The sequence below is a fragment of the Caretta caretta genome, chromosome 24 (genome assembly GCF_965140235.1).
Source record: "Caretta caretta isolate rCarCar2 chromosome 24, rCarCar1.hap1, whole genome shotgun sequence".
NCBI lineage: Eukaryota > Metazoa > Chordata > Testudines > Cheloniidae > Caretta > Caretta caretta.
This window is the reverse complement of record NC_134229.1, coordinates 2,492,990-2,564,050: the sequence shown is the minus strand read 5'-3', so window position 1 is coordinate 2,564,050 and position 71,061 is coordinate 2,492,990. Positions and strand designations below refer to the sequence as shown.

Sequence of the window (71,061 nt, the reverse complement as noted above, 5' to 3'; positions counted from 1 at the left end):
GGCCCTGTGCAGAGGGCTTGCATAATCCTATGGACCTCTTCAAGGGCCGGATTCACTCCATGGCTTTCAAAGTTGCACCTTGAGATGTGCCCGGTGCTCCCTCGTCCACAGAGATGAATTTTTAAACAAGTAGGAGAAACAAGGAGAACCACAAGACTGATATTTATGATGCGGCATAGTTTTTAATGCGAATGGAATTTGCAGTACACAGTTACAGGAAGAAATAATACAGAGCAGAACTTTTTTAAGTTCCTTGTTTTACCCCAGTTGGTGGGAAATAAAATACAGCATAATAGAGACAAAGGACTAGGCAGCGTCTCCAGTACATATCTGACGTAGCATGATTCCAAGTGAGATGCTGATGATACATATTGGTGGAAAGGATAGAACATGTAGGGCCTACTCTCCTTTATTTCATGGATATTCCTGTTGGGATTAACAAGGCCCACAGTATCCACCGCGATACCTACGGCCATATCCCCCATAACGGCATAATCCCCCAAAACCACCTAATCTCCCGTAACCGTAACCTCCCCCGTACCCACACAGATCCCCATAACCTCCCCCGTAACCACCCAATGCCCCATAACCACCTAATCCCGCTGAACCATACAATCCTCCATAAAGGCCTCCAGAGCTGTACAGTCCCCCCAGACCGAATGAGCCCCCATAGCCGGCTCCGACAACAGGTGCTCCTACGGCTCCCACTTCACTCTGCTGAGGGAAATTGCTGAGAATTGGTCCTGGAATGGTTACGACAACTGGGGATGGTCTAATGACCACTTCAGAGTCAGGGCACTGCCTAACACACGGCTCATTGTAGCTGCCAGAAACTGGACTGGGCCGGGCCACCCCACACTCTGGATAGTACAGGCTGGAGCAAGACATCTTTCTGGGATGGAAGTGAACCTGAAACACACAACAAGGAACAGATTAAAGAGAAGGCAGAAGTGTCAGTGGACAAAAGGCTTCAAAGCTTGGTTACTACGGTAGTGAGGTCTACAAGGGCCTGAGAGAGAGGCGGAGGAGTGGATTCGGTCCCTATGTTCATGGTTATTATTTGTTCCTATTTCCGCTTTCTACGCCTCTTCTCCTCTCCCACTAAACTTCCCTCCCAACCAGCCTCTTTGAAGCCCTCTCAATGATTGTGTCTGAAAGGCACCAACTGGAATCAGTGTAACTATTTCTATTACGGACAGCTGGGATTTTGTGTCTATTTTAGACATTTCTCAAAGAGAACATAACTGGGATAATGGTAATCAAATTCTTTTCCTTTTGGATATTGGCTGTGGCTCTTTGGTTTTCCAAACGTTGTAAATCACCAGTGTTTGCTGAGAAATGAACAGAAACTTTTCTTTCCTCCAAATAAATCATGAATGAATAACAGCCTCTTCAGAATAACGTAGAAGACCACGGAATTGGCCCTGTATGGACTACAGTGGGAAAGTTTCTTCCTAATCTCCCTAAATGAAAAATGGCGTTTCTGAAACGCTTAAAAGATTTAAATGCCCTAATTCAATTTCCAATTCAATGAAACTATGTTTCCCAGTTGCATGTGTTGCTTCTAAAATCTCCCCTTTAGCTTAACATCATGAATCCACCAGCCCTTGCAACTGAAGAAGTGCACGAGATTATAATGGAAAAACACCCTCATCCCTGATAAAAATCCCTGAGAGCATGTGCAAGATTCAGTCTTAAATGTAAATGGATGCTACTAGGATATCTCTATGGTAAGAAAGAGATGGAGTTGAACTGGACTTACCGTGTTCACCGAGGAAATGAAGTGCAGAGAAGTGTTTAGAAGAGCCTTGAGTCGTGAGCGCTTTTATACAGTTTGTAGGACTGCCTGAAGGATCTGAGATGCCTTTTGTGGAGGAGGTCCTAATTAGTTACCAAACAAACTTGACTGCCTTGCTAAATCCTCCTTTTGATGGAGCTGCTTTCCTCAGGGTTTGGGATTATTGGGCTAATTTCAGCCTCAAAGGGCGTGACATTGTTGCACTCTTCAGCTTTCTTTCATCTAAAAATTGTACGCGCCAACTGCTTTCCTCATGGTATTCCACTGACTTTCTTAGTGCTGCAATGAGAATGCATGTCAAGGTGATTCAGAGCTGCATCAGTAGCACAACTGGCTGCCCTGAACAGATATCCCCTTTGGTCCTTTCAATTCATGCTGGTCGTGGTTAGGGCATTGGGCACTGCATTTTGTACCCTCACCACCTCCATCCCCAGTGGGTCAGATCCAGTTCCCATTGTAATCAGTGGGAATCATTCCATTGCCTTCAGCGTGTTTCTTGTCAGGAGCTTAAGTCTGAAATTCCTCATTTGGCAGGGGGATACTACAATGTCTCTGGACAACTTGAGTCCCACTTGAAACTTTCACACTAGGTCTTAGTAGGGACTCTTGTGGAGCGTGGGCCTTTGGGATGGCTCTTTGCCAAGGGGACAATTTCACTTTATGGGGATTCAAGATTAACCAAAAATCAGACCTCCACTTGTGGCACCAATTCTAAACAATTATCAAAAATAAAACAAACACACACAAAAAACAAGCACTGGAATGAGCCTCTCTAAGAGTTACTCTCAGGTTCGGGACACATTTGGAAGCCATGAACGGGAAGTATCCAGTGGGGTTCAGGAGATTGAAGTTAGTGTTTGGCATGAGTAGTCCCAACTATTGGGGGCTTTTTCTGACTCTGCCAGTCGCTCCCTGTCTGACCTTGACCTTGACCTTGACCTTAATGTGCCGCCGTTCACCTCTGCGTAAAACAGGTATAATTGTCATTTGCAAGCACTTCACAAACACTCATGAAGTTTTATACGGCCAAAGAGATGTACTGTATTGCTAAAATAGTAATAGCTTTTTACTGCAATGAGATGTTCCAATATTAAAGATTAGATTCACTTTAAAAATGCATGTCAAGCTCTCAGATGTAATTCCAGTACTCGGTTCGTGATTCTGAGCTCCCTCCCCCTCAAAAGGAGGCTCTTTGATTTTTTTGAATGTAGCTTTGTTTTCCCTTGTACACGTATCTTAAAGTTAAAGGGGTTGAATCTGAGCTAGTGTAGACCAGCACAACTCCATCAGCTTCAATTGAAGGAAGGCCCTTTACCCAGCCTAGGTTAGAGAAAACCTGGTGTGGAGTGTATCATTCTGTGCATACTCGGCACCTCCACCCACAACAGTTTGTGTCACCTCAGACTTAGCCATTTCACCAAGAAGAATAAGGCAAGGTGAGTGATCTGAAAAGTCCTAAATTGCAGGTGCTTTCATATGCTTTAGAAAGGACGTGAGATGCCCTTTGCTTCTGATGAGGACCTTACTAGCTACGAAACCAATCTTGTTGCATGCATAACAACTTCAATGAATGTAAGTGTTTTCCTCATTGTTTTTGATTATTAGTGTAAAGCTACAATTAATGAAATTTTAATACCCAAATTATGAGGCTGTATATCATGGCCTGAGTAGGGAAGGACATGAGAGACCTCGCGTGAATGTTTTGACGTGACTCAAGCACTCAGGACTGGGCGTTTAACACAAAGAGAACACCCTCAATATTACAATACTAAAGCACTTTGCCCTTATAAAATAGTAATGAGTGTTTTTGCAATGCCTTGAAGTTCACAGTTCTGAGGAAGGCTCACATGTAGCATAACTGTTGTTATGCCTGTTTTATATGCAGAGACACAGAAGCACTTTGAGGTGAAGATTACACACTGAATCCAATTGAAGAATTACACACAAACTGCACATGAATTCCAGGATATGCTATCAAATAAAGCTTAACTGTAACCTCAGCACATTGACTGGTGCATGGAAAAGTTCCATTGTCCCGGTTGATGGAAGAGATGGGAAAATACCTTGAGGAAAACATAGGCTTTGAAAGTTTCCTTTCATTGGTCACCGCGCCTCTTCTCTACTCTACTCATTGCTGTGTGTTGCAATGCACTTCCGTTGCAAAAAGATGTCTTGCTCTAGAAACCCTTGATGGGTGCTACGTACCATGTAGGGTGACAGGCCCTCAGTCAGTTGCTACGCGCTGCAATGAGCCATGGATTAGGCTGTGCCAAGGCTGCAGAGTGGTGTTCTTCCCACCATTGGCTGCCGTGACTAACCTGGGACAGATTGTCAGCTCTTTTCCTCAGGAGTGAGGAGTTTTAGGATGAAAGAGAGGTCCATAGTGTATTGTGTATGTACTGCCATATGGAAGTGAGAACAAACTGATCATCAAAAACACAGAGGAAAAACTTACATCAGTTGAAGGGGATACAGAAAGTTTGTTTCATAACTAATTAGACGTACAGGAGCAAAGGGCCTCTCTAGTCCTCTAGGCTGTCTACAAAACTGTGTAAAAGCACTCATGACTCAGAGGTCTTCAAACCGCTTTTTTAACTTAAGTTTCAGAGTAGCAGTCATGTTAGTCTGTATCCACAAAAAGAAAAGGAGGACTTGTGGCACCTTTGAGACTAAATAAATAAATTTGTTAGTCTCCAAGGTGCCACAAGTCCTCCTTTTCTTTTTAACTTATTCTCGTCCATGAATTGGATAAGTCCTACTCGACTCACTCTCTCTGTAATCTTTGAGATGACGTGTTCGCGTGTTAGTGATAGTTTTAATTTAGGAGTGAATCTTGCACATACACTCTGTGATTCCTAGCAGTGTGAAGGGGTTGGTTTGGTTCTTTTTCAATATCTTTTAGTCCATTATAAAGTAGCAGGAATTTGTTTCTTCAGGCTTAGAAGCTAAGGCTTGAATTTTCAGAGCAAGACATGCCTTTGTAACACTCGTTCTCATTGCTTTTAGTTGAAACTTGGGCATACCAATCCCATAGGTAGCTCTGAAAATACCTACCCCCAATTTTTTTATATAGGGCTTAGGAATAAATGCCCTAAGTTTACCCCATAAATGACAAATTAATTGTTCTTGTTCCTTGTGAAGCAGCTGGTAAGTGACACTCATTGCAACGGGATACTGGATTGGATGGGCCACTCATCTGTTCCAGCATGTCAATTGCTACATTCTAATGTGCAGAGGTGATTATAGGTGAAGCTTCTCATCTCGTCTAACTTAGTGTAGCTCCAGTGAAGTCAATGGAAAGCGCAGATGTGCACTAGCTGAGGAAGTGGTGTTCAGTGTTTTGTTTTTATTTTTAAAAAGCCAAACACGTTCCTTTATCCATCAGGAAGTACTGGTGACACACTAAGGTTTACAAACCAAAGTACCACATTCCGACACTGGACTGAACTTGTTTGTATGTAGAGGTTATATGCTAACAAAGAAACTAGCATTATTTATGCTATCCCAACCATTTTCTGTGTTATGATTTTTTAAGGGACTGAAAATCCAAAGCATCAGAGACAGAAATTTTATATATTATTACGACTTAGATACAGGATTTTTTCGGACAAAGACAGTAACAAGGATTCGGTAGAGCTGGTTAGGTTGGTGACTACGGGTAAGCAGAGCAAGAAGACTAAAAGCAGAATATGGGACCAGAGTTGAAGACACGAACAGAGGGGCTAGGTCTGTCTTTGTTACACTCTTTCTCTCTCTCGCTCTCTCTTTAGGTCTCTACTTGACCTCAATTGTGGTTTGCCTTAGTTGAGACTGACCAAGGGGAAACAAATAATTAAAAATGCTGGCAAACGGGACTTCTTTGTCAAACTCTACAGCTGCAATAAAGACAATTATTTGAGAAATACATGACTTTGGAGCTGGTGATAGGATATGGCCCTTCATGAAGCCATGGATATATAGCCTTTCTTTCTTTCTTTCTTTCTTTCTTTCTTTCTTTCTTTCTTTCTTTCTTTTCCTTTTCTTTTGAAAGTTTACGACTCCCCTTTAGTTCAAATTCAAATATAGAATACGTTATACTATTGGTCTTATGGTTTTAATTTCTCCTCCATTCGTTATCTTTTCATGTCATGAAAGGCTTCCATATCGTTTGGCCAAAAGTGTCTCCCACTTTTGGACACCTCCTTTGTTGTTGCTGAACCACTCAATGAAGCTTGTGGCCTGTTCTCAAGAAATATTGAGCATGGAAAGCTCCCGCTAACTTCAATAAAAGTTTTCAGTACTCAGCAATCCAGGAAAATGGGCCTGGAGCCTCTCCTGTCAGGCATCTAAAATTAATAGCTCCTTTGGAAAGACATTTTCTTAGATGTTTCCAGATCTAAGACCATTGTTATATTTGCTGATTTAGCCCAGGTCCCATTGTGTTACAGCATGAGTTGACCATGAAACACTATCACTGGAATTCAGATGATCAGGGTTTGCTAGGCCTTCCAACTTTCAACAATAAAGAAAGGATAAGGAAGTAGATATTTTAGAGAGGAAGATTGGCCATATTAGGGCATTTCTTCTCAATGAAGTTTGTGATTTGCCAATGAAAGGCTCATTGCTTAATGGGAAAGGTTTCTTCCTCAGTAGTTCAGGACTTGAATGCTGCAGCTTTAAATTAGTATTGATCCTCGAGTATCTCAAAGGAGGGGGATGAGTTGGGATATGTCTCTTGGTGATGTGGACAGAATGGTGCTTGCAGAAAATAGAAGAAATGAGGAAACAGAGACTGAGATGGATTTACAGCATTTGTTCTAGTTTCAAGGATATAAACTCTTGTGCTTCAGGGTATGATCCCGTAATGGAGGTTAGATCTGATGGATGGGAGATAACGACTAACTTCCTCTGTGGGCAAGTGACTCTATACCTCTGTTCTCCTGGCTTACTTGCAACTCCCTGTAAGGCCTCTGGTAAAGACTGTTGATGGAGAGAGGCCTGATCATCGATAGCAATGTCTATGTTCTACCATTCCAAGGAGGAGTCCTTAGGTACGGACTGATATTGAAGAGTAGAGCTGTATTGCCCTTAAATAAAACCTGTGGCCAGACAGATAAATCTCCCGTGACCAGCTAAATATTATGGCATGTTCTTGGAGAGCCAGGCTGGCCTAGATAATTTTTTCTTTTCCTTTTGTGTCATCCAATCAAAAAAATTGATTATAGGAAAATATTCATCTTCTGGGAGCTGAAGGGCACAAAAATGTTGACGACGTATGTCGTGGAAAATGCCCTCACAAGAAATTGCTAAGAATTGGTCCTGGGATGATTTCGACAATCAGTGATGGTCTGTCCAAGATAGAGAGGAGGAATGGATTTAGTCCCTTTGTTCATGGCTATGTATTTCTTCCTATTTCCTCTTTCTATGCCTCTTACCCATTGTTAGGATATAGATATTCAGGCCTGTCGGAAATCACAAGAAACAAATCCAGGTTTTCTCACCCTCCACCCCCCCACACAAATTCACTCTCCTGCTGGTGATAGCCCATCCAAAGTGACAACTCTTTGGATGGGCTATCACCAGCAGGAGAGTGAATTTGTGTGGGGGGGGTGGAGGGTGAGAAAACCTGGATTTGTGCTGGAAATGGCCCACCTGATGATCACTTTAGATAAGCTATTACCAGCAGGACAGTGGGGTGGGAGGAGGTATTTTTTCATATTCTCTGTGTATAAATAAAGTCTGCTGCAGTTTCCACGGCATGCATCCGATGAAGTGAGCTGTAGCTCACGAAAGCTCATGCTCAAATAAATTGGTTAGTCTCTAAGGTGCCACAAGTACTCCTTTTCTTTATACAGACAGACACAGACCCTTTGTTTCTCTGCCTCCTCCCAGCTTTTGAAAGTATCTTGTCTCCTCATTGGTCATTTTGGTCAGGTGCCAGCGAGGTTACCTTTAGCTTCTTAACCCTTTACAGGTGAGAGGATTTTTCCTCTGGCCAGGAGGGATTTTAAAGGGGTTTACCCTTCCCTTTATATTTATGACAGGGGCACATGTGTTGATGGAGCCTTAGAACATTATGGAGGCTTATATAGTTGGGAGGTCCCTATGGTTCTGGGACACGACATGGTTATTGGGGTCCATCTGTTTAGGAGAGATTCCGTGGTTACAAAGGACCATATGGCTGTGGGGAATCATTTGGTCATGGGGGTCCATATGGTTGTGGGAGGGATATAGGGTTGAGGGGATGGGAACCTTAATGGAAACAGTGGGCTATGTTAAACCCAGTGGGCATATCCAAAGAAAAAGGAAGTACCAGGAAATGATCAGCAAGATACAAATTGATGTTTTAGCATATGGGCCTGGCTTTGAGAAGTGTTGGGTACATTGAACGCTTTGTGAAATATTGAAAGAGCTGTATTAAATTAGCACCTCTGCTAACATGCCTAATGTTTCCCATATGTCACATGATGACTCATTCTTCTAATGCCTTCCTTGCTATGTGCTTCCTCTATTATCAACACAGTGGGCCTAATTCTCAATTGCGCTATGGGTTTTTACACCACTCTGTAAAGTGCAAATGGAGCAGGGCCTTAAGGTGTATGTTACCTACATTTATATTGACTTTCCTGCCTCTTTCCAATGCCAGAGGAGTGTCACAAGACATTAGTGTCAATGAGAATCAGGCTAGGTTATCTCCTATCCATGAATATGGAGCGTTTCTTTCGGCCTTTTAATTTTCTAACAGCAGCTGCATAATGGAGAAGCTTTTTGATCTTCAGCTTTTATTGTGTTTTCTTTACATTGTGACAGACCAAGGTGAAACAAGTAGTTAAAAATGGTGGCAAACAGACTTGATTGTCAAACTCTACAGCTGTGATCTTTTAATATCACCAAAAACTTCCACATCACTTGTGGTCAAAAACGTCCTTAAATTGTGGATACCTAACTCTGTAAAGCTTGTGCCCTGTTATCAAGAAATGTTGAGCACAAATGGTTATCATTAGCTTCACTGGGAGTTTTGAGTACTCAGCGCTTCAGAAAAAGTAGCCTGGATCTTATCCTGTCAGGCATTTAAAATTAATGGCTCATTTGGAGAAAGGTTTGCTTAGCTGCGTCCAGAAGTGAGATCATGGGAATAGTTGCTGATTTAACCCAGCTCCAATTCTGTGAAATCATGAGTCTTGCATGAAATGCAATCTCTGGCATTCAAAGAATCGAGTTGCTAGGCCTTCCAATTTAAAAAACAAAAGAAAAGGAAAACAAAAGAAATCAATAATTTAGAGAGGAAGATTGGTGATATTAGGGCATTTGTTCTCAATGAAACTGTGATCTGGGGGTGAAAGGCTCATTGCTTAATGGCAAAAGATTTATTCCTGTGCAATTCAGGCCTTTAATGCTGCAGCTTTAAATTTGTTATTGATCCTGGTGTATCTCTAAAGAGACGGATGCCCTCAGACATTTCCTACTCTGTGTGTCTTTCACTGAGCCCCATTACAATAGCAACTGAGCTTTTTCCTTTTCATTCGGTTGCTTCTAATGCATGATGTTTACTCTTTTCCCTGTGTTTCAGGTTTACCTCCAATGCAGAAAGATGACAAAAGATTTCTCATCACTGGGGCTGTGACCCCTGTTGGAATGGGGACTGGGATGGTTATAGGAGCCATTATGACTGCTATCGGCCATGGGGTTACTATAGGCCATACACTTACGGGTGTGGCCAGCATTACGATTCCTGCTACTCTTACCCTTACCGATGGGGCAGTGGGTATGGCTCTAGAAGATGCTGGCCATGTTTTGCTGAGGAGCAATAGACCCAGAAATGAAAAGCAAGATATGATTCACCGATGAGCTTATAGGCAACGGCTTTCAGAAATGTGGATCCCCCACAATTCCCATAGGAACTGTGATTGCTCAGCAGTTCCATAAATTTTCCCCATATCTGTATTTTCCAAGTTACATGTTATGTCTATTACTTCTTCTATTCTCTGCTTCTTCTATAATTATCTGAAGGCCTGAATCTCAGTTCCATGAAGGCTCTTTTAGGCCACTCTGACAGTGTTCCAGTCCCCAAATCATTTTTGTTGCCCTCCGTTGGACGTTTTCCAATTTTTCCACATCCTTCTTGTAGTGTGGGGCCCAAAACTGGACACAGTACTCCAGATGAGGTCTCACCAATGTTGAATAGAGTGGAACGATCACGTCCCTCGATCTGCTGGCAATGCCCCTACTCATACATCCCAAAATGCCATTGGCCTTCTTGGCAACAAGGGCACACTGTTGACTCATATCTAGCTTCTCGTCCACTGTAACCCCTAGGTCCTTTTCTGCAGAACTGCTGCCGAGCCATTCGGTCCCTAGTCTGTTGCAGTGCATGGGATTCTTCAGTCCTAAGTGCAAGACTCTGCACTTGTCCTTGTTGAACCTCATCAGATTTTTTTTGGCCCAATCCTCTACTTTCTCTAGGGCCCTCTGTATCCTATCCCTACCCTCCAGAGTATCTACCACTCCTCCCAGTTTAGTGTCATCTGCAAACTTGCTGAGCGTGCAATCCACACCATCCTCCAGATCATTAATGAAGAATTGAACAAAACCGGCCTGAGGACCGACCCTTGGGGCACTCCACTTGATACCAGCTGCCAAGTAGACATGGAGCCATTGATAACTACCCGTTGAGCCTGACAATCTAGCCAGCTTTCTATCCACCTTATCGTCCATTCATCCAGCCCATACTTCTTTAACTTACTGGCAAGAATACTGTGGGAGACCGTGTCAAAAGCTTTGCTAAAGTCAAGGAACAACACGTCCACTGCTTTTCCCTCATCCACAGAGCCAGTTATCTCATCATAGAAGGCAATTAGATTAGTCAGGCGTGACTTTCCCTTGGTGAATCCATGCTGACTGTTCCTGATCACTTTCCTCTCCTCTAAGTGCTTCAGAATTGATTCCTTGATGACCTGCTCCGTGATTTTTCCAGGGACTGAGGTGAGGCTGACTGGCCTGTAGTTCCCAGGATCCTCCTTCTTCCCTTTTTTAAAGTTGGGCACTACATTAGCCTTTTTCCAGTCGTCCGGGACCTCCCCCAATCACCATGAGTTTTCAAAGATAATGGCCAATGGCTCTGCAATCACATCCGCCAACTCCTTTAGCACTCTCGGATGCAGCACATCTAGCCCCATGGACTTGTGCTCATCCAGCTTTTCTAAATAGTCCCGAACCACTTCTTTCTTCGCAGAGGGCTGGTCACCTCCTCCCCATACTTTGCTGCCCAGTGCAGCAGTCTGGGAGCTGACCTTGTTCGTGAAGACAGAGGCAAAAAAAGCATTGAGTACATTAGCTTTTTCCACATCCTCTGTCACTAGGTTGCCTCCCTCATTCAGTAAGGGGCCCACACTTTCCTTGACTTTCTTCTTGTTGCTAACATACCTGTATGTTGCTAACATACATGTTGTACTTTGTCTCATTTGACCCTGACTGGAATGAAACAAATACATTAAAATGGTAGCAAACAAGATGTGATTGTCAAACTGTACAGCTGCACTGAAAAAAGAACATCTGCTGTGAAATGCATCACCTTGGAGCAGGTGATTTGTCACAGACCTTCTTGAAACCCTGGAAATAGATTCTTTCTTGTCAGCATTCTTTCTGTCTGTTCCTGTATATTCCCCTTCTTTGTTCACATTAAAATGATTCTGCATTATTATATCAGCCTTCTGGTTTTCCTTTTGGCTCCATTCCTTATTTACCAGTCACTGCGGCCCAGATTCCCAGAAATACATACCTATTGCCTAACACCGATTGAAATAAGTGGGAATGCTACACGTTTGTGAATCTGGTCCAGTGGGTAAAAATTTACTCTTTTTCAGGGAGACAGGGCATGTGCATTACTTAAGTCCCACTCGAGCCCTGTACTGAGATGAGAATTAGGTCAGGCAAGAGTCTATAAATCATAAAAGCGGGATTACCTCTGTGCTACTTTCGTTGTACCAACTAACCCAAATAGGGTGTTTGGCATTCCTTTTTATTCAGAAGATCTCGACATATTCAGCCATAGATTAATGCCTAATAACAGCCACTCAGTATGTTCTAGATGGGCAATGTCAGCAGGTAAATCATTCCTCCTACTCATCCTCTACTCCTGAGGTTAGAGGGCAGCCTGGTGTCTTCCCCACCAAGGTGATCCAATCTCTCAACATTTTTAATTGAAAGTGTTTCAGACTTAAGTTTCAGAAATCTTAAGCATCTCTGGGCTTTGGCTGTATATAAAAGGGGTGGGCCACCCTACACACCCCATATCAGTCAGATGTATCACTGCCAGTGAACCCCACATTACGTCCCTCCAACTGGGTGTCAACCAATCCATTTTGTTATGGTCATGTCTAGTGGGCAGAGCAGGCATACAGGTTGGCGAACGAAGTCAACGGTCAGCACCAGAGTCAGCGGCCAGTTACCAGAGCCGGGGTCAAGCCAGACTCAGAACCAGGAATTGAAGCTGAGGGCTAGAGCCAAGGTCAGATGCCAAATGCCAGAGCCAAGGGTCAAGCCAGAGTCAGGGTCAGAGGTCAAGGGCTGGAGTCACAGACAGGAGTGATCACTGAGGATTGTAGCTGGGGCATAAGGGCAGGAGGAGAGACAAGGGTCAATCACAGTGGGAACAGGAGTGAAGGTGGGGGTGATATAGGAGCCAGGAGCAGAGCTGGACCCAGGTTGGGTGCAGGAGGAGGCACAATAGGAAACCAACTGGTTACTTGGACAAACTTCTTGTTTCTCCTCCTGGCTTAAACAGTGTAGTTGGACCAATTGGTGGAGCCAGTCAATCCTCCAATCTGAGTGTGGTGCCTTAGCTGGGGCTATAGCCCTAGCAGCTTCTCTGCCTACCCACATTCGGTTGAGGCCAGGATATGGCAGCTGTTGGTCTAGTGGATAGGGGAGAAGCAATACACATAATACATCTTGATTTTGGTAAGGCTTTCAACACAGTTCCACATGACATTCTCATAAGCCCACTGGGGAGATGTCATCTAGATGACTTTACTATAAGATGAACAACTGGTTGAAAGACCAGGAGAATGGATGAAGCTGACAACTGGTGTGATCCAGTCTAGCAATTCCTACATTCTTATGAGCAAAAATGCCCATTGAAGATGCTTCTCCTCAGATAGTGTAATTTAGTGTCCATGAAAGACATTTAGTGCTCCATGAAAGACAGTGGACCTGAACCAATTTACCCCAGCTGAGGATCTAGTCCTTATTGATTTATTTGGAGAAAACAAAAGTTTCTGTTCATTCATCAGCAAGTATTGGTGACTCACGAGGTTTGGAAAACCAAAGAGCCACACTCTGATACCGGACAGAACTGGTTTGCCATGCAGAGGTTAAATCTTCAAAGGAAAGGAAATGATCAGTGTCATAAATAAAGGGAAGGGTAAACCCCTTTGAAATCCCTCCTGGCCAGGGGAAAGCTCCTCTCACCTGTAAAGGGTTAAGAAGCTAAAGGTAACCTTGCTGGCACCTGACCAAAATGACCAATGAGGAGACAAGATACTTTCAAAAGCTGGGAGGAGGGAGAGAAACAAAGGGTCTGTGTGTCTGTCTATATGCTGGTCTTTACCGGGGATAGACCAGGAATGGAGTTTTAGAACTTTTAGTAAGTAATCTAGCTAGGTATGTGTTAGATTATGATTTCTTTAAATGGCTGAGAAAAGAATTGTGCTGAATAGAATAACTATTTCTGTCTGTGTATCTTTTTTGTAACTTAAGGTTTTGCCTAGAGGGGTTCTCTATGTTTTTGAATCTAATTACCCTGTAAGATATCTACCATCCTGATTTTACAGGGGGGATTTCTTTATTTCTATTTACTTCTATTTTTATTAAAAGTCTTCTTTTAAGAAACTGAATGCTTTTTCATTGTTCTCAGATCCAAGGGTTTGGGTCTGTGGTCACCTATGCAAATTGGTGAAGCTTTTTATCCAACATTTCCCAGGAAAGGGGGGGTGCAAGTGTTGGGAGGATTGTTCATTGTTCTTAAGATCCAAGGGTCTGGGTCTGTAGTCACCTAGGCAAATTGGTGAGGCTTTTTACCAAACCTTATCCAGGAAGTGGGGTGCAAGGTTTTTGGGAAGTATTTTGGGGGGAAAGACGCGTCCAAACAGCTCTTCCCCAGTAACCAGTATTAGTTTGGTGGTGGTAGCAGCCAATCCAAGGACAACGGGGGGGAATATTTTGTACCTTGGGGAAGTTTTGACCTAAGCTGGTAAAGATAAGCTTAGGAGGTTTTTCATGCAGGTCCCCACATCTGTACCCTAGAGTTCAGAGTGGGGGAAGAACCTTGACAATCAGCATTATCCCAGACATGTTCTCTATGAGAAATGTTTTAAATGGACACAGAATCCCAGCTGTCCATCATGGAAATAGTTACACTTATTCCAGTCAGTGTTTGTCATATAAAGTAATTGAGAAAGGTTCAAAGCGGCCAATTGGAAGGGAAGTTCAGTGCAAATGGGTTTTAGGGGGCTTATTCCTTCACCCACTTACTTCCCTGGTCCTTCTCGCATGAACAGAGAGCAACAGTACCCGAAGTCCAAAGGTGCAGACAATTTGATGTTTATTGGGGTGAACTTCCAGCAAGCATGATTCCAGTTTCCTTCCTTAGTGTCCCCCTTCCCAGCTCTGACACCACAGAGCCTTACACCTGTGTCCCTGTTCCCATTCCTGCCCTTAGCCAAACGTGATTCCAATGTCCTTACCCCCATTCCCTGTTCCCATTTCCCCCTTTAGCAAAACATGATTCCAATTTCCCCACCCCCATTCACTGTTCCCATTTCCCCTCCCCTCCCCACACCCACCCACACACCCACTTCCTGATTGACTGCAGACTATATAGTAAAACTTGAGTTCTGCTTAGCTTTACATTAACCAATCATTTTCCTGAAATTTAACTAACCAATCCTAACATATTGTAACATGACTATGTAACCAATTATATCCCACCACCTTAAGTAGTTTACACCCAGCAAAATTAATTATACAGCAGACAGGAACAATCACAGAACCAGACAGAGATTATACAGACAAACAATAGCAAAGTGGGAACTATAATGACAAAACAGTACAGAAGTGAGGATTTCACATCCCAGCTATCGATAAGTGAGTTCTTGCCAGACAGGATGCTATCAAACTAAGTTTCCTTTTACATTTTCTAGGCACTTCCCTTTCTCTGGAGGCGACAGGCACTATCAGGACAGGATTGTATCCTAACAGCCCCATAGCACCTTATTTCAATGTGACTAGGTTGGAATGTGAGGAGGTGACCGGTCGCTTCCCAGCTTATGGCTGCCTCTGCTGCTTAGCCAAAGGCCTTAGCCTAAGAACAGGGCCTCAGACTGTCACAGTGAGAGAAGGACCTTAGACCGGCAGACAGTGATTTTGATTCTTTCTTTTATATCTCTATATAGTTATCTCTATAACTAGCCAAGTGATAAGAATACACCTAAATTCTTCGAGTACAAGCCTTTACCAACAGGCCTGAATATCTATATCCTAACAATGGGTAAGAGGCATAGAAAGAGGAAATAGGAAGAAATACATAGCCATGAACATAGGGACTAAATCCATTCCTCCTCTCTATCTTGGACAGACCATCACTGATTGTCGAAATCATCCCAGGACCAATTCTTAGCAATTTCCTTCAGCAGAGTGAAGTGGGAGCCGTAGGAGCACCTGTGGTCGGAGCGGGCTATGACGGCTCATTCGGTTTGTGGGGATTGTACGGCTCTGGAGACCGTTACAGAGGATTGTATGGTTACGGGGGATTAGGTGGTTATGGGGGCCATTACTGTTATGGGGGATTGAGTGGTTATGGGGGAGGTTACAGTTATGGGGGACTATGAAATTACCCAGGGCGTTATGGTTATGGGGAAATATGTGGTTCTGGGGTATCTTGCCATAGGTACCTCAGTGGAAGCCGTGCACCATATAAAACCCAGTAGGAATATCTGTTGGAAAAGAAAAGACAAGGAAGTGAACAGCAGGCTACCGACTCACAGCTGACCTTTAGAGCATGGATTTCAGAAGCGCTGTGCAGGCATGGCTCCACTTGAATTCAACGCGAGCTGTGTCTGCTCAGCGCCTTTGTCTCCTAGACCCATTTCTAACGTTACGTTTTATGACTCTTTCTGCCAATGCTTTCCCAACCGCGTGCTTAGTCTCTCAGTCACATGTGGACTCATTCTGAATTACACGCAGGCTGTTTGTACTGACCCCGCAGGGTGAAGGAATCAGGGGCCTTAACAGAGGCATCAGTTACATTTATTATCATTTTAATTCCCTTTGCAGGGGAAAGGATCACTAACACAATCATCAGAATGGTTACAGAGAGAGTGAGTCAAATAGGACTTGTCTAATTCACCTAGGAGAATAAGATAAAGTAATTAGAAGATCACTGAGCCATGAGTGCTTTTATACAGTTCTGTAGACTCACTGGAGGACTTGAGAGGCCCTGTGTTCCTGAAGGTCTAAATAGTTACAAATCAATCTTTGCATAACTCCTTCAATTGATGTAGTTTTTTTCCTCCGTGTTTTTGACAATTAGTTTGTTCCTAACTCCACATGGTGTGACATGCTCATTACACCCTGCAACTCTCTTTCATCTTACAACTTTATGGGCCAGCTACATTCCTGCTTTCATTCTACTGACTTCATTGATGCTGCAATGGGATATTTGGAAGCCTAGAATAGTAAAGTGTCCAATGTAGTTGACGAGCCATGGTGAGCATGTGGCCTTACTAATCACTGTTACTGGATTTTACTTCAGATTCTGCCACCTGCTCCCTGTGTATCCTACACCTCAATTGCTTGTTCACCTCCACATAAATCTGATCTAATATTGACATTATGCTCAATGATCATAGCCTTCCTCAAATCAAAGAACTTCAAAGCACTTCAGGCTCATTAATGTTGTATGTGTCCACAGTGTTGTATTATTTTAATAGCAGAATTTTTGTACTGGTATTAGATGCCTCCAGATTGTGGGTTAGATTAATTTTACAAATGCATGTTAAGGTTTCGGATGTCATTCCAATAGTCAGCTCATGACTCTTAGCTTTCAAATTAGGGGCTCTTTGATTTTCATTCAAAAAAGCTTTTCATTTCCCTTTCTTTACCAAACATTCCTTTGTAAACCTCAAGGGGCAGATGCTGAGCCAGGGTACATCAGCGCAGTTCTATAAATTTCTATGACATTCTGTGTCTTAAAACTGAGCGGAGAAATTGACACTGCTCAGGTTAGAAGAAATCCTGTCAGGGGTATATTTTCCATTTTCAAACATTCTAATTATAGATGAAAATCTTACTGTGGAGAAGGGTCTGGCAGAATGCCCTTGGTTGGCCAGATTTAGAATGAATCCAATCTCCTCTCACAGCAATTTGACCACCGAAGAAGTACTCCTTAACTCTGCCTGTTTTACGCGTCTTCCTTTTCTTTACAAGCTGAATTCTCTTACAGGACCCAATTCTCTTGGCTGCTCATGAACAGAGATACAGTAGCTGATGTTTCCCACTCATTTCACTGTACATTGGATCTGAGCAGCTGCGGTTGAAAGTGCCCAGTATGCTCAGACAGATACACTCCACACAGGGTTTTCTCTAAGCTAGCCTGGATAAAGTGCCTTTCTTCAGTTTGAAGCTGATGGAGCTATGCTGGTACACACTGGTTCAACATCCACCCTTAAACTGTAAAATAGATATAAAAGGGAAATGCAAAGGTGCATTGAATGAAAATGAAAGAGTCCAATTTCAGAGTCTGAGAATCACAAATGAGTACTGGAATGACATCTGAGACCTTGACATACATTTTAAAGCGAATCTAATCTTTAGTATTGGAACATCTAATCCAAGTAAATGTTATTACTACTATAATAATACATCACTTTGGCCGTATAAAACTTGACGAGTGGTGGTGAAGTGCTTTGAAATGCTTAGATCAGAGGAAGCCTCAGACAATCCATTTTGAAAGCTATTATTATACCTGTTTGCCACAGAGGTGAACGAAGGTCAGACAGGGAGTGATTGGGAGAGTCAAAAAAAGACGACAACAGTTGGGACTCTTCATGCCAAAAATTTACTCCAGCTCTTGAACCCCACTGGACACTTACCGTTCATGGCTTCCAGCTATGTCACTCACCTGAGAGTAACTCTTAGAAAGGCTCATTCTCGAATTTTTCTTAGTTTGTTCTCATGATTTTTGGGGGAATTTTTCCGTGAAACATCTTCTGATCTAAATGTGAAACATAATAAAAAATCAAGGGTTTTGCAATCCACTTTATTTGAAGGTGGTGGGTATTTACATTTGAGTAGATTTTAATTATCTCGTACCAAACTGAAGTGAATTGAATTATCTGGTACCACATCTGAATTAAATGTGGAGAGTTTTATTCCTGTACAACACATGAACAAGCTTGAAATGTACACACTTGTAATTTCTTTGGACAATTACTATCCTCATGGATAGAGAAGGCGATGTCAAAGAGACGACCCACCCTGTACCTCGTTTCACAAAGCTGAAAGAATTCATCACCATTGGGTCACGATGACCCGTTCGAGACGTGTGTTTCCAAGGAAAGAAAAAATAGCACACACAGTGCAGTTGGTGACTTCATCCCAATGGGTGACATGCCTTAAAGCAAGTTTTTGAAGCTTGAATTATATAATGTGATTTATAATGCTAACATACTCATGGGAAAGAAATTGAGAGACTTTTAATTCCTTTGGAGAAGTGCTGTATTAATGTATAAAGGAGAGACAGTTAAAGTGGACCAAAATTAGCCAGTTTTTTTTTTAATCATTGATGCTTAGTTCCAAGAATGCACACATTTTTTAACAAGACATACTAACCTTGTCTTCTAAAAGAGTGCCACAGGGATGGAGCACGTGCTTAGCCCGTGGCAGGAGGAGTCAGAAGTATTGGATTGTATTTCTGTTTCTGCAACTCACACCCGTGCAACCTTCACCTCAATGTGCTTCTTTTTTCTCTACCTAGAAATCAGGGATAGTAAGGATGTTAGGACTGGAAATTGTTCAGCATTCTTAGAACTCAAGATTTCAAAGCACCTAAGAACAGTCATTGGTGTTTTATAAATGCAAAGAGATGTATTCTGAGACTATTATTAAATTGTTTTGGGATTAGAAGCCTCTGCATTGACTAGTAGAGTCACCTGAAAAAAAAAATAGAGGCCAAGGTTTCTTGTGTTATTCCTTTAATCAGGTCATGATTCAAAGCCAAAGAATTTGGGGATATTGCATTTTCATTCAAATGTAATTTTGCATTTGGTATTTTTGTCCATTATATAGGAAAATGAAGATGCTCTCATGGTGGAAATCAGCACAGTTGCTTCAACTTCAAAGCAAGTCCTTGCGAAAACGTTCTTTGAAAGTTTAAGGTAACCTGACTGCTCTAACCTGAGCAGTGTCAATGCCTTCATTTAATCACTGTAGGTTGAAATTCACTCCTGGGCAGAGGGTCATCACAAAGGCTTGTACTATACCTAAGTCCATGCTAAGACGTAGTTTGAAAGTTTAAAGCAGAACTAAAGTTGTCCATAGGCATTGTTCGATCCCCCCGCCAAAGGGTGAATTTGAGACTTAAGGTCATGACAGGAAACGCACTGAAGGCAAAGGAATATTTCCAACTGATTACAAAGGGAATTGGATCTGAGATGGGGATGGAGGTTGTGAGAATGCAGAAAAATAGCTCTCTGCTTCCAAGCAGGTTTATAATGAAATGTCCAGTGCCCCTAAGAATGACCAGTATGAACAGAAAGGACCAAAGGGGAGATCTGCTCAGGACAGCCAGTTGTGCTACTGATGCAGCTCTGAATCACCTTGACATGCATTCTCATTGCACCACCAAGAGAGTCACTGGAATGACACAAGCAATGCAGACTGCAACGTGCATTATTAGGATTAGTCCAATAATCCCAAACCCTGAGAAAACAGCAGGTTCAAAAGGAGCATTTACCGAGGCATTATACTTTGTTTGGTAGCTAGTTAGGACTTCCTGTACCAAATGCAACGCAGATCCTCCAGGCAGTCCTAAAAACTGTATAAAAGGATTCACTGCTCAGGTCTCTTCTAAACGCTTCTTTGGACTTCGTCTCCTCGGTGAACTGGGTAAGTCCAATTGGACTCAATCTCTTTCCAACACAAGAGCTGTCACAGTAGGGTCCATTTTCATTTTAAGACTAACTCTTGTACATACTCTCTGTATTTTTATTAGGGACGAGGGTGTTTCTCCATTATCGTCTTTTGTAGTTATTCACTTGCAAGTGCTGGTGGATCCATGATTCGGAGCCACAGGTGGGGATTTTAGGAGCACCATATGCAATTGGGAAACATATTTCCGATTAACTGGAAATAGAATTAGGGCATTTAAATCTTTAAAGTAATATTAGAAAGTTCCTCAGCCATTTTTCTCTGGGATAGATTAGGAAGAAACTTCGCCACCTTAGGCCATAAATGGCCAATTCAGGAGGTCTTCTTTATGCTGAAGGAGCTGTGACTCCTCACTGTTGGAGCCAGGAGAATTATTAAGCTGACAACTGGTGTGATCCAATCTGGCAATTCCTACATTCTTATGAGCAGAAATGCCCACTGAAGATTCTTACACTCAGATGGTGTAATTTAGGGTCGCTCCATGGAAGTCAGTGGACCTGAACCCATTTTACCAGAGCTGAGGATCTTGTCCTTAGTGATTTCTTTGGAGAAAGGAAAAGTTTCTGTTCCTTCCTTAGCAAGTATTGGTGACTCCCAGGGTTTGGAAAACCAAAGAGCCACACTCTGACACTGGACTCAACTGGTTTGCATGCAGAGGTTGAATCCTCAAGGGAAAGGGAAAGATCAGCATTATCCCAGCCAAGTTCTCTTTGAGAAATGTCTATAACGGTCACAGCATCCCAGGTATCCTTCAAAGAAATAATTACACTTATTCCAGGCGGTGTTTTTAGACAGGTCACTGAGAGGGCTTCAAATGGGACAATTGGGAGGTACATTTAGTGTGAGTGGATAAGAGGCAAAGAAAGAGGAAATAGGAACAAATATATAGCCAAAAAGATAGGAACTAAGTCCACTCCTCCTGTCTCTCTCGGGCCCCACGTAGACCTCACTACTACGGTAACTGAGGTTTGAGTCCTTTCTTTCACTGGCACATGTACCTTCTTTTTACTCTACTCCCTGTTGTGTGTTTCAGGTTTACCTCCATCACAGAAAGATGTCTTGTTCCAGCCTGTACTATCCAGAATGCGGGGTGGCCCGGCCCAGTCCAGTTTCTGGCAGCTTCAATGAGCCGTGCGTTAGGCAGTGCCCTGACTCCGAAATAGTGATCAGACCATCCCCAGTTGTCGTGACCATCCCAGGACCAATTCTCAGCAATTTCCCTCAGCAGAGTGAAGTGGCAGCTGTTGGAGCACCTGTGGTCGGAGCCGGCTATGGGGGTTCATTCGGTTTGGGGGGATTGTACGGGGGCTATGGAGGCCGTTACGGAGGATTGTATGGTTACGGGGGATTAGGTGCTTACGGGGGCCGTTATGGATTCGGGGGATTGAGTGGTTACGGGGGCCGTTATGGTGGATGGTGTGGTTACGGGGGAGGTTACGGTTATGGAGGATTATCCGGTTCCGGGGTATCTTGCCATAGGTACCTGAGTGGAAGCTGTACACCATGTTAAACCCTGCAGGAAAATCAATGGTAAAAGAAAAGACCAGGAAATGAAGAACAAGCTACAGATTCAGATGGAGATTTCAGAAGCGCTGTGCAGGCATGGCTCCACTTGAATTCAACGCGAGCTGTGTCTGCTCAGCACCTTTGTCTCCTAGACCCATTTCTAATGTTATGCTTATAAACTCTTTCTGCCAATGCTTTCCCAACCGCGTGCTTAGTCTCTCAGTCACATGTGGACTCATTCTGAATTACACTCAGGCTGTTTGCACTAACCCCGTAGTCTGACGGAAAGAGGGGCCTTAAGACAGGCATTAGTTGTATTTATTATCACTCGAATTTGTTTGTCCAACTCTGCACCTGCGAAAAAGGAAAAACAACTTCTTGCCTCAAATGAATCGCAAGGAAGCGGGTGATCGGTCGCAGCCCTTCTGGAAACACGTGAAATACCTTCTTTCTCTTGTGTATTATTTCTTTCTGTAACTGTGTATTGCAAATTTCATTCTCATTAAAAACTATGCTGCATCATAATATCGGTCTTCTGGCTTTCCTTGTTCCTCCCTCCTTGTTTAGAAATCCTGCTGCATGAAATTCACCCCTGTAGAGCAGGCAGCACCAGACACCTCTCAAGTTGCAACTTTCGAAGGCATGGAGTGGTAGGAGAGTAAAGCCCTTTAAGTGGTTCATAGCATTATGCAGGCTCTCTGCACAGGGGTGGAATTCTTCCTTGCATCATCTGTTTTGCAAAAAGTCTTTTCCTCCTAAGTCTTACACAGATTTTCACCTTAAGAATGTAAATATTTCCTTTCATTTCAAAAAGACCAATCACGTGCTTCATGGAAAGTGTCTGTGTGAGTCTTTGCTGGATAGCCACCCAGATTTTCGGAAGGAAAAGAATACTGGCCACCCCTAAAGACAAATGACATTACACCAAAGTCATTTGCAGCAGTCAGGAATCTCCTCTGTGATATGAAGAGATTAGTACACTGACCATTACTTCAGTACAAGAATCTAATGGTGTTTTAGGAAGCTGTTCCTCCTTGCACTCCATATTACCATTCTTATGTAAACCCCCCTGGCTGTACCATAGCTTGATATTGCAGGAACTGCGCAGAGCAAGTTTGCATTTTCTACTATGTTTTTCTTCAACATTTTCGTGGGTCTCAGTTCCCGGAAAATTTGGATTTTGCACTAATCAAATTTTTGATTTGACAACGCAAAAGAAAAAAATGTATCCAGACCATCCCGGCTCTTCAATGACATGATGTAATACTCACACAGTGAGGGGAGATTTAGCCATCTGCCACCGGGTGTTATTTAAGGGTAACACAGCTCTATTCTTCAACGTCATACCATACCTATTGACCCCTCCTTGGAAGGGAAGAACATAGGCATTGCTGCAGCAGATCAGGCCTCTCTCCCACAGTGGTGAGTGCCCGAGGCTTCACAGGGAGGTGCAAGAAACCCAGCAGAACACAGGCATGGGATCACCTGCCCCCAGAGGAACTTTTTCACTATCCCCCGTCAATCCGATCTGCCCCCACGGACGATTGGACGATGCCCTGAAGCACAAGAGTTTATATCCCTGCCAATCTTGAAGAAATGCAGTAAATCCATCTCAGTCACTATTTCCTCCAGAGTACTGTGAGCACCATTCTCTCTGCATCACCAAGAGAAATGTCTGAGGGCATCCCTCTCTGTAGAGATACACCAGGATCAATAACGAATTTAAAGCTGCAGCGTTAAAGGCCTGAATTGCACAGGAATACATCTTTTTGCCATTAAGCAATGAGCCTTTCACCCCCAGATCACAGCTTCATTGAGAACAAATACCCGAATTTCGCCAATCTCCCTCTCTAACATATTCTCAGTCCTTTCCCTCAGGAAAGCACAGTGGGATCTCCAGCAGCAGCTGACACTGGAGGTGGTGATGGGGGCGTATGTGGTGATAGAACCTTATTCCGTTATGGAGGCTTATGTAGTTGGGGGGTCCCTTTGGTTCTGGGACATGACATGGTTATCGGGATTCATATGGTTAGGAAAAAGAAAAGGAGGACTTGTGGCACCTTAGAGACTAACCAATTTATTTGAGCATAAAAGATTCTGTGGTTACAAGGCACTTTATGGTTGTGGGAGGAATATAGTGTTGCGGGGATGGTGATGGGGCCATGGGTACCTTAATGGAAACAGTGGGCTCTGTTAAACCCAGTAGGCATATGCAAAGAAAAAGGAAGAACCAGGAAATGAACAGCAAGATACAGATTGATGGTTTAGCGCATAGGCCTGTCTTTGAGAAGTCCTGAGTACATCGAACTCTTTGTGAAATAACAAAAGAGCTCCACTTGATCAGCACCTCTGCAAACATGCCGAATGTTTCCCAACATTCACAGGATGGGTCTTCTAATGCCTTCCTGGCTATGCGCTTCCACTGTTATCAACACAGTGGGCCTGATTCTCTACTGCGCTATGGGTTTTTACACCACTCTGTAAAGTGCAAAGGCAGCAGGGCCTTAAGGTGTATGGGACCGACATTTGTAGTGACTTTCCTGCCTCTTTCCAATGCCAGAGGAGTGTCACAAGACTTTAGTGTCAAGGAGAACCACGCTAGGTTCTCTCCTATCCAGGAATAAGGAGCGTTTCTTTAAGCCTTTTAACTTTCTAACAGCAGCTGCATAACGTAGAAACTTTTTGATCTTCAGCTTTTGTTGTGTTTTCGTTACCTTGTGACAGACCAGGGTGAAACAAGGAATAAACAATGGTGGCAAACAGACTTGATTGTCAAACTCTACAGCTGTGATCTTTTAATATCTCGAAAAGCTTCCACATCGCTATGAACCACTTAAAGGGCTTTAATCTCCTATCACTCCATGCCTTCGAAAGTTGCAACTTGAGAGGTGTCTGGTGCTGCCTGCTCTACAGGGATGAATCTCATGCAGCAGGATTTCTAAACAAGGAGGGAGGAACAAGGAAAGCCAGAAGACCGATATTACGATGCAGCATAGTTTTTAATGAGAATGAAATTTGCAATACACAGTTACAGATAGAAATAATAGACAAGAGAAAGAAGGTATTTCACGTGTTTCCAGAGGGGCTGTGACTGATCACCCGCTTCCTTGCGATGCATTTGAGGCGAGATGTTGTTTTTCCTTTTTCGCAGGTGCAGAGTTGGACAAACAAATTAAAGCGATAATAAATACAACTGATGCCTGTTTTAAGGCCCCTGTTTCCTTCACACTGAGGGGTAAGTGCAAACAGCCTGAGTGTAATCCAGAATGAGTCCACATGTGACTGAGAGACTAAGCACGCGGTTGGGAAAGCATTGGCAGAAAGAGTTTATAAGCATAACATTAGAAATGGGTCTAGGAGACAAAGGCGCTGAGCAGACACAGCTCGCGTTGAATTCAAGTGGAGCCATGCCTGCACAGCGCTTCTGAAATCTCCATCTGAATCTGTAGCTTGTTCTTCATTTCCTGGTCTTTTTTTTACCATTGATATTCCTGCAGGGTTTAACATGGTGTACAGCTTCCACTCAGGTACCTATGGCAAGATACCCCGGAACCGGATAATCCTCCATAACCGTAACCTCCCCCGTAACCACACAGTCCACCATAACGGCCCCCATAACCGCACAGTCCGCCATAAGGGCCCCCGTAACCACACAATCCCCCGAAACCACCCCCATAACCATACAATCCCCCGTAACCGCACAGTCCACCATAACGGCCCCCGTAACTACTCAATCCCCCGTAACCATAACGGCCCCCATAAGCACCTAATCCCCCGTAACCATACAATCCTCCGTAACGGCCTCCATAAGCACCTAATCCCCCGTAACCATACAATCCTCCGTAACGGCCTCCATAGCCCCCGTACAATCCCCCCACACCGAATGAACCCCCGTAGCCGGCTCCGACCACAGGTGCTCCTACAGCTGCCACTTCACTCTGCTGAGGGAAAGTGCTGAGAATTGGTCCCGGGATGGTCACGACAACGGGTGATGGTCTGATGACCACTTCAGAGTCAGGGCACTGCCTAACACATGGCTCGTTCCAGCTGCCAGAAACTGGACTGGGCTGGGCCACCCCGCATTCTGGATAGCACAGGCTGGAGCAAGACATCTTTCTGTGTGCAAACCTGAAACACACAACAAAACATAAGAAGATAAGAATGGCCATACTGGGTCAGATCAAAGGTCCATCAAGCCCAGTATCCTGTCCTCTGACAGTGGCCAATGGCAGGTGCCCCAAAGGGAAAGACCAGGTTATCATCAAGTGATCCATGCCCTGTCACCCAATCCCAGCTTCTGGAAAACAGAGGACACCACTCCTGCCCATCCTGGCTCATAGCCATTGATGGACCTATCTTTCATGAATCTATCTAGCTCCCTCTTGAACCCCATTATAGTACTGGCCTTCACAACAGCCTCTGGCAAGGAGTTCCAGAGGTTGACAGGGAATAGAGTAAAGAAAAGGTACTAGTGTCAGTGGAAGAAAAGACTCAAAACTCGGTTACTCTTGCAGTGATGTCGCTGTGGGGCCCAAGAGAGAGAAGGAGTGGATTTAGTCCCTATGTTTGTGGCTGCGTATTGGTCCCTATTTCCTCTTTCTATGCCTCTTATCCACTCACAGTAAACTTCCCTCCCAACAGGCCCATTTGAACCCTTCTCAATGACTTTGTCTGAAAAACCAGTAAGAGTAACTATTTCATTGACGGACCCCCGGGATTCGGTGTCCATTATAGACATTGCTCAAAGAGAACATGGCTGGGATACTGCTGTCATTGGCTTTCCTTTGAAGATTCAAGCTCTGCATTCAAACCAGTTGAGTCCAGTGCTAGAATGTGGCTCTTTGGCTTTCTAAACCTTGGGAGTCACGAATACTTGCGGATGAATAAACAGAAACTTTTCTTTTCTTCAAATAAATCACTAAGGACAAGATCCTCAGCTCTGGTAAAATGGGTTCAGGACCACTGACTTCTATGGAGCGACAATAAATTATACCATCTGAGTATAAGAATCTTCAATGGGTATTTCTCCTCATAAGAACATTGGAATTGCTAGACTGGATCACACCAGTTGTCAGCTTAATAATTCTCCTGCCTCCAATAGTGAGGAGTAACGGCTACTTCCAAATAAAGTAGAAGACCCCTAAATTGGCCATGTATGGAATAAACTGGGAAAGTTTCTTCCTAATCTAGCCAAGCAAAAAATGGCTAAGAAACTTTCTAAAATTACTTTAGGAAGATTTAAATGCCCGAAATCAATTTCCAGTTATTAGGAAATATGTTTCTCAGTTGCATTTGGTGCTCCTAAAATCCCCACCTTTGGCTTCAAATCATGGATCCACCACAACCAGCTACTGATTATCTACACAAGATAATTATGTATGGAACAACGCTCTAATCCCTGATAAAAATCACAGAGCGTACATGCAAGATTCAGTCTTAAATGGAAATGGATCCTACTGTGACACCTCTTGATGTTAGAAAGAGTTTGATTCAAATTGGACTTACCCAGTTGACCGAGGAGCTGAAGTGTGGAGAAGTGTTTAGAAGGACCCTGAGTTGTGAGCGCTTTTATACAGTGTCTAGGACTGCCTGGAGGATCTGTGATGCGTTTGGTACAGGAAGTCCCATTTAGTTACCAAACAAAGTTGCATGCCTCGGTAAATCCTTCTTTTGATGGAGCTGTTTTCTCAGGGTTTGGGAGTATTGGGCTAATCTCAGCTTCAAAGGGAGTGACATGCACGTTGCAATCTGCATTCCTAGTATCATTCCAGTGACTCTCTTGGTGCTGCAATGAGCATGCATGTCAAGGTGATTCAGAATTGCATCAGTAGCACAACTGGCTGTCCTGAACAGATATCCCCTTTGGTCCTTTCAGTTCATGCAGGTCATTGTTAGGGGCATTCTACAGTTCATGATAAACTTGCCAGGAAGCAAAGATCCATTTTTCTGCTTTCTCACAAGCTCCACCCCCAACGGGTCAGATCCAATTCCCTTTGAAAACAATCGGAATCATTCCATTTCACCTTACGATGATTAAACCTTGACCTAACATAGGACCGCCACTTGTGTCACCAATGGTATCTCAAAGGGTTTCCTAGACCAGATTTACTCATGGGTCCATGGAAGGGAGAGGGGGGAGTTGAAGGAAGCAGTGCTCTTTTCTAGAAAGGTTTTCAGTTAAATCATTAAATTTGTACTCTGTTAGAAACCATAGAATCATAGAATATCAGGGTTGGAAGGGACCTCAGGAGGTCATCTAGTCCAACCCCTTGCTCAAAGCAGGACCAATCCCCAACTAAATCATCCCAGCCAAGGCTTTGTCAAGCCTGACCTTAAAAATATCGAAGGAGGGAGATTCCACCACCTCCCTAGGTAACGCATTCCAGTGTTTCACCACCCTCCTAGTGAAAATGTTTTTCCTAGTATCCAACCTAAACCTCCCCCACTGCAACTTGAGACCGTTACTCCTTGTTCTGTTATCAGCTACCACTGAGAACAGTCTGGAGCCATCCTCTTTGGAACCCCCTTTCAGGTAGTTGAAAGCAGCTATCAAATCCCCCCTCATTCTTCTCTTCTGCAGACTGAACAATCCCAGTTCCCTCAGCCTCTCCTCATAAGTCATGTGTTCCACTCCCCTAATCATTTTTGTTGCCCTCCGCTGGACTCTTTCCAATTTTTCCACATCCTTCTTCTAGTGTGGGGCCCAAAACTGGACACAGTACTCCAGATGAGGCCTCACCAATGTTGACTAGAGGGGAATGATCACGTCCCTCAATCCGCTGGCAATGCCCCTACTTATACATCCCAAAATGCCATTGGCCTTCTTGGCAACAAGGGTACACCGTTGACTCATATCCAGCTTCTCGTCCACTGTAACCCCTAGGTCCTTTTTTTGCAGAACTGCTGCCGAGCCATTTGGTCCCTAGTCTGTAGCGGTGCATGGGATTCTTCCGTCCTAAGTGCAGGACTCTGCACTTGTCCTTGTTGAACCTCGTCAGATTTCTTTTTGGCCCAATCCTCTAATTTGTCTAGGGCCCTCTGTATCCTATCCCTACCCTCCAGCGTACCTACCGCTTCTCCCAGTTTAGTGTCATCTGCAAACTTGCTGAGGGTGCAATCCGCACCGTCCTCCAGATCATTTATGAAGATAGTGAACAAAACCGGCCCCAGGACCGACCCTTGAGGCACTCGACTTGATACTGGCTGCCAACTAGACATGGAGCCATTGATCTCTACCTGTTGAGCCCGACAATCTAGCCAGCTTTCTATCCACCTGATAGTCCATTCATCCAGCCCATACTTCTTTAACTTGCTGGCAAGAATACTGTGGGAGACCGTGTCAAAAGCTTTGCTAAAGTCAAGGAACAACACGTCCACCGCTTTCCCCTCATCCACAGAGCCAGTTATCTCGTCATAGAAGGCAATTAGATTAGTCAGGCATGACTTGCCCTTGGTGAAACCATGCTTACTGTTCCTGATCACCTTCCTCTCCTCTAAGTGCTTCAGAATTGATTCCTTGAGGACCTGCTCCATGATTTTTCCAGGGACTGAGGTGAGGCTGACTGGCCTGTAGTTCCATCTCTCTATGACTGAGCTGACAAGAAACTGAGGTCTTGCAAGATAATGGACTGACTAAGCCCTGGAAGAAGCCCAGGAGAGATGGAAATCATGGATTATGGGTGAAGGAGGAAAGGGCTTTTGGCTGTGATTTGACATAGAGTCCCACCAGCCACAGGTTATGTTGCATAAAACATTCCTGCAAGAACCAGAATGTTGTTTTAAGTGTAAAATATATCTCTAGGAGTGCATTCTATATCCAGGGAAGAAGGCAGAAATGTCCTCCTTTGACTTTAAGGCCCTACACCTCTTTCAGTTTGAAGCAACTCTGCGGATTAACGCCAAGGGAGCCCCTTCGTTTTCCTATAAATACACCAAATGCAAAATTACATTCGAATGAAAATGAAATATCCCCAAATTCTTTGGCTTTGAATCACGACCTGATTAAAGGAATGACATGAGAGCCCGTGGCCTCTATTTTTTTTTTTAAGTGACTCTATTACTCATTGCAGAGGCGTCTAATCCCAGGAACAATTTATTAATCTTCTAAGAATACAACCCTTTTTATGTGTGAAACACCAATACGTGTTTGTCAGGTGCTTTGGAATCTTGAGTTGTGAGAACGCCGAAAAACTTCCACCCGTAACAACCTTACTATCCTTGTTTTTTTTGGCATAGAACAAGAGGCACGTGGAGGTGAAGGTCACACGGGGGTCTGTTCCAGAAACAGAAATACAACCCAATAGTTCTGACTCCTCGTAACACAGAGTAAGTTCGAGGTTCACCCCTGTTACACGCTGTTACAAGGCGACATTAGTAATATCTCGTGCTAAAAAATGTGTGCATCCTTGGATCTAAGCATCAACAGTGAAAAAAAGACTAACGTTTGATACACTTTAATTGTTTCTTCTTTACACTTGAGGACAACACTTCTCCAAAGGAATTACAAGTCTCGCAATTTCTATCTTTTCCTTGGCGGTGGTAGCATTGCAAATCATAGTATATCATTCAAGCATCAAAAACTCGCTATCTAAGGAACTTGGGCAGTGAATTTCAACCTACAGTGATTAAATGAAGGGATTGACACTGCTCAGGTTAGAAGAAGTGGCATTGGGGGTGTATTTTCTACTTTACAGATCATTCCAACTACAGCTGAAAAGCTTTCTGCAGAATGCCCTAAACGTATCTTCCAAAAAAAGGGTGTCACAGGGATGGAGCACGTGCTTAGCCCGTGGTAGGAGGAGTCAGAAGTATTGGGCTGTATTTCTGTTTCTGCCACTCATACCCGTGCAACCTTCACCTCAATGTGCTTCTTTTTTCTCTACCTAGAAATCAGGGATAGTGAGGATGTTCAGACTGGAAATTGTTCAGCGTTCTTTGAACTGAAGATTTCAAAGCACCGAAGAACACTCATTGGTGTTTCATAAATGCAAAGAGTTGTATTCTGAGACTATTATTAAATTGTTTTGGGATTAGAAGCCTCTGCATTCACTAATAGAGTCACTTGAAAAAAATAGAGGCCAAGGTTTCTTGTGTTATTCCTTTAATCAGGTCATGATTCAAAGCCAAAGAATTTGGGGATATTGCATTTTCATTCAAATGTAATTTTGCATTTGGTATTTTTTAAAATTATTATATAGGAAAATGAAGATGCTCTCATGGTGGAAATCAGCACAGTTGCTTCAACTTCAAAGCAAGTCCTTGCGAAAACGTTCTTTGAAAGTTTAAGGTAACCTGACTGCTCTAACCTGAGCAGTGTCAATGCCTTCATTTAATCACTGTAGGTTGAAATTCACTCCTGGGCAGAGGGTCATCACAAAGGCTTGTACTATACCTAAGTCCATGCTAAGACGTAGTTTGAAAGTTTAAAGCAGAACTAAAGTTGTCCATAGGCATTGTTCGATCCCCCCGCCAAAGGGTGAATTTGAGACTTAAGGTCATGACAGGAAACGCACTGAAGGCAAAGGAATATTTCCAACTGATTACAAAGGGAATTGGATCTGAGATGGGGATGGAGGTTGTGAGAATGCAGAAAAATAGCTCTCTGCTTCCAAGCAGGTTTATAATGAAATGTCCAGTGCCCCTAAGAATGACCAGTATGAACAGAAAGGACCAAAGGGGAGATCTGCTCAGGACAGCCAGTTGTGCTACTGATGCAGCTCTGAATCACCTTGACATGCATTCTCATTGCACCACCAAGAGAGTCACTGGAATGACACAAGCAATGCAGACTGCAACGTGCATTATTAGGATTAGTCCAATAATCCCAAACCCTGAGAAAACAGCAGGTTCAAAAGGAGCATTTACCGAGGCATTATACTTTGTTTGGTAGCTAGTTAGGACTTCCTGTACCAAATGCAACGCAGATCCTCCAGGCAGTCCTAAAAACTGTATAAAAGGATTCACTGCTCAGGTCTCTTCTAAACGCTTCTTTGGACTTCGTCTCCTCGGTGAACTGGGTAAGTCCAATTGGACTCAATCTCTTTCCAACACAAGAGCTGTCACAGTAGGGTCCATTTTCATTTTAAGACTAACTCTTGTACATACTCTCTGTATTTTTATTAGGGACGAGGGTGTTTCTCCATTATCGTCTTTTGTAGTTATTCACTTGCAAGTGCTGGTGGATCCATGATTCGGAGCCACAGGTGGGGATTTTAGGAGCACCATATGCAATTGGGAAACATATTTCCGATTAACTGGAAATAGAATTAGGGCATTTAAATCTTTAAAGTAATATTAGAAAGTTCCTCAGCCATTTTTCTCTGGGATAGATTAGGAAGAAACTTCGCCACCTTAGGCCATAAATGGCCAATTCAGGGGGTCTTCTTTATGCTGAAGGAGCTGTGACTCCTCACTGTTGGAGCCAGGAGAATTATTAAGCTGACAACTGGTGTGATCCAATCTGGCAATTCCTACATTCTTATGAGCAGAAATGCCCACTGAAGATTCTTACACTCAGATGGTGTAATTTAGGGTCGCTCCATGGAAGTCAGTGGACCTGAACCCATTTTACCAGAGCTGAGGATCTTGTCCTTAGTGATTTCTTTGGAGAAAGGAAAAGTTTCTGTTCCTTCCTTAGCAAGTATTGGTGACTCCCAGGGTTTGGAAAACCAAAGAGCCACACTCTGACACTGGACTCAACTGGTTTGCATGCAGAGGTTGAATCCTCAAGGGAAAGGGAAAGATCAGCATTATCCCAGCCAAGTTCTCTTTGAGAAATGTCTATAACGGTCACAGCATCCCAGGTATCCTTCAAAGAAATAATTACACTTATTCCAGGCGGTGTTTTTAGACAGGTCACTGAGAGGGCTTCAAATGGGACAATTGGGAGGTACATTTAGTGTGAGTGGATAAGAGGCAAAGAAAGAGGAAATAGGAACAAATATATAGCCAAAAAGATAGGAACTAAGTCCACTCCTCCTGTCTCTCTCGGGCCCCACGTAGACCTCACTACTACAGTAACTGAGGTTTGAGTCCTTTCTTTCACTGGCACATGTACCTTCTTTTTACTCTACTCCCTGTTGTGTGTTTCAGGTTTACCTCCATCACAGAAAGATGTCTTGTTCCAGCCTGTACTATCCAGAATGCGGGGTGGCCCGGCCCAGTCCAGTTTCTGGCAGCTTCAATGAGCCGTGCGTTAGGCAGTGCCCTGACTCCGAAATAGTGATCAGACCATCCCCAGTTGTCGTGACCATCCCAGGACCAATTCTCAGCAATTTCCCTCAGCAGAGTGAAGTGGCAGCTGTTGGAGCACCTGTGGTCGGAGCCGGCTATGGGGGTTCATTCGGTTTGGGGGGATTGTATGGGGGCTATGGAGGCCGTTACGGAGGATTGTATGGTTACGGGGGATTAGGTGCTTACGGGGGCCGTTATGGATTCGGGGGATTGAGTGGTTACGGGGGCCGTTATGGTGGATGGTGTGGTTACGGGGGAGGTTACGGTTATGGAGGATTATCCGGTTCCGGGGTATCTTGCCATAGGTACCTGAGTGGAAGCTGTACACCATGTTAAACCCTGCAGGAATATCAATGGTAAAAGAAAAGACCAGGAAATGAAGAACAAGCTACAGATTCAGATGGAGATTTCAGAAGCGCTGTGCAGGCATGGCTCCACTTGAATTCAACGCGAGCTGTGTCTGCTCAGCGCCTTTGTCTCCTAGACCCATTTCTAATGTTATGCTTATAAACTCTTTCTGCCTATGCTTTCCCAACCGCGTGCTTAGTCTCTCAGTCACATGTGGACTCATTCTGAATTACACTCAGGCTGTTTGCACTAACCCCGTAGTCTGACGGAAAGAGGGGCCTTAAGACAGGCATTAGTTGTATTTATTATCACTCGAATTTGTTTGTCCAACTCTGCACCTGCGAAAAAGGAAAAACAACTTCTTGCCTCAAATGCATCGCAAGGAAGCGGGTGATCGGTCGCAGCCCTTCTGGAAACACGTGAAATACCTTCTTTCTGTTGTGTATTATTTCTTTCTGTAACTGTGTATTGCAAATTTCATTCTCATTAAAAACTATGCTGCATCGTAATATCGGTGTTCTGGCTTTCCTTGTTCCTCCCTCCTTGTTTAGAAATCCTGCTGCATGAAATTCACCCCTGTAGAGCAGGCAGCACCAGACACCTCTCAAGTTGCAACTTTCGAAGGCATGGAGTGGTAGGAGAGTAAAGCCCTTTAAGTGGTTCATAGCATTATGCAGGCTCTCTGCACAGGGGTGGAATTCTTCCTTGCATCATCTGTTTTGCAAAAAGTCTTTTCCTCCTAAGTCTTACACAGATTTTCACCTTAAGAATGTAAATATTTCCTTTCATTTCAAAAAGACCAATCACGTGCTTCATGGAAAGTGTCTGTGTGAGTCTTTGCTGGATAGCCACCCAGATTTTCGGAAGGAAAAGAATACTGGCCACCCCTAAAGACAAATGACATTACACCAAAGTCATTTGCAGCAGTCAGGAATCTCCTCTGTGATATGAAGAGATTAGTACACTGACCATTACTTCAGTACAAGAATCTAATGGTGTTTTAGGAAGCTGTTCCTCCTTGCGCTCCATATTACCATTCTTATGTAAACCCCCCTGGCTGTACCATAGCTTGATATTGCAGGAACTGCGCAGAGCAAGTTTGCATTTTCTACTATGTTTTTCTTCAACATTTTCGTGGGTCTCAGTTCCCGGAAAATGAGGATTTTGCACTAATCAAATTTTTGATTTGACAACGCAAAAGAAAAAAATGTATCCAGACCATCCCGGCTCTTCAATGACATGATGTAATACTCACACAGTGAGGGGAGATTTAGCCATCTGCCACCGGGTGTTATTTAAGGGTAACACAGCTCTATTCAACGTCATACCATACCTATTGACCCCTCCTTGGAAGGGAAGAACATAGGCATTGCTGCAGCAGATCAGGCCTCTCTCCCACAGTGGTGAGTGCCCGAGGCTTCACAGGGAGGTGCAAGAAACCCAGCAGAACACAGGCATGGGATCACCTGCCCCCAGAGGAACTTTTTCACTATCCCCCGTCAATCCGATCTGCCCCCACGGACGATTGGACGATGCCCTGAAGCACAAGAGTTTATATCCCTGCCAATCTTGAAGAAATGCAGTAAATCCATCTCAGTCACTATTTCCTCCAGAGTACTGTGAGCACCATTCTCTCTGCATCACCAAGAGAAATGTCTGAGGGCATCCCTCTCTGTAGAGATACACCAGGATCAATAACGAATTTAAAGCTGCAGCGTTAAAGGCCTGAATTGCACAGGAATACATCTTTTTGCCATTAAGCAATGAGCCTTTCACCCCCAGATCACAGCTTCATTGAGAACAAATACCCGAATTTCGCCAATCTCCCTCTCTAACATATTCTCAGTCCTTTCCCTCAGGAAAGCACAGTGGGATCTCCAGCAGCAGCTGACACTGGAGGTGGTGATGGGGGCGTATGTGGTGATAGAACCTTATTCCGTTATGGAGGCTTATGTAGTTGGGGGGTCCCTTTGGTTCTGGGACATGACATGGTTATCGGGATTCATATGGTTAGGAAAAAGAAAAGGAGGACTTGTGGCACCTTAGAGACTAACCAATTTATTTGAGCATAAAAGATTCTGTGGTTACAAGGCACTTTATGGTTGTGGGAGGAATATAGTGTTGCGGGGATGGTGATGGGGCCATGGGTACCTTAATGGAAACAGTGGGCTCTGTTAAACCCAGTAGGCATATGCAAAGAAAAAGGAAGAACCAGGAAATGAACAGCAAGATACAGATTGATGGTTTAGCGCATAGGCCTGTCTTTGAGAAGTCCTGAGTACATCGAACTCTTTGTGAAATAACAAAAGAGCTCCACTTGATCAGCACCTCTGCAAACATGCCGAATGTTTCCCATCATTCACAGGATGGGTCTTCTAATGCCTTCCTGGCTATGCGCTTCCACTGTTATCAACACAGTGGGCCTGATTCTCTACTGCGCTATGGGTTTTTACACCACTCTGTAAAGTGCAAAGGCAGCAGGGCCTTAAGGTGTATGGGACCGACATTTGTAGTGACTTTCCTGCCTCTTTCCAATGCCAGAGGAGTGTCACAAGACTTTAGTGTCAAGGAGAATCCGGCTAGGTTCTCTCCTATCCAGGAATAAGGAGCGTTTCTTTAAGCCTTTTAACTTTCTAACAGCAGCTGCACAACGTAGAAACTTTTTGATCTTCAGCTTTTGTTGTGTTTTCGTTACCTTGTGACAGACCAGGGTGAAACAAGGAATTAACAATGGTGGCAAACAGACTTGATTGTCAAACTCTACAGCTGTGATCTTTTAATATCTCGAAAAGCTTCCACATCGCTATGAACCACTTAAAGGGCTTTAATCTCCTATCACTCCATGCCTTCGAAAGTTGCAACTTGAGAGGTGTCTGGTGCTGCCTGCTCTACAGGGGTGAATTTCATGCAGCAGGATTTCTAAACAAGGAGGGAGGAACAAGGAAAGCCAGAAGACCGATATTACGATGCAGCATAGTTTTTAATGAGAATGAAATTTGCAATACACAGTTACAGATAGAAATAATACACAAGAGAAAGAAGGTATTTCACGTGTTTCCAGAGGGGCTGCGACTGATCACCCGCTTCCTTGCGATGCATTTGAGGCGAGATGTTGTTTTTCCTTTTTCGCAGGTGCAGAGTTGGACAAACAAATTAAAGCAATAATAAATACAACTGATGCCTGTTTTAAGGCCCCTGTTTCCTTCACACTGAGGGGTAAGTGCAAACAGCCTGAGTGTAATTCAGAATGAGTCCACATGTGACTGAGAGACTAAGCACGCGGTTGGGAAAGCATTGGCAGAAAGAGTTTATAAGCATAACATTAGAAATGGGTCTAGGAGACAAAGGCGCTGAGCAGACACAGCTCGCGTTGAATTCAAGTGGAGCCATGCCTGCACAGCGCTTCTGAAATCTCCATCTGAATCTGTAGCTTGTTCTTCATTTCCTGGTCTTTTTTTTACCATTGATATTCCTGCAGGGTTTAACATGGTGTACAGCTTCCACTCAGGTACCTATGGCAAGATACCCCGGAACCGGATAATCCTCCATAACCGTAACCTCCCCCGTAACCACACAGTCCACCATAACGGCCCCCATAACCGCACAGTCCGCCATAAGGGCCCCCGTAACCACACAATCCCCCGAAACCACCCCCATAACCATACAATCCCCCGTAACCGCACAGTCCACCATAACGGCCCCCGTAACTACTCAATCCCCCGTAACCATAACGGCCCCCATAAGCACCTAATCCCCCGTAACCATACAATCCTCCGTAACGGCCTCCATAAGCACCTAATCCCCCGTAACCATACAATCCTCCGTAACGGCCTCCATAGCCCCCGTACAATCCCCCCACACCGAATGAACCCCCGTAGCCGGCTCCGACCACAGGTGCTCCTACAGCTGCCACTTCACTCTGCTGAGGGAAAGTGCTGAGAATTGGTCCCGGGATGGTCACGACAACGGGTGATGGTCTGATGACCACTTCAGAGTCAGGGCACTGCCTAACACATGGCTCGTTCCAGCTGCCAGAAACTGGACTGGGCTGGGCCACCCCGCATTCTGGATAGCACAGGCTGGAGCAAGACATCTTTCTGTGTGCAAACCTGAAACACACAACAAAACATAAGAAGATAAGAATGGCCATACTGGGTCAGATCAAAGGTCCATCAAGCCCAGTATCCTGTCCTCTGACAGTGGCCAATGGCAGGTGCCCCAAAGGGAAAGACCAGGTTATCATCAAGTGATCCATGCCCTGTCACCCAATCCCAGCTTCTGGAAAACAGAGGACACCACTCCTGCCCATCCTGGCTCATAGCCATTGATGGACCTATCTTTCATGAATCTATCTAGCTCCCTCTTGAACCCCATTATAGTACTGGCCTTCACAACAGCCTCTGGCAAGGAGTTCCAGAGGTTGACAGGGAATAGAGTAAAGAAAAGGTACTAGTGTCAGTGGAAGAAAAGACTCAAAACTCGGTTACTCTTGCAGTGATGTCGCTGTGGGGCCCAAGAGAGAGAAGGAGTGGATTTAGTCCCTATGTTTGTGGCTGCGTATTGGTCCCTATTTCCTCTTTCTATGCCTCTTATCCACTCACAGTAAACTTCCCTCCCAACAGGCCCATTTGAACCCTTCTCAATGACTTTGTCTGAAAAACCAGTAAGAGTAACTATTTCATTGACGGACCCCCGGGATTCGGTGTCCATTATAGACATTGCTCAAAGAGAACATGGCTGGGATACTGCTATCATTGGCTTTCCTTTGAAGATTCAACCTCTGCATTCAAACCAGTTGAGTCCAGTGCCAGAATGTGGCTCTTTGGCTTTCTAAACCTTGGGAGTCACGAATACTTGCGGATGAATAAACAGAAACTTTTATTTTCTTCAAATAAATCACTAAGGACAAGATCCTCAGCTCTGGTAAAATGGGTTCAGGTCCACTGACTTCTATGGAGCGACAATAAATTATACCATCTGAGTATAAGAATCTTCAATGGGTATTTCTCCTCATAAGAACATTGGAATTGCTAGACTGGATCACACCAGTTGTCAGCTTAATAATTCTCCTGCCTCCAATAGTGAGGAGTAACGGCTACTTCCAAATAAAGTAGAAGACCCCTAAATTGGCCATGTATGGAATAAACTGGGAAAGTTTCTTCCTAATCTAGCCAAGCAAAAAATGGCTAAGAAACTTTCTAAAATTACTTTAGGAAGATTTAAATGCCCGAAATCAATTTCCAGTTATTAGGAAATATGTTTCTCAGTTGCATTTGGTGCTCCTAAAATCCCCACCTTTGGCTTCAAATCATGGATCCACCACAACCAGCTACTGATTATCTACACAAGATAATTATGTATGGAACAACGCTCTAATCCCTGATAAAAATCACAGAGCGTACATGCAAGATTCAGTCTTAAATGGAAATGGATCCTACTGTGACACCTCTTGATGTTAGAAAGAGTTTGATTCAAATTGGACTTACCCAGTTGACCGAGGAGCTGAAGTGTGGAGAAGTGTTTAGAAGGACCCTGAGTTGTGAGCGCTTTTATACAGTGTCTAGGACTGCCTGGAGGATCTGTGATGCGTTTGGTACAGGAAGTCCCATTTAGTTACCAAACAAAGTTGCATGCCTCGGTAAATCCTTCTTTTGATGGAGCTGTTTTCTCAGGGTTTGGGAGTATTGGGCTAATCTCAGCTTCAAAGGGAGTGACATGCACGTTGCAATCTGCATTCCTAGTATCATTCCAGTGACTCTCTTGGTGCTGCAATGAGCATGCATGTCAAGGTGATTCAGAATTGCATCAGTAGCACAACTGGCTGTCCTGAACAGATATCCCCTTTGGTCCTTTCAGTTCATGCAGGTCATTGTTAGGGGCATTCTACAGTTCATGATAAACTTGCCAGGAAGCAAAGATCCATTTTTCTGCTTTCTCACAAGCTCCACCCCCAACGGGTCAGATCCAATTCCCTTTGAAAACAATCGGAATCATTCCATTTCACCTTACGATGATTAAACCTTGACCTAACATAGGACCGCCACTTGTGTCACCAATGGTATCTCAAAGGGTTTCCTAGACCAGATTTACTCATGGGTCCATGGAAGGGAGAGGGGGGAGTTGAAGGAAGCAGTGCTCTTTTCTAGAAAGGTTTTCAGTTAAATCATTAAATTTGTACTCTGTTAGAAACCATAGAATCATAGAATATCAGGGTTGGAAGGGACCTCAGGAGGTCATCTAGTCCAACCCCTTGCTCAAAGCAGGACCAATCCCCAACTAAATCATCCCAGCCAAGGCTTTGTCAAGCCTGACCTTAAAAATATCGAAGGAGGGAGATTCCACCACCTCCCTAGGTAACGCATTCCAGTGTTTCACCACCCTCCTAGTGAAAATGTTTTTCCTAGTATCCAACCTAAACCTCCCCCACTGCAACTTGAGACCGTTACTCCTTGTTCTGTCATCAGCTACCACTGAGAACAGTCTGGAGCCATCCTCTTTGGAACCCCCTTTCAGGTAGTTGAAAGCAGCTATCAAATCCCCCCTCATTCTTCTCTTCTGCAGACTGAACAATCCCAGTTCCCTCAGCCTCTCCTCATAAGTCATGTGTTCCACTCCCCTAATCATTTTTGTTGCCCTCCGCTGGACTCTTTCCAATTTTTCCACATCCTTCTTCTAGTGTGGGGCCCAAAACTGGACACAGTACTCCAGATGAGGCCTCACCAATGTTGACTAGAGGGGAATGATCACGTCCCTCAATCCGCTGGCAATGCCCCTACTTATACATCCCAAAATGCCATTGGCCTTCTTGGCAACAAGGGTACACCGTTGACTCATATCCAGCTTCTCGTCCACTGTAACCCCTAGGTCCTTTTTTTGCAGAACTGCTGCCGAGCCATTTGGTCCCTAGTCTGTAGCGGTGCATGGGATTCTTCCGTCCTAAGTGCAGGACTCTGCACTTGTCCTTGTTGAACCTCGTCAGATTTCTTTTTGGCCCAATCCTCTAATTTGTCTAGGGCCCTCTGTATCCTATCCCTACCCTCCAGCGTACCTACCGCTTCTCCCAGTTTAGTGTCATCTGCAAACTTGCTGAGGGTGCAATCCGCACCGTCCTCCAGATCATTTATGAAGATAGTGAACAAAACCGGCCCCAGGACCGACCCTTGAGGCACTCGACTTGATACTGGCTGCCAACTAGACATGGAGCCATTGATCTCTACCTGTTGAGCCCGACAATCTAGCCAGCTTTCTATCCACCTGATAGTCCATTCATCCAGCCCATACTTCTTTAACTTGCTGGCAAGAATACTGTGGGAGACCGTGTCAAAAGCTTTGCTAAAGTCAAGGAACAACACGTCCACCGCTTTCCCCTCATCCACAGAGCCAGTTATCTCGTCATAGAAGGCAATTAGATTAGTCAGGCATGACTTGCCCTTGGTGAAACCATGCTTACTGTTCCTGATCACCTTCCTCTCCTCTAAGTGCTTCAGAATTGATTCCTTGAGGACCTGCTCCATGATTTTTCCAGGGACTGAGGTGAGGCTGACTGGCCTGTAGTTCCATCTCTCTATGACTGAGCTGACAAGAAACTGAGGTCTTGCAAGATAATGGACTGACTAAGCCCTGGAAGAAGCCCAGGAGAGATGGAAATCATGGATTATGGGTGAAGGAGGAAAGGGCTTTTGGCTGTGATTTGACATAGAGTCCCACCAGCCACAGGTTATGTTGCATAAAACATTCCTGCAAGAACCAGAATGTTGTTTTAAGTGTAAAATATATCTCTAGGAGTGCATTCTATATCCAGGGAAGAAGGCAGAAATGTCCTCCTTTGACTTTAAGGCCCTGCACCTCTTTCAGTTTGAAGCAACTCTGCGGATTAACGCCAAGGGAGCCCCTTCGTTTTCCTATAAATACACCAAATGCAAAATTACATTCGAATGAAAATGAAATATCCCCAAATTCTTTGGCTTTGAATCACGACCTGATTAAAGGAATGACATGAGAGCCCGTGGCCTCTATTTTTTTTTTTTTAAGTGACTCTATTACTCATTGCAGAGGCGTCTAATCCCAGGAACAATTTATTAATCTTCTAAGAATACAACCCTTTTTATGTGTGAAACACCAATACGTGTTTGTCAGGTGCTTTGGAATCTTGAGTTGTGAGAACGCCGAAAAACTTCCACCCGTAACAACCTTACTATCCTTGTTTTTTTTGGCATAGAACAAGAGGCACGTGGAGGTGAAGGTCACACGGGGGTCTGTTCCAGAAACAGAAATACAACCCAATAGTTCTGACTCCTCGTAACACAGAGTAAGTTCGAGGTTCACCCCTGTTACACGCTGTTACAAGGCGACATTAGTAATATCTCTTGCTAAAAAATGTGTGCATCCTTGGATCTAAGCATCAACAGTGAAAAAAAGACTAACGTTTGATACACTTTAATTGTTTCTTCTTTACACTTGAGGACAACACTTCTCCAAAGGAATTACAAGTCTCGCAATTTCTATCTTTTCCTTGGCGGTGGTAGCATTGCAAATCATAGTATATCATTCAAGCATCAAAAACTCGCTATCTGAGGAACTTGGGCAGTGAATTTCAACCTACAGTGATTAAATGAAGGGATTGACACTGCTCAGGTTAGAAGAAGTGGCATTGGGGGTGTATTTTCTACTTTACAGATCATTCCAACTACGGCTGAAAAGCTTTCTGCAGAATGCCCTAAACGTATCTTCCAAAAAAAGGGTGTCACAGGGATGGAGCACGTGCTTAGCCCGTGGTAGGAGGAGTCAGAAGTATTGGGCTGTATTTCTGTTTCTGCAACTCATACCCGTGCAACCTTCACCTCAATGTGCTTCTTTTTTCTCTACCTAGAAATCAGGGATAGTGAGGATGTTCAGACTGGAAATTGTTCAGCGTTCTTTGAACTGAAGATTTCAAAGCACCGAAGAACACTCATTGGTGTTTCATAAATGCAAAGAGTTGTATTCTGAGACTATTATTAAATTGTTTTGGGATTAGAAGCCTCTGCATTCACTAATAGAGTCACCTGAAAAAAAAAATAGAGGCCAAGGTTTCTTGTGTTATTCCTTTAATCAGGTCATGATTCAAAGCCAAAGAATTTGGGGATATTGCATTTTCATTCAAATGTAATTTTGCATTTGGTATTTTTTAAAATTATTATATAGGAAAATGAAGATGCTCTCATGGTGGAAATCAGCACAGTTGCTTCAACTTCAAAGCAAGTCCTTGCGAAAACGTTCTTTGAAAGTTTAAGGTAACCTGACTGCTCTAACCTGAGCAGTGTCAATGCCTTCATTTAATCACTGTAGGTTGAAATTCACTCCTGGGCAGAGGGTCATCACAAAGGCTTGTACTATACCTAAGTCCATGCTAAGACGTAGTTTGAAAGTTTAAAGCAGAACTAAAGTTGTCCATAGGCATTGTTCGATCCCCCCGCCAAAGGGTGAATTTGAGACTTAAGGTCATGACAGGAAACGCACTGAAGGCAAAGGAATATTTCCAACTGATTACAAAGGGAATTGGATCTGAGATGGGGATGGAGGTTGTGAGAATGCAGAAAAATAGCTCTCTGCTTCCAAGCAGGTTTATAATGAAATGTCCAGTGCCCCTAAGAATGACCAGTATGAACAGAAAGGACCAAAGGGGAGATCTGCTCAGGACAGCCAGTTGTGCTACTGATGCAGCTCTGAATCACCTTGACATGCATTCTCATTGCACCACCAAGAGAGTCACTGGAATGACACAAGCAATGCAGACTGCAACGTGCATTATTAGGATTAGTCCAATAATCCCAAACCCTGAGAAAACAGCAGGTTCAAAAGGAGCATTTACCGAGGCATTATACTTTGTTTGGTAGCTAGTTAGGACTTCCTGTACCAAATGCAACGCAGATCCTCCAGGCAGTCCTAAAAACTGTATAAAAGGATTCACTGCTCAGGTCTCTTCTAAACGCTTCTTTGGACTTCGTCTCCTCGGTGAACTGGGTAAGTCCAATTGGACTCAATCTCTTTCCAACACAAGAGCTGTCACAGTAGGGTCCATTTTCATTTTAAGACTAACTCTTGTACATACTCTCTGTATTTTTATTAGGGACGAGGGTGTTTCTCCATTATCGTCTTTTGTAGTTATTCACTTGCAAGTGCTGGTGGATCCATGATTCGGAGCCACAGGTGGGGATTTTAGGAGCACCATATGCAATTGGGAAACATATTTCCGATTAACTGGAAATAGAATTAGGGCATTTAAATCTTTAAAGTAATATTAGAAAGTTCCTCAGCCATTTTTCTCTGGGATAGATTAGGAAGAAACTTCGCCACCTTAGGCCATAAATGGCCAATTCAGGGGGTCTTCTTTATGCTGAAGGAGCTGTGACTCCTCACTGTTGGAGCCAGGAGAATTATTAAGCTGACAACTGGTGTGATCCAATCTGGCAATTCCTACATTCTTATGAGCAGAAATGCCCACTGAAGATTCTTACACTCAGATGGTGTAATTTAGGGTCGCTCCATGGAAGTCAGTGGACCTGAACCCATTTTACCAGAGCTGAGGATCTTGTCCTTAGTGATTTCTTTGGAGAAAGGAAAAGTTTCTGTTCCTTCCTTAGCAAGTATTGGTGACTCCCAGGGTTTGGAAAACCAAAGAGCCACACTCTGACACTGGACTCAACTGGTTTGCATGCAGAGGTTGAATCCTCAAGGGAAAGGGAAAGATCAGCATTATCCCAGCCAAGTTCTCTTTGAGAAATGTCTATAACGGTCACAGGTATCCTTCAAAGAAATAATTACACTTATTCCAGGCGGTGTTTTTAGACAGGTCACTGAGAGGGCTTCAAATGGGACAATTGGGAGGTACATTTAGTGTGAGTGGATAAGAGGCAAAGAAAGAGGAAATAGGAACAAATATATAGCCAAAAAGATAGGAACTAAGTCCACTCCTCCTGTCTCTCTCGGGCCCCACGTAGACCTCACTACTACGGTAACTGAGGTTTGAGTCCTTTCTTTCACTGGCACATGTACCTTCTTTTTACTCTACTCCCTGTTGTGTGTTTCAGGTTTACCTCCATCACAGAAAGATGTCTTGTTCCAGCCTGTACTATCCAGAATGCGGGGTGGCCCGGCCCAGTCCAGTTTCTGGCAGCTTCAATGAGCCGTGCGTTAGGCAGTGCCCTGACTCCGAAATAGTGATCAGACCATCCCCAGTTGTCGTGACCATCCCAGGACCAATTCTCAGCAATTTCCCTCAGCAGAGTGAAGTGGCAGCTGTTGGAGCACCTGTGGTCGGAGCCGGCTATGGGGGTTCATTCGGTTTGGGGGGATTGTACGGGGGCTATGGAGGCCGTTACGGAGGATTGTATGGTTACGGGGGATTAGGTGCTTACGGGGGCCGTTATGGATTCGGGGGATTGAGTGGTTACGGGGGCCGTTATGGTGGATGGTGTGGTTACGGGGGAGGTTACGGTTATGGAGGATTATCCGGTTCCGGGGTATCTTGCCATAGGTACCTGAGTGGAAGCTGTACACCATGTTAAACCCTGCAGGAATATCAATGGTAAAAGAAAAGACCAGGAAATGAAGAACAAGCTACAGATTCAGATGGAGATTTCAGAAGCGCTGTGCAGGCATGGCTCCACTTGAATTCAACGCGAGCTGTGTCTGCTCAGCGCCATTGTCTCCTAGACCCATTTCTAATGTTATGCTTATAAACTCTTTCTGCCTATGCTTTCCCAACTGCGTGCTTAGTCTCTCAGTCACATGTGGACTCATTCTGAATTACACTCAGGCTGTTTGCACTAACCCCGTAGTCTGACGGAAAGAGGGGCCTTAAGACAGGCATTAGTTGTATTTATTATCACTCGAATTTGTTTGTCCAACTCTGCACCTGCGAAAAAGGAAAAACAACTTCTTGCCTCAAATGCATCGCAAGGAAGCGGGTGATCGGTCGCAGCCCTTCTGGAAACACGTGAAATACCTTCTTTCTCTTGTGTATTATTTCTTTCTGTAACTGTGTATTGCAAATTTCATTCTCATTAAAAACTATGCTGCATCGTAATATCGGTCTTCTGGCTTTCCTTGTTCCTCCCTCCTTGTTTAGAAATCCTGCTGCATGAAATTCACCCCTGTAGAGCAGGCAGCACCAGACACCTCTCAAGTTGCAACTTTCGAAGGCATGGAGTGGTAGGAGAGTAAAGCCCTTTAAGTGGTTCATAGCATTATGCAGGCTCTCTGCACAGGGGTGGAATTCTTCCTTGCATCATCTGTTTTGCAAAAAGTCTTTTCCTCCTAAGTCTTACACAGATTTTCACCTTAAGAATGTAAATATTTCCTTTCATTTCAAAAAGACCAATCACGTGCTTCATGGAAAGTGTCTGTGTGAGTCTTTGCTGGATAGCCACCCAGATTTTCGGAAGGAAAAGAATACTGGCCACCCCTAAAGACAAATGACATTACACCAAAGTCATTTGCAGCAGTCAGGAATCTCCTCTGTGATATGAAGAGATTAGTACACTGACCATTACTTCAGTACAAGAATCTAATGGTGTTTTAGGAAGCTGTTCCTCCTTGCGCTCCATATTACCATTCTTATGTAAACCCCCCTGGCTGTACCATAGCTTGATATTGCAGGAACTGCGCAGAGCAAGTTTGCATTTTCTACTATGTTTTTCTTCAACATTTTCGTGGGTCTCAGTTCCCGGAAAATGAGGATTTTGCACTAATCAAATTTTTGATTTGACAACGCAAAAGAAAAAAATGTATCCAGACCATCCCGGCTCTTCAATGACATGATGTAATACTCACACAGTGAGGGGAGATTTAGCCATCTGCCACCGGGTGTTATTTAAGGGTAACACAGCTCTATTCAACGTCATACCATACCTATTGACCCCTCCTTGGAAGGGAAGAACATAGGCATTGCTGCAGCAGATCAGGCCTCTCTCCCACAGTGGTGAGTGCCCGAGGCTTCACAGGGAGGTGCAAGAAACCCAGCAGAACACAGGCATGGGATCACCTGCCCCCAGAGGAACTTTTTCACTATCCCCCGTCAATCCGATCTGCCCCCACGGACGATTGGACGATGCCCTGAAGCACAAGAGTTTATATCCCTGCCAATCTTGAAGAAATGCAGTAAATCCATCTCAGTCACTATTTCCTCCAGAGTACTGTGAGCACCATTCTCTCTGCATCACCAAGAGAAATGTCTGAGGGCATCCCTCTCTGTAGAGATACACCAGGATCAATAACGAATTTAAAGCTGCAGCGTTAAAGGCCTGAATTGCACAGGAATACATCTTTTTGCCATTAAGCAATGAGCCTTTCACCCCCAGATCACAGCTTCATTGAGAACAAATACCCGAATTTCGCCAATCTCCCTCTCTAACATATTCTCAGTCCTTTCCCTCAGGAAAGCACAGTGGGATCTCCAGCAGCAGCTGACACTGGAGGTGGTGATGGGGGCGTATGTGGTGATAGAACCTTATTCCGTTATGGAGGCTTATGTAGTTGGGGGGTCCCTTTGGTTCTGGGACATGACATGGTTATCGGGATTCATATGGTTAGGAAAAAGAAAAGGAGGACTTGTGGCACCTTAGAGACTAACCAATTTATTTGAGCATAAAAGATTCTGTGGTTACAAGGCACTTTATGGTTGTGGGAGGAATATAGTGTTGCGGGGATGGTGATGGGGCCATGGGTACCTTAATGGAAACAGTGGGCTCTGTTAAACCCAGTAGGCATATGCAAAGAAAAAGGAAGAACCAGGAAATGAACAGCAAGATACAGATTGATGGTTTAGCGCATAGGCCTGTCTTTGAGAAGTCCTGAGTACATCGAACTCTTTGTGAAATAACAAAAGAGCTCCACTTGATCAGCACCTCTGCAAACATGCCGAATGTTTCCCATTATTCAAAGGATGGGTCTTCTAATGCCTTCCTGGCTATGCGCTTCCACTGTTATCAACACAGTGGGCCTGATTCTCTACTGCGCTATGGGTTTTTACACCACTCTGTAAAGTGCAAAGGCAGCAGGGCCTTAAGGTGTATGGGACCGACATTTGTAGTGACTTTCCTGCCTCTTTCCAATGCCAGAGGAGTGTCACAAGACTTTAGTGTCAAGGAGAATCCGGCTAGGTTCTCTCCTATCCAGGAATAAGGAGCGTTTCTTTAAGCCTTTTAACTTTCTAACAGCAGCTGCACAACGTAGAAACTTTTTGATCTTCAGCTTTTGTTGTGTTTTCGTTACCTTGTGACAGACCAGGGTGAAACAAGGAATTAACAATGGTGGCAAACAGACTTGATTGTCAAACTCTACAGCTGTGATCTTTTAATATCTCGAAAAGCTTCCACATCGCTATGAACCACTTAAAGGGCTTTAATCTCCTATCACTCCATGCCTTCGAAAGTTGCAACTTGAGAGGTGTCTGGTGCTGCCTGCTCTACAGGGGTGAATTTCATGCAGCAGGATTTCTAAACAAGGAGGGAGGAACAAGGAAAGCCAGAAGACCGATATTACGATGCAGCATAGTTTTTAATGAGAATGAAATTTGCAATACACAGTTACAGATAGAAATAATACACAAGAGAAAGAAGGTATTTCACGTGTTTCCAGAGGGGCTGCGACTGATCACCCGCTTCCTTGCGATGCATTTGAGGCGAGATGTTGTTTTTCCTTTTTCGCAGGTGCAGAGTTGGACAAACAAATTAAAGCGATAATAAATACAACTGATGCCTGTTTTAAGGCCCCTGTTTCCTTCACACTGAGGGGTAAGTGCAAACAGCCTGAGTGTAATTCAGAATGAGTCCACATGTGACTAAGAGACTAAGCACGCGGTTGGGAAAGCATTGGCAGAAAGAGTTTATAAGCATAACATTAGAAATGGGTCTAGGAGACAAAGGCGCTGAGCAGACACAGCTCGCGTTGAATTCAAGTGGAGCCATGCCTGCACAGCGCTTCTGAAATCTCCATCTGAATCTGTAGCTTGTTCTTCATTTCCTGGTCTTTTTTTTACCATTGATATTCCTGCAGGGTTTAACATGGTGTACAGCTTCCACTCAGGTACCTATGGCAAGATACCCCAGAACCGGATAATCCTCCATAACCGTAACCTCCCCCGTAACCACACAGTCCACCATAACGGCCCCCATAACCGCACAGTCCGCCATAAGGGCCCCCGTAACCACACAATCCCCCGAAACCACCCCCATAACCATACAATCCCCCGTAACCGCACAGTCCACCATAACGGCCCCCGTAACTACTCAATCCCCCGTAACCATAACGGCCCCCATAAGCACCTAATCCCCCGTAACCATACAATCCTCCGTAACGGCCTCCATAAGCACCTAATCCCCCGTAACCATACAATCCTCCGTAACGGCCTCCATAGCCCCCGTACAATCCCCCCACACCGAATGAACCCCCGTAGCCGGCTCCGACCACAGGTGCTCCTACAGCTGCCACTTCACTCTGCTGAGGGAAAGTGCTGAGAATTGGTCCCGGGATGGTCACGACAACGGGTGATGGTCTGATGACCACTTCAGAGTCAGGGCACTGCCTAACACATGGCTCGTTCCAGCTGCCAGAAACTGGACTGGGCTGGGCCACCCCGCATTCTGGATAGCACAGGCTGGAGCAAGACATCTTTCTGTGTGCAAACCTGAAACACACAACAAAACATAAGAAGATAAGAATGGCCATACTGGGTCAGATCAAAGGTCCATCAAGCCCAGTATCCTGTCCTCTGACAGTGGCCAATGGCAGGTGCCCCAAAGGGAAAGACCAGGTTATCATCAAGTGATCCATGCCCTGTCACCCAATCCCAGCTTCTGGAAAACAGAGGACACCACTCCTGCCCATCCTGGCTCATAGCCATTGATGGACCTATCTTTCATGAATCTATCTAGCTCCCTCTTGAACCCCATTATAGTACTGGCCTTCACAACAGCCTCTGGCAAGGAGTTCCAGAGGTTGACAGGGAATAGAGTAAAGAAAAGGTACTAGTGTCAGTGGAAGAAAAGACTCAAAACTCGGTTACTCTTGCAGTGATGTCGCTGTGGGGCCCAAGAGAGAGAAGGAGTGGATTTAGTCCCTATGTTTGTGGCTGCGTATTGGTCCCTATTTCCTCTTTCTATGCCTCTTATCCACTCACAGTAAACTTCCCTCCCAACAGGCCCATTTGAACCCTTCTCAATGACTTTGTCTGAAAAACCAGTAAGAGTAACTATTTCATTGACGGACCCCCGGGATTCGGTGTCCATTATAGACATTGCTCAAAGAGAACATGGCTGGGATACTGCTATCATTGGCTTTCCTTTGAAGATTCAACCTCTGCATTCAAACCAGTTGAGTCCAGTGCCAGAATGTGGCTCTTTGGCTTTCTAAACCTTGGGAGTCACGAATACTTGCGGATGAATAAACAGAAACTTTTCTTTTCTTCAAATAAATCACTAAGGACAAGATCCTCAGCTCTGGTAAAATGGGTTCAGGTCCACTGACTTCTATGGAGCGACAATAAATTATACCATCTGAGTATAAAAATCTTCAATGGGTATTTCTCCTCATAAGAACATTGGAATTGCTAGACTGGATCACACCAGTTGTCAGCTTAATAATTCTCCTGCCTCCAATAGTGAGGAGTAACGGCTACTTCCAAATAAAGTAGAAGACCCCTAAATTGGCCATGTATGGAATAAACTGGGAAAGTTTCTTCCTAATCTAGCCAAGCAAAAAATGGCTAAGAAACTTTCTAAAATTACTTTAGGAAGATTTAAATGCCCGAAATCAATTTCCAGTTATTAGGAAATATGTTTCTCAATTGCATTTGGTGCTCCTAAAATCCCCACCTTTGGCTTCAAATCATGGATCCACCACAACCAGCTACTGATTATCTACACAAGATAATTATGTATGGAACAACGCTCTAATCCCTGATAAAAATCACAGAGCGTACATGCAAGATTCAGTCTTAAATGGAAATGGATCCTACTGTGACACCTCTTGATGTTAGAAAGAGTTTGATTCAAATTGGACTTACCCAGTTGACCGAGGAGCTGAAGTGTGGAGAAGTGTTTAGAAGGACCCTGAGTTGTGAGCGCTTTTATACAGTGTCTAGGACTGCCTGGAGGATCTGTGATGCGTTTGGTACAGGAAGTCCCATTTAGTTACCAAACAAAGTTGCATGCCTCGGTAAATCCTTCTTTTGATGGAGCTGTTTTCTCAGGGTTTGGGAGTATTGGGCTAATCTCAGCCTCAAAGGGAGTGACATGCACGTTGCAATCTGCATTCCTAGTATCATTCCAGTGACTCTCTTGGTGCTGCAATGAGCATGCATGTCAAGGTGATTCAGAATTGCATCAGTAGCACAACTGGCTGTCCTGAACAGATATCCCCTTTGGTCCTTTCAGTTCATGCAGGTCATTGTTAGGGGCATTCTACAGTTCATGATAAACTTGCCAGGAAGCAAAGATCCATTTTTCTGCTTTCTCACAAGCTCCACCCCCAACGGGTCAGATCCAATTCCCTTTGAAAACAATCGGAATCATTCCATTGCCTTCAGTGTCTTTCCTGTCATGACCTTAAGTCTCAAATTCACTTTTTGGCAGGGGGATAGTACGATGCCTGTGGACAATTTTAGCCCCACTTTAAACTTTCAAACTACCTCTGAGTAGAGACTTCAGTGGAGCATGGGCCTTTGTGTTGGCCCTCTGCCCAGAGGTGAATTTCACCTTACGATGATTAAACCTTGACCTAACATAGGACCGCCACTTGTGTCACCAATGGTATCTCAAAGGGTTTCCTAGACCAGATTTACTCATGGGTCCATGGAAGGGAGAGGGGGGAGTTGAAGGAAGCAGTGCTCTTTTCTAGAAAGGTTTTCAGTTAAATCATTAAATTTGTACTCTGTTAGAAACCATAGAATCATAGAATATCAGGGTTGGAAGGGACCTCAGGAGGTCATCTAGTCCAACCCCTTGCTCAAAGCAGGACCAATCCCCAACTAAATCATCCCAGCCAAGGCTTTGTCAAGCCTGACCTTAAAAATATCGAAGGAGGGAGATTCCACCACCTCCCTAGGTAACGCATTCCAGTGTTTCACCACCCTCCTAGTGAAAATGTTTTTCCTAGTATCCAACCTAAACCTCCCCCACTGCAACTTGAGACCGTTACTCCTTGTTCTGTCATCAGCTACCACTGAGAACAGTCTGGAGCCATCCTCTTTGGAACCCCCTTTCAGGTAGTTGAAAGCAGCTATCAAATCCCCCCTCATTCTTCTCTTCTGCAGACTGAACAATCCCAGTTCTCTCAGCCTCTCCTCATAAGTCATGTGTTCCACTCCCCTAATCATTTTTGTTGCCCTCCGCTGGACTCTTTCCAATTTTTCCACATCCTTCTTCTAGTGTGGGGCCCAAAACTGGACACAGTACTCCAGATGAGGCCTCACCAATGTTGACTAGAGGGGAATGATCACGTCCCTCAATCTGCTGGCAATGCCCCTACTTATACATCCCAAAATGCCATTGGCCTTCTTGGCAACAAGGGTACACCGTTGACTCATATCCAGCTTCTCGTCCACTGTAACCCCTAGGTCCTTTTTTGCAGTACTGCTGCCGAGCCATTTGGTCCCTAGTCTGTAGCGGTGCATGGGATTCTTCCGTCCTAAGTGCAGGACTCTGCACTTGTCCTTGTTGAACCTCGTCAGATTTCTTTTTGGCCCAATCCTCTAATTTGTCTAGGGCCCTCTGTATCCTATCCCTACCCTCCAGCGTACCTACCGCTTCTCCCAGTTTAGTGTCATCTGCAAACTTGCTGAGGGTGCAATCCGCACCGTCCTCCAGATCATTTATGAAGATAGTGAACAAAACCGGCCCCAGGACCGACCCTTGAGGCACTCGACTTGATACTGGCTGCCAACTAGACATGGAGCCATTGATCTCTACCTGTTGAGCCCGACAATCTAGCCAGCTTTCTATCCACCTGATAGTCCATTCATCCAGCCCATACTTCTTTAACTTGCTGGCAAGAATACTGTGGGAGACCGTGTCAAAAGCTTTGCTAAAGTCAAGGAACAACACGTCCACCGCTTTCCCCTCATCCACAGAGCCAGTTATCTCGTCATAGAAGGCAATTAGATTAGTCAGGCATGACTTGCCCTTGGTGAAACCATGCTTACTGTTCCTGATCACCTTCCTCTCCTCTAAGTGCTTCAGAATTGATTCCTTGAGGACCTGCTCCATGATTTTTCCAGGGACTGAGGTGAGGCTGACTGGCCTGTAGTTCCATCTCTCTATGACTGAGCTGACAAGAAACTGAGGTCTTGCAAGATAATGGACTGACTAAGCCCTGGAAGAAGCCCAGGAGAGATGGAAATCATGGATTATGGGTGAAGGAGGAAAGGGCTTTTGGCTGTGATTTGACATAGAGTCCCACCAGCCACAGGTTATGTTGCATAAAACATTCCTGCAAGAACCAGAATGTTGTTTTAAGTGTAAAATATATCTCTAGGAGTGCATTCTATATCCAGGGAAGAAGGCAGAAATGTCCTCCTTTGACTTTAAGGCCCTGCACCTCTTTCAGTTTGAAGCAACTCTGCGGATTAACGCCAAGGGAGCCCCTTCGTTTTCCTATAAATACACCAAATGCAAAATTACATTCAAATGAAAATGAAATATCCCCAAATTCTTTGGCTTTGAATCACGACCTGATTAAAGGAATGACATGAGAGCCCGTGGCCTCTATTTTTTTTTTAAGTGACTCTATTACTCATTGCAGAGGCGTCTAATCCCAGGAACAATTTATTAATCTTCTAAGAATACAACCCTTTTTATGTGTGAAACACCAATACGTGTTTGTCAGGTGCTTTGGAATCTTGAGTTCTGAGAACGCCGAAAAACTTCCACCCGTAACAACCTTACTATCCTTGTTTTTTTTGGCATAGAACAAGAGGCACGTGGAGGTGAAGGTCACACGGGGGTCAGTTCCAGAAACAGAAATACAACCCAATAGTTCTGACTCCTCGTAACACAGAGTAAGTTCGAGGTTCACCCCTGTTACACGCTGTTACAAGGCGACATTAGTAATATCTCTTGCTAAAAAATGTGTGCATCCTTGGATCTAAGCATCAACAGTGAAAAAAAGACTAACGTTTGATACACTGTAATTGTTTCTTCTTTACACTTGAGGACAACACTTCTCCAAAGGAATTACAAGTCTCGCAATTTCTATCTTTTCCTTGGCGGTGGTAGCATTGCAAATCATAGTATATCATTCAAGCATCAAAAACTCACTATCTGAGGAACTTGGGCAGTCACATCCCTTGGGTAGCTCTGAAAATTCTCACCCCCAATTTTTAATTTAGGGTCTTGGAAGAAACTCCCCAAGTTTCCTCCATAGAGGCTTAATTCGTTCTTCTTCTGCTTTCTTCTGATGCAGCTGGTAAGTGGCACTCATTGAGACATGATATTGTACTGGATGGGCCACTCTTCTCTTCCTGTATGGCAGTTGCTACCGTCTCATATGCACAAGTGATTATAGGTGCAGTTACTCATCTGGTCTCACTTAGTGTAGCTCCAGTGAAATCAGTGAAACAGCGCACATTTACACCAGCTGAGGACGTGGTGTTTAGTGGGGTTTTTTTATTTTAAAAAGAAGCCAAACACTTCCCTTCGTTGATCAGCAAGTGTTGGTGACACACTGAGGTTTACACACCAAAGCAGCACATTCTGATGCTGACCTGAACTCCTAACATCCTAACAAGGAAAATGGCATTGCTAATGCTATCCCAGTCAAGTTCCGTGGTATAATTTTTAATGGACCAATAATCGCGTGCATTAGTGATAGATATTATATAGTGCTTAGAGACAGGGTTATTTAGGACAAAGAAAGTCACAAAAATTCAAAATAGTGGGTAGATCTTTCTTTCTTGCTTGCTTTCTTGCTTTCTCTCTCCTTCTGTCTCTCTCTTTACGTGTCTTTGTGACCTCAATTGAATTAGGAGCTCAATATAAACATTTTTATTCCACTTATCCACGCACCTTAAATTTACTCTCTTGCCTGCTGCGTTTCTCAGATTTATCTCCACTGCAGAAAGATGTCTTGTTTCACAAATGTGTGGAGAGACTTTCCACAAAGCATGTGTGGACAGCTTCAACAAGCCTTCCTTAAGGTAGTGCCCTGAGCCCACAGTGCTGATCCAACCACCCACCCTTTGTCATGATCTTCTCAGGACCAATGGTCAGTTCTTTCCCTCAGGAAAGCACAGTGGGATCTTCAGCAGCAGCTGACAGTGGAGGTGGTGATGGGGCCCTATGTAGTGATAGAACCTTATAGCATTATGGAGGTTTATGTAGTTGGGGGGTCCCTGTGGTTCTGGGACATGTCATGGTTATCGGGATTCATATGGTTAGGAGAGATTCTGTGGTTACAAGGCACTTTATGGTTGTGGGAGGAATATAGTGTTGCGGGGATGGTGATGGGGCCATGGGTACCTTAATGGAAACAGTGGGCTCTGTTAAACCCAGTAGGCATATGCAAAGAAAAAGGAAGAACCAGGAAATGAACAGCAAGATACAGATTGATCGTTTAGCGCATAGGCCTGTCTTTGAGAAGTGCTGAGTACATCGAACTCTTTGTGAAATAACAAAAGAGCTACACTTGATCAGCACCTCTGCAAACATGCCAAATGTTTCCCATCATTCACAGGATGGGTCTTCTAATGCATTCCTGGCTATGCGCTTCCACTATTATCAACACAGTGGGCCTGATTCTCTACTGCACTATGGGTTGTTACACCACTCTGTAAAGTGCAAAGGCAGCAGGGCCTTAAGGTGTATGGGACCTACATTTGTAGTGACTTTCCTGCCTCTTTTAAATGCCAGAGGAGTATCACAAGACTTTAGTGTCAAGGAGAATCAGGCTAGGTTCTCTCCTATCCAGGAATAAGGAGCGTTTCTTTAAGCCTTTTAACTTTCTAACAGCAGCTGCAAAAAGTAGAAACTTTTTGATCTTCAGCTTTTATTGTGTTTTCGTTATGTTGTGACAGACCAGGGTGAAGCAAGGAATTAAAAATGGTGGCAAACAGACTTGATTGTCAAACTCTACAGCTGTGATCTTTTAATATCTCGAAAAGCTTCCACATCGCTATGAACCACTTAAAGGGCTTTAATCTCCTATCACTCCATGCCTTCGAAAGTTGCAACTTGAGAGGTGCCTGGTGCTGCCTGCTCTACAGGGATGAATTTCATGCAGCAGGATTTCTAAACAAGGAGGGAGGAACAAGGAAAACCAGAAGACCAATATTACAATGCAGCATAGTTTTTAATGAGAATGAAATTTGCAATACACAGTTACAGAAAAAAATAATACACAACAGAAAGAAGGTATTTCACGTGTTTCCAGAAGGGCTGCGACCAATCACCCGCTTCCTTATGATGCATTTGAGGCAAGAAGTTGTTTTTCCTTTTTCGCAGGTGCAGAGTTGGACAAACAAATTCGAGTGATAATAAATACAACTAATGCCTGTCTTAAGGCCCCTCTTTCCGTCAGACTACGGGGTTAGTGCAAACAGCCTGAGTGTAATTCAGAATGAGTCCACATGTGACTGAGAGACTAAGCACGCGGTTGGGAAAGCATTGGCAGAAAGAGTTTATAAGCATAACATTAGAAATGGGTCTAGGAGACAAAGGCGCTGAGCAGACACAGCTCGCGTTGAATTCAAGTGGAGCCATGCCTGCACAGCGCTTCTGAAATCTCCATCTGAATCTGTAGCTTGTTCTTCATTTCCTGGTCTTTTCTTTTACCATTGATATTCCTGCAGGGTTTAACATGGCATAGAGCTTCCACTCAGGTACCTATGGCAAGATACCCCGGAACCGGATAATCCTCCATAACCGTAACCTCCCCCGTAACCACACCATCCACCATAACGGCCCCCGTAACCACTCAATCCCCCGAATCCATAATGGCCCCCGTAAGCACCTAATCCCCCGTAACCATACAATCCTCCATAATGGCCTCCATAGCCGCCGTACAATCCCCCCAAACCGAATGAACCCCCATAGCCGGCTCCGACCACAGGTGCTCCTACAGCTGCCACTTCACTCTGCTGAGGGAAATTGCTGAGAATTGGTCCTGGGATGGTCACGACAACTGGTGATGGTCTGATCACTATTTTGGAGTCAGGGCACTGCCTAACGCACGGCTCATTGAAGCTGCCAGAAACTGGACTGGGCCGGGCCACCCCGCATTCTGGATAGTACTGGCTGGAACAAGACATCTTTCTGTGATGGAGGTAAACCTGAAACACACAACAGGGAGTAGAGTAAAAAGAAGGTATATGTGCCAGTGAAAGAAAGGACTCAAACCTCAGTTACTGTAGTAGTGAGGTCTACGTGGGGCCTGAGAGAGACAGGAGGAGTGGACTTAGTTCCTATCTTTTTGGCTATATATTTGTTCCTATTTCCTCTTTCTTTGCCTCTTATCCACTCACACTAAATGTACCTCCCAATTTTCCCATTTGAAGCCCTCTCAGTGACCTGTCTAAAAACACCGCCTGGAATAAGTGTAATTATTTCTTTGAAGGATACCTGGGATGCTGTGACCGTTATAGACATTTCTCAAAGAGAACTTGGCTGGGATAATGCTGATCTTTCCCTTTCCCTTGAGGATTCAACCTCTGCATGCAAACCAGTTGAGTCCAGTGTCAGAGTGTGGCTCTTTGGTTTTCCAAACCCTGGGAGTCACCAATACTTGCTAAGGAAGGAACAGAAACTTTTCCTTTCTCCAAAGAAATCACTAAGGACAAGATCCTCAGCTCTGGTAAAATGGGTTCAGGTCCACTGACTTCCATGGAGCGACCCTAAATTACACCATCTGAGTGTAAGAATCTTCAGTGGGCATTTCTGCTCATAAGAATGTAGGAATTGCCAGATTGGATCACACCAATGAGAATGCATGTCAAGGTGATTCAGAGCTGCTTCAGTAGCACAACTGGCTCTCCTGAGCAGATCATAGAATCATAGAATATCAGGGTTGGAAGGGACCCCTGAAGGTCATCTAGTCCAACCCCCTGCTCGAAGCAGGACCAATTCCCCGTTAAATCATCCCAGCCAGGGCTTTGTCAAGCCTGACCTTAAAAACCTCTAAGGAAGGAGATTCTACCACCTCCCTAGGTAACGCATTCCAGTGTTTCACCACCCTCTTAGTGAAAAAGTTTTTCCTAATATCCAATCTAAACCTCCCCCACTCCCCTTTGGTCCTTTCTGTTCATACTGGTCATTCTTAGGGGCACTGGACATTTCATTATAAACCTGCTTGGAAGCAGAGAGCTATTTTTCTGCATTCTCACAACCTCCATCCCCATCTCAGATCCAATTCCCTTTTTAATCAATTGGAAATATTCCTTTGCCTTCAGTGTGTTTCCTGTCATGACCTTAAGTCTCGAATTCACCCTTTGGCAGGGGGATCGAATAATGACTATGGACAGCTTTAGTTCTACTTTAAACTTTCAAACTACGTCTTTGCAAGGACTTAAGTATAGTACGAGATTTTCTGATGATTCTCTGCCCAGGAGTGAATTTCAACCTCCAGTGATTAAAATGTGACCTAACATTGGACCTCCACTTGTGTCACCAATGCTGTCTCAAAGGGATGCCTAGAGTTGATTTGCTCAAGGTCAAGGGAAGGGACGGTAGGGAGTGAAAGGAAGCAGTGCTCTTCTATAGCAAGGTTTTGAGTTAAGTTGTGGAACTTGTACTCTGTCAGAAACCATCTCTCTATGACTGAGCTGACAAGAAACTGAAGTCTTGCAAGGTAATGCAGCTGACTGAGCCCTGGAAGAAGCCCAGGAGAGGTTGAAATCATGGATTCTTGGTAAAGGAGGAGAGTGCTGTGGGATGAGATATGACCAGCTATGGGCCGTATTGCTGAAAAAAATCCTGCAAGAACCAGAATGTTGTTTTAAGTGTAAACTATATCTCTAGGAGTGCTTTTGGTATCCAGGGAAGAAGGCAGAAATATCTTCCTTTGATTTTAAGGCCCAGAATTGCTTTGAAGTTGAAGCAACTGTGCTGATTTCCACCTTGAGAGCACCTTCATTTTCCTATAAAATAATTTTAAAAATACCAAATGCAAAATTACATTTGAATGAAAATGCAATATCCCCAAATTCTTTGGCTTTGAATCAAGACCTGATTAAAGGAATAACACAAGAAACCTTGGCCTCTATTTTTTTTTTCAGGTGACTCTACTAGTCAATGCAGAGGCTTCTAATCCCAAAACAATTTAATAATATTCTAAGGATACATCTCTTTGCATTTATAAAACACCAATGACTGTTCTTAGGTGCTTTGAAATCTTGAGTTCTAAGAACGCTGAACAATTTCCAGTCCTAACATCCTTACTATTCCTGATTTCTAGGTAGAGAAAAAAGAAGCACATTGAGGTGAAGGTTGCACGGGTGTGAGTTGCAGAAACAGAAATACAATCCAATACTTCTGACTCCTCCTGCCACGGGCTAAGCACGTGCTCCATCCCTGTGGCACTCTTTTAGAAGACAAGGTTAGTATGTCTTGTTAAAAAATGTGTGCATCCATGGAACTAAGCATCAATGATTAAAAAAAAAACTGGCTAATTTTGGTCCACTTTAACTGTCTCTCCTTTATACATTAATACAGCACTTCTCCAAAGGAATTAAAAGTCTCTCAATTTCTTTCCCATGAGTATGTTAGCATTATAAATCACATTATATAATTCAAGCTTCAAAAACTTGCTTTAAGGCATGTCACCCATTGGGATGAAGTCACCAACTGCACTGTGTGTGCTATTTTTTCTTTCCTTGGAAACACACGTCTCGAACGGGTCATCGTGACCCAATGGTGATGAATTCTTTCAGCTTTGTGAAACGAGGTACAGGGTGGGTCGTCTCTTTGACATCGCCTTCTCTATCCATGAGGATAGTAATTGTCCAAAGAAATTACAAGTGTGTACATTTCAAGCTTGTTCATGTGTTGTACAGGAATAAAACTCTCCACATTTAATTCAGATGTGGTACCAGATAATTCAATTCACTTCAGTTTGGTACGAGATAATTAAAATCTACTCAAATGTAAATACCCACCACCTTCAAATAAAGTGGATTGCAAAACCCTTGATTTTTTATTATGTTTCACATTTAGATCAGAAGATGTTTCACGGAAAAATTCCCCCAAAAATCATGAGAACAAACTAAGAAAAATTCGAGAATGAGCCTTTCTAAGAGTTACTCTCAGGTGAGTGACATAGCTGGAAGCCATGAACGGTAAGTGTCCAGTGGGGTTCAAGAGCTGGAGTAAATTTTTGGCATGAAGAGTCCCAACTGTTGTCGTCTTTTTTTGACTCTCCCAATCACTCCCTGTCTGACCTTCGTTCACCTCTGTGGCAAACAGGTATAATAATAGCTTTCAAAATGGATTGTCTGAGGCTTCCTCTGATCTAAGCATTTCAAAGCACTTCACCACCACTCGTCAAGTTTTATACGGCCAAAGTGATGTATTATTATAGTAGTAATAACATTTACTTGGATTAGATGTTCCAATACTAAAGATTAGATTCGCTTTTAAAATGTATGTCAAGGTCTCAGATGTCATTCCAGTACTCATTTGTGATTCTCAGACTCTGAAATTGGACTCTTTGATTTTCATTCAATGCACCTTTGCATTTCCCTTTTATATCTATTTTACAGTTTAAGGGTGGATGTTGAACCAGTGTGTACCAGCATAGCTCCATCAGCTTCAAACTGAAGAAAGGCACTTTATCCAGGCTAGCTTAGAGAAAACCCTGTGTGGAGTGTATCTGTCTGAGCATACTGGGCACTTTCAACCGCAGCTGCTCAGATCCAATGTACAGTGAAATGAGTGGGAAACATCAGCTACTGTATCTCTGTTCATGAGCATCCAAGAGAATTGGGTCCTGTAAGAGAATTCAGCTTGTAAAGAAAAGGAAGACGGGTAAAACAGGCAGAGTTAAGGAGTACTTCTTCGGTGGTCAAATTGCTGTGAGAGGAGATTGGATTCATTCTAAATCTGGCCAACCAAGGGCATTCTGCCAGACCCTTCTCCACAGTAAGATTTTCATCTATAATTAGAATGTTTGAAAATGGAAAATATACCCCTGACAGGATTTCTTCTACCTGAGCAGTGTCAATTTCTCCGCTCAGTTTTAAGACACAGAATGTCATAGAAATTTATAGAACTGCGCTGATGTATCCTGGCTCAGCATCTGCCCCTTGAGGTTTACAAAGGAATGTTTGGTAAAGAAAGGGAAATGAAAAGCTTTTTTGAATGAAAATCAAAGAGCCCCTAATTTGAAAGCTAAGAGTCATGAGCTGACTATTGGAATGACATCCGAAACCTTAACATGCATTTGTAAAATTAATCTAACCCACAATCTGGAGGCATCTAATACCAGTACAAAAATTCTGCTATTAAAATAATACAACACTGTGGACACATACAACATTAATGAGCCTGAAGTGCTTTGAAGTTCTTTGATTTGAGGAAGGCTATGATCATTGAGCATAATGTCAATATTAGATCAGATTTATGTGGAGGTGAACAAGCAATTGAGGTGTAGGATACACAGGGAGCAGGTGGCAGAATCTGAAGTAAAATCCAGTAACAGTGATTAGTAAGGCCACATGCTCACCATGGCTCGTCAACTACATTGGACACTTTACTATTCTAGGCTTCCAAATATCCCATTGCAGCATCAATGAAGTCAGTAGAATGAAAGCAGGAATGTAGCTGGCCCATAAAGTTGTAAGATGAAAGAGAGTTGCAGGGTGTAATGAGCATGTCACACCATGTGGAGTTAGGAACAAACTAATTGCCAAAAACACGGAGGAAAAAAACTACATCAATTGAAGGAGTTATGCAAAGATTGATTTGTAACTATTTAGACCTTCAGGAACACAGGGCCTCTCAAGTCCTCCAGTGAGTCTACAGAACTGTATAAAAGCACTCATGGCTCAGTGATCTTCTAATTACTTTATCTTATTCTCCTAGGTGAATTAGACAAGTCCTATTTGACTCACTCTCTCTGTAACCATTCTGATGATTGTGTTAGTGATCCTTTCCCCTGCAAAGGGATTTAAAATGATAATAAATGTAACTGATGCCTCTGTTAAGGCCCCTGATTCCTTCACCCTGCGGGGTCAGTACAAACAGCCTGAGTGTAATTCAGAATGAGTCCACATGTGACTGAGAGACTAAGCACGCGGTTGGGAAAGCATTGGCAGAAAGAGTCATAAAACGTAACGTTAGAAATGGGTCTAGGAGACAAAGGCGCGGAGCAGACACAGCTCGCGTTGAATTCAAGTGGAGCCATGCCTGCACAGCGCTTCTGAAATCCATGCTCTAAAGGTCAGCTGTGAGTCGGTAGCCTGCTGTTCACTTCCTTGTCTTTTCTTTTCCAACAGATATTCCTACTGGGTTTTATATGGTGCACGGCTTCCACTGAGGTACCTATGGCAAGATACCCCAGAACCACATATTTCCCCATAACCATAACGCCCTGGGTAATTTCATAGTCCCCCATAACTGTAACCTCCCCCATAACCACTCAATCCCCTATAACAGTAATGGCCCCCATAACCACCTAATCCCCCGTAACCATACAATCCTCTGTAACGGTCTCCAGAGCCGTACAATCCCCACAAACCGAATGAGCCGTCATAGCCCGCTCCGACCACAGGTGCTCCTACGGCTCCCACTTCACTCTGCTGAAGGAAATTGCTAAGAATTGGTCCTGGGATGGTTTCGACAATCGGTGATGGTCTGTCGAAGAGAGAGAGGAGGAATGGATTTAGTCCCTATGTTCATGGCTATGTATTTCTTCCTATTTCCTCTTTCTATGCCTCTTACCCATTGTTAGGATATAGATATTCAGGCCTGTCGGTAAAGGCTTGTACTCGAAGAATTTAGGTGTATTCTTATCACTTGGCTAGTTATAGAGATAACTATATAGAGATATAAAAGAAAGAATCAAAATCACTGTCTGCCGGTCTAAGGTCCTTCTCTCACTGTGACAGTCTGAGGCCCTGTTCTTAGGCTAAGGCCTTTGGCTAAGCAGCAGAGGCAGCCATAAGCTGGGAAGCGACCGGTCACCTCCTCACATTCCAACCTAGTCACATTGAAATAAGGTGCTATGGGGCTGTTAGGATACAATCCTGTCCTGATAGTGCCTGTCGCCTCCAGAGAAAGGGAAGTGCCTAGAAAATGTAAAAGGAAACTTAGTTTGATAGCATCCTGTCTGGCAAGAACTCACTTATCGATAGCTGGGATGTGAAATCCTCACTTCTGTACTGTTTTGTCATTATAGTTCCCACTTTGCTATTGTTTGTCTGTATAATCTCTGTCTGGTTCTGTGATTGTTCCTGTCTGCTGTATAATTAATTTTGCTGGGTGTAAACTACTTAAGGTGGTGGGATATAATTGGTTACATAGTCATGTTACAATACGTTAGGACTGGTTAGTTAAATTTCAGGAAAATGATTGGTTAATGTATAGCTAAGCAGAACTCAAGTTTTACTATATAGTCTGCAGTCAATCAGGAAGTGGGTGTGTGGGTGGGTGTGGGGAGGGGAGGGGAAATGGGAACAGTGAATGGGGTGGGGAAATTGGAATCATGTTTTGCTAAAGGGGGAAATGGGAACAGGGAATGGGGGTAAGGAAATTGGAATCACGTTTGGCTAAGGGCAGGAATGGGAACAGGGACACAGGTGTAAGGCTCTGTGGTGTCAGAACTGGGAAGGGGGACACTAAGGAAGGAAACTGGAATCATGCTTGCTGGAAGTTCACCCCAATAAACATCAAATTGTTTGCACCTTTGGACGTCGGGTATTGTTGCTCTCTGTTCATGCGAGAAAGACCAGGGAAGTAAGTGGGTGAAGGAATAAGCCCCCTAACACCCATTTGCACTGAACTTCCCTTCCAATTGGCCGCTTTGAACCTTTCTCAATTACTTTATATGACAAACACTGACTGGAATAAGTGTAACTATTTCCATGATGGACAGCTGGGATTCTGTGTCCATTTAAAACATTTCTCATAGAGAACATGTCTGGGATAATGCTGATCATTTCCTTTCCTTTGAAGATTTAACCTCTGCATGGCAAACCGGTTCTGTCCGGTATCAGAGTGTGGCTCTTTGGTTTTCCAAACCTTGTGAGTCACCAATACTTGCTGATGAATGAACAGAAACTTTTGTTTTCTCCAAATAAATCAATAAGGACTAGATCCTCAGCTGGGGTAAATTGGCTCAGGTCCACTGTCTTTCATGGAGCGACACTAAATTACACTATCTGAGGAGAAGCATCTTCAATGGGCATTTTTGCTCATAAGAATGTAGGAATTGCTAGACTGGATCACACCAGTTGTCAGCTTCATCCATTCTCCTGGTCTTTCAATCAGTTGTTCATCTTATAGTAAAGTCATCTAGATGACATCTCCCTAGTTGGCTTATGAGAATGTCATGTGGAACTGTGTTGAAAGCCTTACCAAAATCAAGATGTATTATGTGTATTGCTTCTCCCCTATCCACTAGACCAACAGCTGCCATATCCTGGCCTCAACTGAATGTGGGTAGGCAGAGAAGCTGCTAGGGCTATAGCCCCAGCTAAGGCACCACGCTCAGATTGGAGGATTGACTGGCTCCACCAATTGGTCCAACTACACTGTTTAAGCCAGGAGGAGAAACAAGAAGTTTGTCCAAGTAACCAGTTGGTTTCCTATTGTGCCTCCTCCTGCACCCAACCTGGGTCCAGCTCTGCTCCTGGCTCCTATATCACCCCCACCTTCACTCCTGTTCCCACTGTGATTGACCCTTGCCTCTCCTCCTGCCCTTATGCCTCAGCTACAATCCTCAGTGATCACTCCTGTCTGTGACTCCAGCCCTTGACTTCTGACCCTGACTCTGGCTTGACCCTTGGCTCTGGCATTTGGCATCTGACCTTGGCTCTTAGCCCTCAGCTTCAATTCCTGGTTCTGAGTCTGGCTTGACCCCGGCTCTGGTAACTGGCCGCTGACTCTGGTGCTGACCGTTGACTTCGTTCGCCAACCTGTATGCCTGCTCTGCCCACTAGACATGACCATAACAAAATGGATTGGTTGACACCCAGTTGGAGGGACATAATGTGGGGTTCACTGGCAGTGATACATCTGACTGATATGGGGTGTGTAGGGTGGCCCACCCCTTTTATATACAGCCAAAGCCCAGAGATGCTTAAGATTTCTGAAACTTAAGTCTGAAACACTTTCAATTAAAAATGTTGAGAGATTGGATCACCTTGGTGGGGAAGACACCAGGCTGCCCTCTAACCTCAGGAGTAGAGGATGAGTAGGAGGAATGATTTACCTGCTGACATTGCCCATCTAGAACATACTGAGTGGCTGTTATTAGGCATTAATCTATGGCTGAATATGTCGAGATCTTCTGAATAAAAAGGAATGCCAAACACCCTATTTGGGTTAGTTGGTACAAAGAAAGTAGCACAGAGGTAATCCCGCTTTTATGATTTATAGACTCTTGCCTGACTTGATTCTCATCTCAGTACAGGGCTCGAGTGGGACTTAAGTAATGCACATGCCCTGTCTCCCTGAAAAAGAGTAAATTTTTACCCACCGGACCAGATTCACAAACGTGTAGCATTCCCACTTATTTCAATTGGTGTTAGGCAATAGGTATGTATTTCTGGGAATCTGGGCCGCAGTGACTGGTAAATAAGGAATGGAGCCGAAAGGAAAACCAGAAGGCTGATATTATAATGCAGAATCATTTTAATGTGAACAAAGAAGGGGAATATACAGGAACAGACAGAAAGAATGCTGACAAGAAAGAATCTATTTCCAGGGTTTCAAGAAGGTCTGTGACAAATCACCTGCTCCAAGGTGATGCATTTCACAGCAGATGTTCTTTTTTCAGTGCAGCTGTACAGTTTGACAATCACATCTTGTTTGCTACCATTTTAATGTATTTGTTTCATTCCAGTCAGGGTCAAATGAGACAAAGTACAACATGTATGTTAGCAACATACAGGTATGTTAGCAACAAGAAGAAAGTCAAGGAAAGTGTGGGCCCCTTACTGAATGAGGGAGGCAACCTAGTGACAGAGGATGTGGAAAAAGCTAATGTACTCAATGCTTTTTTTGCCTCTGTCTTCACGAACAAGGTCAGCTCCCAGACTGCTGCACTGGGCAGCAAAGCATGGGGAGGAGGTGACCAGCCCTCTGTGAAGAAAGAAGTGGTTCGGGACTATTTAGAAAAGCTGGATGAGCACAAGTCCACGGGGCTAGATGTGCTGCATCCGAGAGTGCTAAAGGAGTTGGCGGATGTGATTGCAGAGCCATTGGCCATTATCTTTGAAAACTCATGGTGATTGAGGGAGGTCCCGGACGACTGGAAAAAGGCTAATATAGTGCCCAACTTTAAAAAAGGGAAGAAGGAGGATCCTGGGAACTACAGGCCAGTCAGCCTCACCTCAGTCCCTGGAAAAATCATGGAGCAGGTCCTCAAGGAATCAATTCTGAAGCACTTAGAGGAGAGGAAAGTGATCAGGAACAGTCAGCATGGATTCACCAAGGGAAAGTCACGCCTGACTAATCTAATTGCCTTCTATGATGAGATAACTGGCTCTGTGGATGAGGGAAAAGCAGTGGACGTGTTGTTCCTTGACTTTAGCAAAGCTTTTGACACTGTCTCCCACAGTATTCTTGCCAGTAAGTTAAAGAAGTATGGGCTGGATGAATGGACGATAAGGTGGATAGAAAGCTGGCTAGATTGTCAGGCTCAACGGGTAGTGATCAATGGCTCCATGTCTAGCTGGCAACTGGTATCAAGTGGAGTGCCCCAAGGGTCGGTCCTCGGGCCGGTTTTGTTCAATTCTTCATTAATGATCTGGAGGATGGTGTGGATTGCACGCTCAGCAAGTTTGCAGATGACACTAAACTGGGAGGAGTGGTAGATACTCTGGAGGGTAGGGATAGGATACAGAGGGCCCTAGAGAAAGTAGAGGATTGGGCCAAAAAAAATCTGATGAGGTTCAACAAGGACAAGTGCAGAGTCTTGCACTTAGGACTGAAGAATCCCATGCACCGCAACAGACTAGGGACCGAATGGCTCGGTAGCAGTTCTGCAGAAAAGGACCAAGGGGTTACAGTGGACGAGAAGCTGGATATGAGTCAACAGTGTGCCCTTGTTGCCAAGAAGGCCAATGGCATTTTGGGATGTATGAGTAGGGGCATTGCCAGCAGATCGAGGGACGTGATCGTTCCACTCTATTCAACATTGGTGAGACCTCATCTGGAGTACTGTGTCCAGTTTTGGGCCCCACACTACAGGAAGGATGTGGAAAAATTGGAAACCGTCCAACAGAGGGCAACAAAAATGATTTGGGGACTGGAACACTGTCAGAGTGGCTTAAAAGAGCCTTCATGGAACTGAGATTCAGGCCTTCAGATAATTATAGAAGAAGCAGAGAATAGGAGAAGTAATAGACATAACATGTAACTTGGAAAATACAGATATGGGGAAAATTTATGGAACTGCTGAGCAATCACAGTTCCTATGGGAATTGTGGGGGATCCACATTTCTGAAAGCCGTTGCCTATAAGCTCATCGGTGAATCATATCTTGCTTTTCATTTCTGGGTCTATTGCTCCTCAGCAAAACATGGCCAGCATCTTCCAGAGCCATACCCACTGCCCCATCGGTAAGGGTAAGAGTAGCAGGAATCGTAATGCTGGCCCCACCCGTAAGTGTATGGCCTATAGTAACCCCATGGCCGATAGCAGTCATAATGGCTCCTATAACCATCCCAGTCCCCATTCCAACAGGGGTCACAGCCCCAGTGATGAGAAATCTTTTGTCATCTTTCTGCGTTGGAGGTAAACCTGAAACACAGGGAAAAGAGTAAACATCATGCATTAGAAGCAACCGAATGAAAAGGATAAAGCTCAGTTGCTATTGTAATGGGGCTCAGTGAAAGACACACAGAGTAGGAAAATGATGAACTAGACCGTCAGTTCCTGGCTACATTTTGCATCCCATTTCCTCCGCTTGCTCCACTTATTCTGTCTCCTTCCTAACGCACCTCTTGAATCTGTGGCAGTCCTCTTGCCCAAAAAAAACTGACTGGAGTAAGTAAACATACAATATAGAATATTTCTGTCATGAGCAACTGGGATTTTTATTCCCTTTTACAAAGTGTTCATACAAAGTATTGCAGGGTGAAATGTGTTAATGATTGTTTCCTTGGGAGGATTTAACTTCCGCACGCAAACCACTTCTCTTCCCCATTAGAGTGTGGCACTTTGGTTTCTAAAGTTTGTGTGTCAGCAATATTTCCTAATGAATGAATGGAAAATATTATTTGCTCAATACAAAACACTAATGAGCAGAGCCTGAGCCTGGTTAAATTGGATCAGTTACTCTGACTTCAGAGGAGTTACGTTGACTTACCCCAGCCTAAAATTCTTAGTTGCACACACTTTAGAACACAGGAGTTCTCATGCTAGATCAGACCCACTGGTCCTCGTAATCTATTATCCTATCTCAAAGAGTGTTGAGTACCAAATAAACTACAAGAACCTAGAATTGGTCCTTTCTAGAATAACTATGGGAGTTTCTTCTTAAAACACCTCAGTTAAAGCCGGGGTGTGGGATTTTTCAAAACTACCAAAGGGATTCCAATTCCCTATTTCTAATTAAGAGTAATAGGAGCTGGGTGTCAGAGGCACACTTATTGATCTGCAGATCTCACCCTTGACTTTTAAACTACGAATCCACCAATGCCTGTGTCAAGGTTCCTCCCCCACTCTGAACTCTAGGGTACAGATGTGGGGACCTGCATGAAAAACCTCCTAAGCTTATCTTTACCAGCTTAGGTCAAAACTTCCCCAAGGTACAAAATATTACACCCGTTATCCTTGGAATGGCCGCTACCACCACCAAACTAATACTGGTTACTGGGGAAGAGCTGTTTGGACGCGTCTTTCCCCCCAAAATACTTCCCAAAACCTTGCACCCCACTTCCTGGACAAGGTTTGGTAAAAAGCCTCACCAATTTGCCTAGGTGACTACAGACCCAGACCCTTGGATCTTAAGAACAATGAACAATCCTCCCAACACTTGCACCCCCCCTTTCCTGGGAAATGTTGGATAAAAAGCCTCACCAATTTGCATAGGTGACCACAGACCCAAACCCTTGGATCTGAGAACAATGAAAAAGCATTCAGTTTTTACAAGAAGACTTTTAATAAAAAATAGAAGTAAATAGAAATAAAGAAATCCCCCCTGTAAAATCAGGATGGTAGATATCTTACAGGGTAATTAGATTCAAAAACATAGAGAACCCCTCTAGGCAAAACCTTAAGTTACAAAAAAGATGCACAGACAGAAATAGTTATTCTATTCAGCACAATTCTTTTCTCAGCCATTTAAAGAAATCATAATCTAACACATACCTAGCTAGATTACTTACTAAAAGTTCTAAGACTCCATTCCTGTTCTGTCCCTGGCAAAGACCAGCATATAGACAGACACAGACCCTTTGTTTCTCTCCCTCCTCCCAGCTTTTGAAAGTATCTTGTCTCCTCATTGGTCATTTTGGTCAGGTGCCAGCGAGGTTACCTTTAGCTTCTTAACCCTTTACAGGTGAGAGGAGCTTTCCCCTGGCCAGGAGGGATTTCAAAGGGGTTTACCCTTCCCTTTATATTTATGACAGCCTGCAACTTAAGAACTTCAAAAATATGGAAAAACTCCTTAGCAATGAGTCTATGTGCAACATTGAGTCCTAAATCGCTAACATGACACCTCCACAGTCAAAGAGAGAGAGAGAGATTCAAATCAAAATTACTCCATTCACCAAGGAGAGTAAGTCAAAAGAAGTGGTTTGAAGAGATTTGACTCTTAAGCAGCTTTATACTGTTCCTCAGACCACCTGGAGGCTCTGAGACACCACTGGGGCCTTGTCATAAATATAAAGGGAAGGGTAAACCCCTTTAAAATCCCTCCTGGCCAGAGGAAAAATCCTCTCAACTGTAAAGGGTTAAGAAGCTAAAGGTAACCTCGCTGGCACCTGACCAAAATGACCAATGAGGAGACAAGATACTCTCAAAAGCTAGGAGGAGGGAGAAAAACAAAGGGTCTGTGTCTGTCTGTGTGATGTTTTTGCTGGGGACAGAACAGGAATGGAGTCTTAGAACTTAGTAAGTAATCTAGCTAGGTATGTGTTAGATTATGATTTCTTTAAATGGCTGAGAAAATAGCTGTGCTGAATAGAATGAATATTCCTGTCTGTGTGTCTTTTTTGTAACTTAAGGTTTTGCCTAGAGGGATTCTCTATGTTTTGAATCTAATTACCCTGTAAGGTATTTACCATCCTGATTTTACAGAGGTGATTCTTTTTTACTTCTATTAAAAGTCTTCTTGTAAGGAAACTGAATGCTTTTTCATTGTTCTAAGATCCAAGGGTTTGGGTCTGTGGTCACCTATGCAAATTGGTGAGGATTTTTACCAAACCTTCCCCAGGAAGTGGGGTGCAAGGGTTGGGAGGATTTTGGGGGGAAAGATGTTTCCAAACAACGGTTTCTCAGGAACCCAGATAAAGTTTGGTGGTGGCAGTGGAAGTCCAAGGGCAAAGGCTAAAATAGTTTGTACCTTGGGGAAGTTTTAACCTAAGCTGGTAAAAGTAAGCTTAGGAGGTTTTCATGCAGGTCCCCACATCTGTACCCTAGAGTTCAGAGTGGGGAAGGAACCTTGACAGGCCTGAAGTCTTTATTAGTTACAAAAGAAATGTTGTTGCACGTCACACTTTCAGTTGATATAATTGTTTTCCTCAGGGTTTGTGATTATTAATCTGTTCTCAGCCAGAACTGGTACAACATGCCTACTACACACTGCAGATTTCTTTAACATTAAAAGTTATGGGCAAACTACATTCCTATTATGATTCTCCTGACTTCATTGGAGTTACAATGAGAATAAATCGGAAGGAAAGTCAGAACTGAATCTGTGCATCAGTATCACATACAGGAATCCAATCTGGTCATTTAAATTAAATCTGGTATTGGTTAGTGTCATTCTAGCATTTTCCTAAGACTCAGGAAGCTTTTTTCTGTGTATTCAGCACATACACCCATAATATATCTGATCCAATTTAGGCTAAAACAAATGGTAGTTAATCCATTGACTTCATGAGTGGGTTGTTCATGAGACTCTATGACATGAAATTCACCCCTGGCAGACAGGCAGTACAGGGCCTGTAAACACATATATCCCATGTAAGTGTTCAGAAGTAAGTCTTCTCAGAGACTTAAGTTTGAATATGTTTTTATGCTGGCCGTCTGTCCTGTGGTTAATTTCAGCCCATGGTGTTTAGAAATACATCTCTCAGTAGAGTTCCCCTTATGTCTCCAATGCTGTGGGATTAGGGTGATCACTATGGCAGAACCACACAGAGCTGCTTACTACAGGTTTGCTCATTGTTCACATTGAGGGTTGGGTAGTATAAAGACTTTGAGTTATAACCTTGAACCTGTACGGCCTCAGCCACCACATCTCCCTCCATAAGCAGCTAAGAAACCTGAGGTTTTATGAAGAAATGAGATAATCCAGAAGAAGCACAGGAGAAATGGAGAAAAAGCAGCATTGGCCAAGCAGGAGATGGCTGTGGAATGAGATTAGGCTCATGCAGACTCCAACAAGCCGTAGGACATGCTTGCAGATACTTCTCATGTAGAAGGTGTTCCAGCTATACTACTTAAAGGCTTATATATGCTCCAAAAAATGTTTCCTCTAACCAGGGAAAGAGGAAGAGCATTTCTTTGCTTTTCAGGTGTCACTGTAGCCAACAGAGCTGGAACAATTTACACCAGATGAGGATCTCATCCATAAATTATACAATGGAATTTTAATAGAAAAGAGAAACACATAGCTGCTCTTTAATGAAAATCAAG

At 43.9% G+C, this 71,061-nt stretch overlaps 5 protein-coding genes and 2 long non-coding RNA genes across 7 annotated transcripts; 2 read left to right on the top strand and 5 right to left on the bottom strand.

Annotated features, from left to right (window-relative positions):
- Positions 1–412: 412 nt before the first annotated feature.
- Positions 413–1,783, bottom strand: LOC125625986 (claw keratin-like). Its single transcript, XM_075122739.1, has 2 exons — positions 1,763–1,783; positions 413–909 (listed from the first exon to the last, which is right to left on the bottom strand). The coding sequence occupies exon 2, from the start codon at positions 886–888 to the stop codon at positions 436–438; it is 453 nt and encodes a 150-aa protein (XP_074978840.1). The 5' UTR covers positions 889–909; positions 1,763–1,783; the 3' UTR covers positions 413–435.
- Positions 1,784–15,675: 13,892 nt separating this feature from the next.
- Positions 15,676–18,769, bottom strand: LOC142069999 (uncharacterized). The gene is made up of 3 exons (XR_012665961.1): positions 18,665–18,769; positions 17,955–18,047; positions 15,676–15,768 (listed from the first exon to the last, which is right to left on the bottom strand). It is a non-coding gene; the product is annotated as an uncharacterized LOC142069999 (long non-coding RNA).
- Positions 18,770–24,467: 5,698 nt separating this feature from the next.
- On the bottom strand, positions 24,468–27,013 carry LOC125625957 (uncharacterized). The gene is made up of 2 exons (XM_048828617.2): positions 26,993–27,013; positions 24,468–25,615 (listed from the first exon to the last, which is right to left on the bottom strand). Exon 2 carries the CDS (start codon positions 25,597–25,599, stop codon positions 24,988–24,990), a length of 612 nt encoding a protein of 203 aa, XP_048684574.1. The 5' UTR covers positions 25,600–25,615; positions 26,993–27,013; the 3' UTR covers positions 24,468–24,987.
- A 4,149-nt stretch (positions 27,014–31,162) lies between these two features.
- On the top strand, positions 31,163–33,576 carry LOC125625960 (feather keratin 4-like). The gene is made up of 2 exons (XM_048828620.2): positions 31,163–31,503; positions 32,579–33,576. Exon 2 carries the CDS (start codon positions 32,600–32,602, stop codon positions 33,053–33,055), a length of 456 nt encoding a protein of 151 aa, XP_048684577.1. The 5' UTR covers positions 31,163–31,503; positions 32,579–32,599; the 3' UTR covers positions 33,056–33,576.
- A 2,452-nt stretch (positions 33,577–36,028) lies between these two features.
- On the bottom strand, positions 36,029–38,574 carry LOC125625956 (uncharacterized). The gene is made up of 2 exons (XM_048828616.2): positions 38,554–38,574; positions 36,029–37,176 (listed from the first exon to the last, which is right to left on the bottom strand). Exon 2 carries the CDS (start codon positions 37,158–37,160, stop codon positions 36,549–36,551), a length of 612 nt encoding a protein of 203 aa, XP_048684573.1. The 5' UTR covers positions 37,161–37,176; positions 38,554–38,574; the 3' UTR covers positions 36,029–36,548.
- Positions 38,575–47,586: 9,012 nt separating this feature from the next.
- LOC142069925 (uncharacterized) lies at positions 47,587–50,132 on the bottom strand. The gene is made up of 2 exons (XM_075122720.1): positions 50,112–50,132; positions 47,587–48,734 (listed from the first exon to the last, which is right to left on the bottom strand). Exon 2 carries the CDS (start codon positions 48,716–48,718, stop codon positions 48,107–48,109), a length of 612 nt encoding a protein of 203 aa, XP_074978821.1. The 5' UTR covers positions 48,719–48,734; positions 50,112–50,132; the 3' UTR covers positions 47,587–48,106.
- An 8,368-nt stretch (positions 50,133–58,500) lies between these two features.
- On the top strand, positions 58,501–61,676 carry LOC125625989 (uncharacterized). The gene is made up of 3 exons (XR_007353675.2): positions 58,501–58,630; positions 59,248–59,340; positions 61,527–61,676. It is a non-coding gene; the product is annotated as an uncharacterized LOC125625989 (long non-coding RNA).
- The last annotated feature ends 9,385 nt before the right edge of the window (positions 61,677–71,061 follow it).

Bases quoted from the DNA above. Each gene is read 5' to 3' on its own strand.
- LOC125625986 (XM_075122739.1), bottom strand. From the start codon at position 888: ATGTCTTGCTCCAGCCTGTACTATCCAGAGTGTGGGGTGGCCCGGCCC.
- LOC125625957 (XM_048828617.2), bottom strand. From the start codon at position 25,599: ATGTCTTGCTCCAGCCTGTGCTATCCAGAATGCGGGGTGGCCCAGCCC.
- LOC125625960 (XM_048828620.2), top strand. From the start codon at position 32,600: ATGTCTTGTTCCAGCCTGTACTATCCAGAATGCGGGGTGGCCCGGCCC.
- LOC125625956 (XM_048828616.2), bottom strand. From the start codon at position 37,160: ATGTCTTGCTCCAGCCTGTGCTATCCAGAATGCGGGGTGGCCCAGCCC.
- LOC142069925 (XM_075122720.1), bottom strand. From the start codon at position 48,718: ATGTCTTGCTCCAGCCTGTGCTATCCAGAATGCGGGGTGGCCCAGCCC.